The sequence below is a fragment of the Anguilla anguilla genome, chromosome 7, assembly GCF_013347855.1.
Source record: "Anguilla anguilla isolate fAngAng1 chromosome 7, fAngAng1.pri, whole genome shotgun sequence".
Classification (NCBI taxonomy): domain Eukaryota; kingdom Metazoa; phylum Chordata; class Actinopteri; order Anguilliformes; family Anguillidae; genus Anguilla; species Anguilla anguilla.
The window spans coordinates 33,537,780-33,609,868 of NC_049207.1; the positions used below are offsets into that span (position 1 = coordinate 33,537,780).

The window sequence follows — 72,089 nt, forward strand, 5'->3', positions numbered from 1 at the left end:
CAACCCCCTAGCAACATCCTAGCAACCGGCTCTAACTCCATAGCAACGACCTAGCAACCCATAACAACCAGCTAGAAAACCCTAGCAACCATCTAGAATTCCATAGCAACCACCTGGAACACCATAGCAAATGCCTAGCAACACCCTAGCAACCGCCTATAACTCCATAGCGACCACGTAGCAACATCCTAGCAACCACTTAGAAGACCCTAGCAACCACCTAGCAACACCCTAGCAACCACCTGGAACACCATAGCAACCACCTAGCAACACCCTAGCAACCACCTAGAACTCCATAGCAACCACCTAGCAACACCCTAGCAACGACCTAGAACTCCTTAGCAACAACCTAGCAACACCATAGCAACCGCCTAACACTCCATAGCAACCACCTAGCAACACCCTAGCAACCACCTAGCAACACCATAGCAACTGCCTAGAACTCCATAGCAACCACCTAGCAACACCCTAGCAACCACTTGGAACACCATAACAACTGCCTAGCAACACCCTAGCAACCACTTGGAACACCATAACAACTGCCTAGCAACACCCTAGCAACCGCCTATAACTTCATAGCAACCACCTAGAATACCGTAGCAACCCCCAAGCAACCACCTGGAACTCCATAGCAACCACCCAACAACACACTAGCAACCACCTGGAACACCATAGCAAATGCCTAGCAACACCCTAGCAACCAGCTATAACTCCAAAGCAACCACCTAGCAACACTATAGCAACCACCTAGAACTCCATAGCAACACCCTAGCAACCACTTGGAACACCATAGCAACCACCTAGCAACACCCTAGCAACCACCTGTAACACCATAACAACTGCCTAGCAACACTATAGAAACAACCTAGCAACATGCTAGCAACCACCTAGCAACACCCTAGCAACACCCTAGCAACCGCCTATAACTCCATAGCAACCACCTAGCAACATCCTAGCAGCCACCTAGAATACCCTAGCAACACCCTAGCAACTGCCTATAACTCCATAGCAAATGCCTAGCAACACCCTAGCAACCGGCTATAACTCCATAGCAACCACCTAGCAACACCCTAGCAACCACCTGGAACACCATAACAACTGCCTAGCAACACCCTAGCAACCGCCTAGAACTCCATAGCAACCACCTACCAACCACTTAGCATACCCTAGCAACCACCTAGCAATGCCCTAGCAACCACCTGGAGCTCAATAGCAACCACCTGAAACTCCCTAGCAACCACCTAGCACCACCCTAGCGACCGCCTAGAATTCCATGAAACCACTTAGAACTCCATAGAACCACCTAGCAACACCCTAGCAACTGCCTCAGACATCATAGCAACTACCTACCACTGTTCACTCCGTTCAGCACAAAGTCGACTTTACGTTGGCGGCAACCACACTTCACAATTTCTGCAGGAATTGTCTAGTTATTATTATTATTCTTTCCGCCTGTTTTTTGGACCGCTACTCCTCCCAGAGTTTTCGCAGCACATACACGTGCAATATGTCAAATCGAGCGGCTTGATCGGGAATGCAGCGCTATTTGTGGAAAGTTTGGGTGGACGGTTTTTGAAAAATTTGAATTTTTGTGGGCAATTTTTCCCGTAGAGAATGAATGGCGGAATGTTCACCTTTGCGATGTCACAATGCTCTGTCTTCTCACCCTTGTGATGTCACAATGGTCTGTCTTCTAGCAGCAGTACTCTGGTCTCTCTCTAGATTTGAACATTCTGCCATACATCTCTATAGGGAAAAAATGCCCACAAATTGTGCAATGCCTCATTGGACATGGTAGAGAGTCCTTTGTCCATTGGTGTAGATCAGCCTCGCCCCCCTTCCTCATTGGCCGATGTTTGATATTTCATATCTTTTGAACCGTTTGTCATAGAGAACTATGGGTCGCGACATTGGACTCAGTAAAGACCTAGCAACCACCTAGAACTCCATAGCAACCCCCTAGCAACACCCTAGCAACCACCTAGCAACACCATAGCATCCACCTAGAACTCCATAGCAACCACCTAGCAACACCCTAGCAACCACCTGGAACACCATAGCAACCACCTAGCAACACCCTAGCAACCACCTGGAACACCATAACAACTGCCTAGCAACACCCTAGCAACCACCTATAACTCCATGGCAACATCCTAGCAACCACCTAGAATACCCTAGCAACCACCTAGAACTCCATAGCAACCACCTAGCAACACCCTAGCAACCACCTGGAACACCATAGCAACCACCTAGCAACACCCTAGCAACCACCTGGAACACCATAACAACTGCCTAGCAACACCCTAGCAACCGGCTATAATTCCATAGCAAATGCCTATCAACACCCTAGCAACTGGCTATAACTCCATAGCAACCACCTAGCAATACCATAGCAACCACCTAGAACTTCATAGCATCCACCTAGCACCACCCTAGCAACCACCTAGAACTCCATAGCAACCACCTAGCAACACCCTAGCAACCTCCAATAACTCCATAGCAATCACCTAGCAACACCCTAGCAACTACCTAGAACTCCATAGCAACCACTAAAAACACCCTAGTAACCTCCTAAAACGCCATAGCAACCACCTAGCAACACCCTAGCAACCACCTAGAACACCCTATCAACCGCCTAGAACTCCATAGCAACCACCTAATAACAGCTTAGCAACCGCCCACAAATCCATAGCAACCACTCAGCAACACCCTAGCAACGACCTAGGACAGGCTAGTAACCGCCTAGAACTCCATAGCAACCACCTACCAACACCCTAGCAACCACCTATACCTCCATATCAACCACCTAGCAACATCCTCGCAACCACCTATAACTCCATAGCAACCGCTTAGTAACACCCTAGCAACCACCCACAACTCCACAGCAACCACCTAGCAACACCCTAGCAACTGCCTAGAACTCCATAGCAACCACCCAGTTACACCTTAGCAACCACACACAAATCCATAGCAACCACCTAGCAACACCCTAGCAACTACCTAGAACACATGTTCCATCTGCTTGTTCTGTATTTTGACTGGAAGAATGGTGGCGTGGGAAAGATTCGATCTTCAGGAAATTATACCAGAGCACATCAGGCAGACTGAAAAGTGTCTAGTGAAATAGTGGATTTTTCTATGGCAACTGATTTTTTATTTTATTTTAGTCCATGAAAAGAAACCGTGTTATGTAAAAGGTGTTAAAAGCTAAACTATTTTTCTATTTGTTTGTTTTTATTTTATTGTTGAGGGCCAAAAGTTGAATCGAAAGGAATAAGATTATCTGGCCAAAATGGCTATGAAGGCATTTGTTGGATGACTTAGCTGCTTCGCCATGGATGTGTCCTGGCCGCTTCCCGTAAAGGCCTTTACTATGTCGTAAGACTTAGATGGCCCGGGGTGTATGTACAGCTGCAGCGCTTCCATGCCACAACTAAAAAAGGCATCACACTAGTGTTGTCACGATACCAAAATTTTGACTTTGATACCGATACCAGGTTTAGTATCATGATACTCGATACTGAAACGATACTGATTCATTACTCGGTACCTAACGATACTGAAATTACCTTAATAGATCAGAAACGTAATGTCCACAAGGGTTGACCTCATTTTAGAATTCACGGTTTAATAAAAACCTGGTTTCTTAACAACCTTTAAGTTGAAGCCTGTTCAATAAGCATAGGCCTATAGTGTTACAAAGCTAAACAACAGAAAAATATATTAAATATATTTCAAAAATTAAGCAGTTGTAAACTAAATAATCTTTAAACAGGTCTTTCACTTTTAAACAGATCTAAAAGGTGACTTAGGTGCATTAATTGTCTTAACTACTGCTTGTATTTTTTCCATAGACTGCATTGTTGCCGTTCTCGTTGTTTAGTGTTAATCAGTTTAACCTTCAGGGTCCAAGTTGAACTATGCGGTTGTTCCCTGCACTTGGACCGGTACTTCTCTCTAGGGGTTTCGTCATACTTGTTCCTGGTTATGGTTATACACTTTGTTGTACGTCGCTCTGGATAAGAGCGTCTGCCAAATGCCTGTAATGTAATGTAAAAACAGCATACTTTAATAACAATATAGGATCTTCCTATAATAAAATATTTCCAAATTAGAACACCTATTGCCACTGAAGTGAACTGAGTGGAAGCTTACGCTGTATCAACGAGTGAGTGCACAAGCGCAACGTCACCTCACGTGGCAACCTTAGTTGCTACTGCCATCTAGCGAAGATTTTGACAAATTACACTTTTCATCCTCTCGATCAGTAATATGGGATACACATTTCCCTGGCTATTACATATGACACAAAACTACCGAATGTCGGAAAATTGTAATACCGAACCGTATCTTTTTATCTTTTTTTTTTTTTAAGTACCGAAAAACTGCTGAAGTTTCGGAATACCGTGCAACACAGACACATATTCCAATCCATTGCTCAGTTTAGCAGAGATTGCACACTTCAGAGCGCCTCAGAGACAGATAGAATAATAATACATATTTCAAATAATAAATACGACATTGAAAAAAAACGAAACAAAAAACGAAATAGCAACTCGCCATCCCTGCTACCTTCGCGCGAGTAGCCTACCTTATTTATTTAGACATTGGCAGACTACAGCATAAATTGCGTCTTTTGTTTATATTCAATGTTAGTAATTTCAGCGAGAAACTGCAGCTGTAGACACAATATAGTTTATGTTATGGTAGCAACGGAACGAAGCGGACTATATGTATTGCCATCATTGTTTTATTATACCAGCGTGTTTTCACGCGTGTGCACAGAAACTCAAAACCTACCAATAAAATGGTTTAGCTATTTCTCAGCATAATGACAGATTTAAACTCACAAACTTTAAACAAACTCACCCGATACTGTCTTCAAATGAATCCATGCCAAAGAAAAGTATTCATCCTCTCAAAAAGCTTTTACTAACAAACCTTTAATAGCGTAGCATGCACTCTGGCTGGCACTGTCTTCCATTGCTTCCCCGACGTTCAGATCCTCCCCTCACTGATATAAACTAGACCCTACGGTGTCGGATTACTTGCGCGACGCATGGATGTCGCTTGCCGTAAAGAAGTTTACTAGATGTCGTAACACTTAGATTTGGAGCTCCAGCTCTTCCGCACCCCGACTAATAAAAAAGTCCAAATGGCGGGCAAACAAATATGGCGGACATAGGTGCTCCCAATGGCAAAGTTGTAGAGCACATTCAGATGCATCGGTCGATTAAGTTTTGTGTTGATCTGACTTACGGTGTGGTAGTTACGACCTTTTAAACATGACCCTTTTGTTATAGCGCCACCATCTGGCCGACATAGGTGATTTGTAGCGTCTGAGTAGTGGGGGGCCATAGGAACCCACCCACCAAATTTGGTTGGTGTACAACTTATGGTTGCTGAGCCTCAGACATTTTAGCGGAGACAAATAATAATAATAATCCTAACGGATACAATAGGGTTCCACCAGCTTCGCTGGACACAACGGGAAACATTTATTTTCGGAGATGTTGGATGTCTGCATGGGATGAGATTTTTTTATAGTGCACAATATGACTGTCTTAATCTACTATTAAAATTTAATATAAAAGGGTGTAAAAATCCAATTAAACGTAAAAAAAATATCATCATTTCTCAAAAAGGAGAGGAGTTTTGTCACGGTATGGGGGGTGGGACCCAGGCGCAGAGTGGGAAGAAACACGGAACTCAAAAAAGTTGATACAAACAAGACTTTATATTAAAAAAAAGCAGAACAAACAAAGAGCCCCGAGGGGCATAAAACGAAAACTAAAAAAAATACAAGAAAACAGAACTACACCAGTACAGAAAACAAACGGCAGAAACGCACAGAAACACACAGGCGGAAACAAAGTCAGAAACACAAACAGGTCAAAAACACAGGCAGATACGTACGGTGTGAAACACAAGTCGGAAACAAACACAAGGAACCAGCACCCGAGTCAAGGGAACAAAGAACTTAAATAGACAGGGGGTAACAAGACACAGGTGAACTCAAAAAACAATCAAACCAGAAAAGGAGGTTTGTATTATTGTCTCGTTATTCTATCATTGTTCCCACCTGTGTCTTCAATGATAGAATAACGAGACAATAATACAATTAACAGGGGGGAGCAGGACACAAAACAGAAGTGCCGCCATCTGGCGGCCCAACAAGGGAAACACAGAACCATGACAAGTTTCTTGTAGCATTGCCATAGAGACCATCTGTTTAATACTGAACATGTAAAATTGAAGAAAGATTGGGTTGGACAAGTATACTCTGCCTATCTTAATCATAGAAGTAGAGGTGTGGCAATATTTATACATAAAAGTCTCTCTTATGGTTGATTATTGCGAGGTAGATCCAAATGGCTGCTATGTGTTTGTGCATGGCTTTTTGTATGGTGAAAGTATAACCATCTTGAACGTATATGCGGCCCCTGATATTCAACAAACCTTTTACTTTACTGTCTGATTTGTTGTTAAAATATAGCTGTCCTTTAATGATAATTGGGGGGGATTGGAATTGTGCTTTAGATAATAATCTGGATAAAGAACCTAAGCCTCTCATATATAAGAGGAATGTCAGGGTGCGTGGGGGGTTAGGACCCAAATGCAGAGGGGGAAAAACTCAAACTCCAAAAGGTAAGAACAAAAGACTTTACTTAACAAAAAGGGAACAAAAGGCCTCGCAGGGCAACTCTTCAAACAACACAAAGGAAAACTTCAAAAACACAGGGAACACAGGAAATCCAAAAATCCAAAAGCGCGTGGAACACAGAACATGGCAGGAACACACAGGGCAGGAACATGAGCGACCAAACACGACCAAACACAACCAAGGATCCAGCACCTGAGTCAAGGAAGAAGGAACTTAAATAGAACAGACACTGACGAGACACAGGAGGGCACCATGAACAATCAGGCCACAGAGAGGGAAGGGAAAACGAGACAACCAGGAACCAATAATTGAACAATTGAAGACAATCATACAATTACACAGGGTATAAGCAGGACACGAAACAGAAATCTGGCGGCCCAACAAGGGAAACACAGACAGGAACACAGAACCATGACAAGGAATCCTAGACCGGAAGCATTATTTTGCAATTGCTTGATGAGGTAGGAGTGGTGGATATATGGAGGCTGATAAACCCCAATAATAGAAATTTTACTTTTTACTCTAACTGTAGGAGCCATTATGTCGGTTTTATAGTAATTATAATAAGAACCCCAAAAAACTATTGTGGCATTTATTTGTTCTGTTCTACATTTAAGTTATAAAGGAATTTATTATGCATTTGTTATTTATTGTTTAGTGTGTATTAATTATTTTATGAGTGTGTCCCTCTATAGGTGAAGGGGGAATAAATTATATTTAAGATGGTGTGGTGACGCGGGCCGGCGGTAGACGGGTGCGAGCGGAAACAGTCATTGACCGTGTTTGCACAAACCAAAGTGGACATGTGGAAGCTGGAAAAGTTTAAATGGACTTTTATATTGTTTTTGTTTATTATTGCAGTTTATGTTAATTTCATTTGTAAATAAATTCAACAAGAGCAACAACAATAATACGTTTTTATTTCAATTGCAACACGCGTCAGACAACTGCACCCAACTCCCAGTGAAGTGGATAAAAGTGGGAAAACGTTTCTGGAACATAGGAAACAAAAGGACAGAAACTGAACCTATTTTTACCACTACACTAACCCTCACACATTTTATTCGAGAATTGATTATTTTTTGGTTCCTAGAATATCAGTAGATTTGGTACTGGAATGTAGTATTGGGAGTATCCATATTTCATATCATGCTGCAATTACCATAGAGATTTCCATTACTAATCCTAATAAGCAGAGTCCTAGTTGGCAGTGTAATAGATCAGTACTAGCTGACCCTGAATTTTGTTCTATGGCCAAAGAAGAACTTTCACAGTTTTTAGAGAATAGTGGTAATGAAGAAACAGATCCATCAAACCTGTGGGAAACAACCAAAGCAGATATTTGTGTAGCTAAAAAGAAGAAAATGATTAAGGAACAGAGAAGGCTTGAGTTACAATTGCAGGATGCCGAGTCAGAAAACAAATGCACTATGTCAAAAGAAAGCTTGGATAAAGTGGTGATTGTACGTTCTGCATTGAATACATTGTTATCTCAAAAAGCAGAAAAGGCTCTGTTCTTACAAAAGCATAAGACGTACGAATATGGTAATAAATCTGGCCGTTATTTGCCAAATTTGATTAACAATAGGACTACCAGTAACTTGATTGCTAAAGTTAAGGACAAGAATGGCAAATTCATTTACATCTCATCTGACATTTCTTTAGTTTTCAAAGAGTTCTTTTCATCATTATATAAGTCAGAAATTTCAGCAGTAGAAGACAGGATGAGTAATTTCTTCCACAATATACAGCTTCCTAAAATGTCAGTTGAAGACAGGTGTTTGCTTGATTCTGAAATTACTTGTGAAGAAGTTGAGAAAGTTATAAGTACATTAAAATCTAGTGAAGCTGGCGGCCCTGATGTGCTGCCATCTGAAGTATATGGCAGCACACAAGACTTTAAAATCAATTTTTGCACCATTATTAACAAAAATGTTTCAGCATTCTTTTAAGATGAAACAACTTCCCAAATCCCTGCAGCTGGCCACTATGCAGGTTATACTTAAAGAAAATAAGGACCCAGCGAATCCTTCATCATATAGGCCATTATCAATTCAAAATACTGATTCAAAAATCTTGGCAAAAATATTGGCTCTACATCTTAATCCAGTTTTACCATGCCTAGTTGCCCATGATCAAACTGGTGTTATACAAAACCGACAATCATATACAAATATCCAGGTTTGTAATTACCACTTGAAAATGATACAACAGTGAGTTTCTTGAGTAAAAACAGTTGATTTGTTGTGAAATACATGAATTTGTTGTGATTTACAGCAATGCATAATTTAGACATTTTGGGTAGATTTGGAGATGCTGGGTACACTGCTTAGTTTTTGCTTCATAGATCTTTAGTAGTTCTACATATCCACCCTTATATTTTATGAACTTGTGGTCAAGAGGTTTTTGATCCAGGAAATGTATACTTTAACCTGCTGTATATATGCAATCTCCCAGTATTTCATTGCGAACTAAAAAAGAGCAAATTCATTTGAGATTTTTGGCCTAAACAATTTCATTTGTGGCACTTTATTTCTTCCAAAATTATTAATATAAAGGAATCTAAGCTAGTACTGTAAATGGTACAAATGTCTGGCTTCATTTAAGCCATTTTTCAAGTCTCTGTGGTGTTCACATCTGGAGTTATAAAGCTTTAAATAGGGTGCCCCCTAAATGAGCAAGGATTGGCCAGATTTGGCATGTGCGCTAAGGGGCTAAGCTTGACATGGATATGGGTTGATCAGAAGTTGCTATATTTATTGTTTATTAGAAAACTATTTACAGAACAGCCTCAGAATTGAGCTTCAGATCAATGTTTTTGATCACAAGAGTAAGAGAACTACAGAACAAGTTTTTTTATAAACTGGAATAAACTTCAGTTAATCAATGAACACAACACATGCAGTATTAAGAAGTATGAAGCAAAATGCATGAACTAGAGTTTTCATACTCAACATAAATTTCTTTTTTATTGATTTTTTTTTTTACTTTTTAAAAATTAAATTTAAACAGTGTGATGTTTCTGTGTGATCGCAGGGCTTTTTTTTAAGTACCTAACATTTGTATTTAATTATTTTTAAAAATGTATTTATTTATTTGGGGGGGCGGGGGCGGTATTTTTTATTTCTACACAAAGTAAAACACAATGTTAATTATGTGTGTATGTGTGAGTGACTGAGTGAGTGAGTGAGAGAAAGAGAGAGAGATTGGGAGTGGGAGAGATTGTTCTACTGATCAAATAGTCCTATGCTGTTTTTCAAATCGTCATTAACTTTAATGAAGACCAGTTGTTCCACATGACTAGGGTCTAGGTTTGCACGCTGTGGACTGACCACATTTCCAGCCATGCTAAAAACACGCTCAGACTGGACACTTGTAGGTGGACAACTGAGAAGCTGCAGTGCAAAGCACTGAAGCTTGCCTGACCAGTATTTCACTGAGTCACCAGTAAGGCTGATGTCCCCATCTGTCAGGTAGGCTTCCACGTCACCTGATGGAGCATGTGTCCTCATTGGAGTAGCCAGTTTTTTTTTCTGCAAGAAGGAGAAGACTGAGCAGCCACTGGTGACAGGTGTCTCTTCTGTGTTTCTTGCAGGTGCAGCCACAGGACCACAGAGCTCCATCCTATGGACTAATGTCCTCTTCAGTGTCTCCACATCAACACTGTTTGGGAAACAGCTGGCCTTATATGTGGGGTCAAGGAGAGTGGCGAGCAGAAATGTGGAATTTGAAAAGATGGGTTCAAAATGCCACTCTAGTTGTCTACTCAGATTGGCTGCCAGTTTCCTATCTGCTGTGCATAGCTTTTCCCTGGACTCAGCAGCATCATCCTGCCCCAGCTCCACTGTGGCATCCTGATCATCACCATCAGCCATGACATCATCAGATTCATCCTCACCAACTGCAAGAGTTCCCAAATGCAGTGATCTGATGATGGAGCACAAGCCATGCAGTAGGGGGATGACCTCAGAGATGGAGGCACTATGTTTTGAGAGTGCCCGTGTGACCTTCTCAAAAGGACTAAGAACAGTCATCATGTCTGATGCTAATCTCCACTCATTTGGGTAGATGATTGTTGGAGCTTTACCCATGATGGACTCCTGTGTCATAATCTGCACAGCCCTGCGCTGCTCCACCAGCCACTGGAGCATATAGAACGTATAGTTCCACCTTGTTCTTATATCTGTTATGAGCGTGTGCAAGGGGAGGTCCAGCTGCATCTGCAGCTCATGTAGTCTGTTGGTGGCTTTGCTTGAGCGATGAATAAAGCCAGAGATGCTCCTGGACTTGGAGAGAATGGATGTCACAATCCTGTTCAGCTCCAGTGCTTTAGTCACCACCAAGTGAAGCGTATGGGACATGCAACGGATGTTGTGCCCATAATCCCTCAAAGCCTTCACCATGTTGGCTGCATTATCTGAAACAATAAACCCTATTGTAATAGACTGCCCAACAGACTCTTCCCACTCTCTTATCTTTTCCTTAAGGCAGCACAAAATGTTGTCTGGCGTGTGCTCAATGTCCAGCACACCAACATTTAGCAGCCCTGCTTTCCTCTGTACTGAAGACTCCCCAACACGTTCACACCAGTGCCCAGTAATACAGAGATATGCATGAGCATTGTGGTTGCTGGTCCAGAGATCAGTAGTGAGGTTGATGACACCTCCCTCAGCTGCCTTAAGTGACTGGACCAACTCCCCTCTCATTGCTTCATACAACTCAGGCACTACAGTTCCACTGAAAGTGCCTTGATGGGATCTTATACTTGGGCTCTAGAAAGGCAACACGTGACTTGAAACCTCTCCTCTCCACCACAGAGAAAGGCTCAAGATCAGTGCAAAACATTTTACCTATTATCTCTGTAATTCTTTTTGACCGAGGGTGGTTTTCTGGGAATTGCTGCTTGGCTGCAAATGCAGTGAGTATCGGTGAAGAGGGAGAGGAAGGTGAGCCCTTAGCACCCACCTGAACACCAGTGCCCTGAGAAGGAGTGCTGCCAGAAGAGGTGGAGGGGGTGCCTGATCCAAAGGGCTTTCTCGTGTGATGAACATATAACAGATGATTATGTAGAGATGTTGTATTAAAATGTTTTTAATCCCTACCTCTGCTGATTTTGGACTTGCAAAGCTTACAAATGGCTTTGGAGGGATCCCTTTCACAAACAGTGAAAGAGTCCCATACTGCAGAGGTCCTCTTGGTCTTTGGTGGAGGAGGACCACCATCACCAGATGCAATATTGCCACTGACTTGATCCTCACTGCCTTGTAAGGTTGAGCAAACCCTGACTGCTGGTTCAGTGTCAATAAAACTACACTCTGTATCATCACTGATCGTATAAGTCTTTCAAATAAAACAACATAAAAATGCAAGAGAGAGAGAGAGTGCATGTGTGTGTGTGTGGATGGTGGTCAAATAAGTAGTTATGTGCTATAGGTAGTACAATGCAAGATTTAGCCTGTTATTTATTTGCAGCCTAGATCGTTACTCTGGTTTTTATTTTTTTTAATGAACTGACAGTGTGAAGAGAGACAGTAGTAGACACAGAGCACGCCAGGTTACAGTTGGCTAACCACAATGTACTGTATGTCTTGTGATTTCAGGTGAACGACGACGTCTAAATGTGCACTAAAGTGATATTGTATTAGTACAGTGGATGTATAAGAATGCTAGGATGTCAATGATGCTAGTAAAGTGTGTGTGTGAGATCACTAAATGTAGTCACTAGCTAACTGGCTAGTTAGCCCCACAGTAGCAAGCTAGAAGCTAGAAGCTAGAAAATTTAGAAATGTCCGTTTGTAATCAGTAATATGTGCTTACGTGTGAATGTCCAGTAAATGTGTGTTTAGCTATGGTGAGAATAATGTGTTGAGCCGAATCTGAGAATTGCAAACTTTATTTTATTGAGAATATATGACAATAATAGATTAGATAATAGATGTAAAGAGAGTAGCTGTGACGATTATGTTGTGTCGCGCAGCAGCAGCGAGCTATGTAAGCTCTGTGTAGAGGAGGAGCTCTGTGTGTGACTGGCCTATCACGGAACGATGTGGACACACTGGACACAGCTACCCAATGAGGATTTTTCTTCATCACGAGTATGGATATTGACACATTGTACTTGGATGATATTCGTGCTCGTAAAAAGTACATTATCCGTACCGGATACTTGTTTCATCCGAGTATTCGGCTCAACCCTAGTATTGGTGTTAATTGATTTCTGTTTTTTTCATTTTCTCTTTATGCGCCCATGATTATAACTATAGCTTTTATGTTGCCCCTGACCCCCTTTTCCTTTCCCTATTTATTTATTTATTTATATGTATATATATGTACATGTATATATGTACGTATCTGAGGCCCTATCGGTGCTCGACAGGAGAGCACAAGAAGGACCAGGGCAGCCAGGCCTACCGCCACTGGCGACTACTGGGGCAAGTGGTGAGTGGGCATTACCTCCCAAATGAGATGTTGGAAGATTTCAGGACCAGGGACAGCAATCCGCAGACCAGGTGAGCTTCCACAGATCAGCACCAAGGACAGTGTTCCCCTGCAGATACATCACCACATGCTGGGCACATAAGGGAGCAAGAGCACCAACCTTTCCCATTAAAATTGCAGGACGAGATACTGAGGCCCTACGCGATTCCGGCAGTATGGTGACACTCGTCCGACCAGAGTTTGCTGGAGTCGCCCGAGGTGAGGAAATTGCCGTATCCTGCATTCACGGTGACACCAAGCGGTATCTCACCGCCACCATTGACATGTCAACCCCTTTGGGGCCTTCACAGCTAGTTCCCTGGTAACAGATCCCTCCGTTCTGCTACCTCAGGACGCCTAGCACCTCCCCCTCTTCGCACCTGCACTTCCAGAACACGTCTCCTGTCTGTTCTGGCCCCACGATGGTGGAATGACCTCCCTGTGGAGGTCAGAACAGCTGAGACTGTGACCCATTTCAAACGACGACTGAAGACCCACCTCTTCAGGCTGCACCTCTCCCCATCCCTCCCTTCCCCCCTGTAAATGACTAAACTTAGGGTTGTAACTAGGCAGCTGTTTCATAGGTGACTTAGGCGCATCAACTGTCTTAACGACTACTTGTATTTTTATTTATTTTTATTTTTCCATAGATTGCGTTGTTGCCGTTCTCGTTGTTAGTGTTAATCAGTTTAACCATCAGGGTCCAAGTTGAACTATGCGGTTGTTCCCTGTACTTGGACCGGTACTTCTCTCTAGGGGTTTCGTCATACTTGTTCCTGGTTATGGTTATACACTTTGTTGTACGTCGCTCTGGATAAGAGCGTCTGCCAAATGCCTGTAATGTAATGTAATGTAACATGCTTGCTGAAGATATCTATGGCGGAGTTCGAGGCACAAGATCAAATCCCACCTCGGACTCATGCAAATCTTTTATTTGTTACACTGGCTTGCTTGCTAACTAAAATTTTTTTTGCTTTTGCAACTGTATAATCTTTGTGGGAATACTCCTTTCTGTTTCTGAAATATATTCTTCATCATTTCAACACTCTTCAAACCTGAAACGGTCGTCTACCTACTTTAAAAGAACTAGCAATGGACAACATTCAATGAATGTCTCTTTTTTACAACGGTGCATCCTTGTCACGGTTGGGGAAGGTGGGAAGAAATTGCGGACCGAGGGGATCTAAAATTGAACCCCGAGGGGTAACCACAAAACTGCCGAGCGATAGAAAGGGATAGGGGAAATACCAAATAATAAAGAGAGCTAAATAATCGCTCCCTCCACTCACTGAAACTTCTGTCAGTGGACTTAGAAAACTAAAAGAAACGAAACACCGCCGCAGCGTAGCTACCCAGAAAGTAAAACCCCACTATAAAAACAGAGTGGAGTAACTTACAAAAGAAAAATGACACTCGCAGCCTGGCGGGTAGAAAACAAAAGGAAAACTAAAGAGACGAGGGCAAAATGTTCTCCACAGCGCTAAGAGATAATCAGCTCAGAGAATAAACTAAATGGTGTTCAAATCTTGCAGATAGGATCAATGCGGTAACTTCTGCAGATTCTTACACCCTACACACCTAGAGCAGGACAAACAATGAGTCTGCGCTGAACCCCAGAAACCAGGGGCTAGATATAGGACTCCCACACCTGACCCTCATCAGGGACAATTAATTCAGAGCCAATGCCTATGAGGTGCCATCACCTCACCATAGCACTCACACACCTGCCCCTCATCAGGAACAATCAACCCACAGAAATCAATGAGTGAGAGGTGCCACCACCTCACAATCCTATTGTTTCAGTTCTTCTGGGTAAAATACACCCACACTTTAGGTTCGCTTTTGGCATTTTGACCAAGTTTAACATTAAGTAACTTGCTAACAAGGTGACAGAGCAAGTGAGTGTATTACGATAGTACAGATAGCACCAACATTAAGCACTGAAATCTGCGTTGCGATTTGGTCTGCTAGGTATCATTGCTGGTCGAGATAATGTTGGTCAGTTTGACAATTCAAGGCCATTAGTAAGTGTTTAGAACTTTATTTCCTTATGTGATATTGATATTAAAATTATAACATAATGATCAGTACATTTGTTTCGGAGAAATCACCAAGGGGAAGCCATAAGCTATGGACTTCTTCACAGAAGGTATATCAATTTTCTTGAAGTGAGAATGGTCAAATTTCCAGTTTTACTGTTAACTACCTTTAAATAGGTTACAGTAAACCCTGCAAACTCCATGTTTCTAAATGAATGTTAGCTAGCCCTATATATCATCTACCGACATACAAACAATTAGTAGGTCTGTCCTGTACACAATACCCCATTAAAAACACTTCCGTTTAAAATTATGACACATTTCCATTTATTTATCAATCATGGTAAAGGGGATGTTGTTGTACGTCGCTCTGGATTAGAGCGTCTGCCAAATGCCTGTAATGTAACGTAATGAATGCATGCCTATGTTTCTTTCAGCTCGAATGTATGTGTGTTTGCATGTACGTTATGTGTGACATGAAAGTGTCAAATTACAAAACTTTCCTCATGAAAAAACACATCATTTAAATTAATATTTTAAACAGCTGATGAAAACACTCCACAAAATATATTTCTATACTTGATTATTCAGTTTATTTTACAAGATGTAAAAGTTCTCATAATTTCAACTTAAACTAAGGGGGTGGGGGATAAATAAATACAGATAAAAATATTTAGAAATATTTAGGCCTATTAAATACATTTTGAATCTTACAAACCTATATTTGTCCCATTAATGTACTGTATGCTTGTGGGTCAAATAAAGTTTTGCCAAATAAGTAATTTCTTCTAATTAGAATGTTTTTTTAAAATAAGAAAAGCAATAATAATAACAATAATAATAATAATAATAATAACTAGAAAGATTAAAATTCCTTAAGGAATTGTGTGGGCTTGCTTCAAATTCCAACTGGCACTGTCCTCAAGCCTCAATGCATTTCAATGTGGGCGCATAGCTCAGAAGAAGCACGAAACCGTCCAGACCCACGGCGCACCGTAGCATTACATATACAGCCGGGGATCAGCAAATAGCGATTATGTTCCAGGGATGAGTCATATCCTAAAAGTGTCATGAGTAAAACTTGGCTAACTATATAGCTAGCTAGCTATGGCATGTCCTCACCTCTGTAATGTTACTAATGTTAATTTCAAAAGGTTTTGAATATTTAAAAAATCTGAATACAAGCAACAATTTCTGGAACTAGCCGGTCATTTTGGTGTAAAAAGTTTGAATGTAGTGCAAAAACTTTAGGACTAGTTAGAGCTAGAATAATGGGCGGAAAGTGCAGATAATAAATATGAAAGATATCAAGAGTGGGATTGCCGGAAGCAAGCCCACTAATAATAATAGCTGCAGTGTGGTGGGCCAAGCACCAAGGGTAAACCACAGAGCATTTAGTGCAGTTTGAATATTTATGAAATGTCAGCAAAAATATAAGCAGAGTTTTGCAACAATGTAGTTGCCTGCATACCACAAGTGTGCTGTGGGGATGCACTGCATGCTGCAATGGGAGAGGGAGACACACAAGGTCCAGTCCTTTGTTCCTCCCAGCCTGGCACATGCACACAAGAACCCCTGCCAATTTGCAAAAGTTCCCCTTTGAGGTGCTAACTGCCCTCCGATTGCCTGGTGCTACCCATTCCTTGCCTTCTTGCCTGTCATGTTCTCATCCACAAGTGCTCATGTAATGTGAAATGCAATTAAAGCATGCTACTGTTGTAGTCTGTATCTCCCGGTCACTTGTCTCCCCAGTACTGTCTCTGTATCTGTGTTCCCTGAGCTGCTTCACTCCCCTGCATTTGTGTGATTTCACTATTCGGGTGGTTCCGGGTTTTCGTGGTTTCCCCCCCTTCCTTCCAGTCTCCTTTTTACTTACTTCCTACTTATTTCTAGTTTTACTAATTTCTACTAATCCTTACTAACTTATAGATTGTAAAGTACTAACCTCATTAATATACTAACATGTGAATATTACTAATGGACTAACACACACTAGTTTTGGGTTTTTGATAGTTTAGATCACTATACTAATACATTAACCAGTCTCCCCTTTTCCATGCTGCGCTGTAGCTCCACCCCTTTTCTTTCTAGCCTGCTCTAACGCTGAGTTCTGCAATTGCCTGCACCTGTCTCTTGCTCTGACTGCACCTCTCACTCTCTGCACGCGTTTTTACCTGCTTAACCCAGGCCGTCTATTATCATTGTTGTCTACGTGATTCCAGTCCGCGTTTTGTCAGTCCCCTGTCATTTAATTAGTTATCCTAATGTTCTTCACCTGGATGTTGTTTGTTACTCCTCCCTCACTCACTTAACCCCTCCTTGATTGTTACCTTCCCCAGTGTATAAATGTCAGTCTTTTCCACCAGCTCACGGTCAGAACGTTGATCGAATTCATTGTGTCGATATTTAGTAAGCCTTTGTTTATCGAGATTCCTGACACCCCCCTTCTGTACGACTTCGAGTTTGCCTGCCCCTTTTGGTTTGTTTGCTTCTGGTTTGACCTTTGCTTTGACTTCTCTTTTGCCTGTCCCTTTGTACCTTCGCCTGTTTTTCACAATTCTTTTGGAAACTCGATTCGGCACCGTCCTTTCTCTGATTACCTGGCTTCTAACCTCGAACTGAATAAAGACAACGTTTTTTTGGATTTCCCTGGTCTGCGTTTGGGTCCTTACACAGAACATTACAGTACGTTCTGACCAGGATGGACCCAGCGGACCCTGCACAGGTACAATTTGTACTTGGGCAGCAGGGAGCCATGTTGGGACGCCACCAGTCCCACGTGGAGTCGGTCTCTCACCAGCTGCAGACCCTAACCTCCTGCGTGGCGGAGCTGACATCTGCACTCCGGGCTTCCTCGCCTGGCTTCGCTCCCCAGCAACCTGCGGTTCCCGCTACGCCTGACATTCCACCTGCACTTGCTCGTGAACCCCACCTTCCTCCTCCGGAGAAGTACGACGGAGAACCTGGTGGCTGCCGCTCATTCCTTACCCAGTGCCGGCTGATCTTCCAGCTACAGCCAGCTACCTTCCCCACTGAGCAGGCCCGAGTTGCCTACATAATTATGCAGCTCACCGGGCGAGCTAAGAAGTGGGGAACGGCTGCCTGGTCTCCTATTATGGATTCTTCTGAGGAGAGGAAAACCAGTGTTAAACCTTTCATGATTATGTTGCATCCGAGCACAACAACAGAAAGCTAAAGGATAGTCCAACATCTTTGGAAATTTGCATTTTGGCTATCTTACCCATAGTTAAGACAATGAGATCGATACCAATTTCGTCACTGTACGTCCAGTACAAAAATATTTGACAACATCTATCGGTTGCAGACTATGCTATGTACCTCTATGAATGTCTGCAGATGGAATCAACGTTAACTTTGCTAATTAGTGATAGAAATACACCTTCCAGCATTTCAGATATTTATACTTGCATCTTGCGTGTTTATGACGAGTAAAAATAAAAACAGGAAAACAACATCTTAGTTGTTTTAGAGGCAGCTATATTCAGAACAATAGACAAATGTCGTGGATTTTACCTTCAATGGAGGCAATTAACTCAGTCAGGTTGCAGAGTAATTCAGCAGTATAACTTTTATTTGGCCAAATAGGAAAAACTGTTCAAGCACTCATCACAGAGTTCGAGAACAGAGTCTCAAACTTCTGTTTACAAGTTCTGCTTCTTATATCTTTCTGTAAGCTATTTTTCTATGAGGTGATTCGCATGGCATGACACTTTCTTACTCCCCCGCCCATACCAACTTTCTGCTTTCCTGAGAACCTTTTTGTTTCACACCAGAAACCTTGACGAAAAACACCTAGTTTCCTGGCACCTCACGGCGGGGGAGGGTGTCCCTTCTTAATCTAAATTCTTATTCTCCCTTCGCATACAATCCTGCTTTGTACAGCTTGTCTTCATTTGACATTATACACAAAACATGCAGTTTTCAATATAATCACACAGGCTATTGATTAGGATATGATATTTTGCAAGCAATGGTCATACATATACCACCTGATTATATGCTTACAGCAAGTGTACTTTTAGCTATGAATTTTACTTCATTTACAAAGTAAATCCCTCAAATCATGTTTACATATTTGTGACCTTCTCAGACACCTGTGGCAAGCTTCTTGTCTCCCCCTTTGTACCAAAAATTGTTGCAGTTGAAACTTAGCAGGACGCCCAGAACTTTATCTATCTGATAAAGTAGATATATACCCTTAGCTCATCCACATGTCTTCCTCCTCGAATGTCACTCATTCCCACTACCTTTCCATTTTGCACAATTGGTTACATACATAGTTTTGTTATAAAAACTATGTATGTAACTGGGATGAAATTGGTATCAATCTTGTCGTCTGAATTATAGATAGATAGCTAAGAAGTGACTTTTCCAAAAGGTTTGACCCAGCCCTTTAAACTCTGCCTTCAGTGGAACCTACTTTGATAATATGACACCTTGTGGAGTGGTGTTTCAAAAAAAAAAAAAAAAGTCCTTGGAAAAATTCCTTCATTGTATGCTCCAGTGGTTTCCAACCTTGGTTCTGAGGCCCCCTTCTGGACTCTGGTTTTCACTCCAACCACAAATGCAATCCCAGAATTTTAACAAGCTGTTAATTTTTCTGATTTAGTTGCTTTTCGTGTTCAGAGAGATTATTTACCCTCTTAAGCCACATTGTGTCAGAAATAGATATGCATGCCATGAAGAATAAAATTCCCAAGTTCATATTGTGTTTACTGTGCTATATTGAAAACAATAACATAAAAAGAGATAAAAAATTGTTTGAATCAAATGAAAGACGAATGCGGTTAATCGATAGACTCCTAATTCTGTTGCTGAACCTAGTGTTTTTCATTTATATTTTTTTCGGAAACTAAACACCTGATGGTTAGTTTTAGTGATCAGATGTCCACACTTTCACCGATTAGCAGCCTATTGATTCACCTCAGTCTTTAATTTGATCAGTTAAAACTTATTTACCACTTTTATATGGAATTGTTTGCAATATAGCACAATAAGGGCAACGTGGAATTTTATTCTAGATGGAATCATGAGCCGCGTTTCCACCGCAGGAACTAGGGTCTAAATTTAGTTCCGGGGGCTTTGTTTTACCCCCCAAAAGGTTCCTGCTCGGGGGGTAGTACTTTCCGAAAGTACAGGAACCTTTTGGGTGGAGCTTGCAGCGCTGAACATTTCTGATTGGTCGAGTACTCGCAGCATTTTTTTGTGTCTATTTTCAGGCGCCATGTTTGAAAATATGCAGGCGCAAACCAATTTATTTTCATAATAACTTCAAATCAAACTTGTATGTTATGCGGCGCAGTAGCCTACTTTTGGTTATAGCCTGCCAACGTCTTGGAATTATAACGTGTGCTCTTCTGTTCTTTTCTTGCTTTAGTATTCGTTTTATAAAATGCTAAGCATTCGTGCTGGGACAGCATATTACGTAGCCTACTAAAACATTCAAACGGATTAATTCGGTTGCTGAATATTTTCTTCCGGATTTTCTTTGTTAGCCCGTTGTAATTGACTCAAAACGTTTGATACAGTTATGTGAGGTATGCGGTAGTTCTGCGTAATTCACATTGGTGATACAGTAAAAGCAAACTGGAAATCACCTTCCGCACTTTTTGTCAGGGTAAAATAACAGGTTAATTCTAGTAATCGTACCTTTAGCTTTTTCAGACTGCCGTAATTTTACTCTGCCATTCTTCAATTCCACAAAAAGACCAGGAAGACTATGGACTAATTTATGGTGCATGGTTCGCATCTGGAGGGCACACTTCGCTGCTCGGCTAGCAGTAACTTCGAAGGAAAACAAACGGTGGCTGTACCACTACTAATTTAAATTTTCACGCAAGTCCGAGTTTTCGTTCTATTCTTGTCATTTTGCGATTAGCCTATATAGAATTGACGATGAGAAAGTAATCAAACAGCAAATTGTTTACAACGTGTGCATGTTTTCTTCTGTTGTTGCCAGTTATATTGGAAATGTGAATGCATTCTGTCGCTTCGGATGTCAAGACATGAAAGCGAATGTTCGCATAAAAACATAATGAATGTGTTTGAGAGGATATATAAAACAGTTACAATCTGACTATTGGTCTGTTGTATCCTATTTGTTGCATAACGGTCCAAGTTCAACTACCAACGACAGTTTTGCTTGACAACGGTAAAATATGCCCAAACGGCTGCAGAAGAATATTTCAATTCCATGTGATTAAATCGATAAAAATCAATAAATACAAAAGTAACCATATATAGTCATTGTTGGTAACCCGTTGTATATAAACCCCTCCGGGCTGTCCCGGTTATTAGAAAATAATGTAGGCTACTTCGGTGGTAGTATGGGGTTACAGAAGAAATCATAGGACAGATGGACCGACGACAACGCCGCTTTTTCATACGTCAGTGGGCTAATTTGCCTAATCTTCGCGGGACTTTAGACCCCGGTGGAAACGCAGACAACCATTGGCTGAAGGAACCTTTTAGTTCCTGGTAAAGTAGTTCCTGGGACTGAAAGTTCCGGGTAATTTTGGTGGAAACGTGGCTTATGATGGGTTTGTGACTAGAAGCAACAGAATAGTCATTCCAGAGCAGCTGAGGGCCAACATATTAGACCGAATACATGATGGTCATCAGGGCCTGACTAAATGTAGAGAGAGAGCGAACACCTCAGTATGGTGGCCAGGGATAGGATCCCAAATCAAGCACAAAGTTTTAACATGTCAGACATGTCAGGAACAGAGAAAGAGCCAATCCAAAGAACCGCTTATCTCCACACCCCTTCCAGATAGACCTTGGAAGCGAATCGGGATAGACTTATGTGAGCATAAGAAGCAGAGCTACTTAGTCATCTCAGATTGGGATGGCAGGTATGCCATCCCGCCAAGTTACGCCTTGGCGGGGGCATGCCCCATACCTATACAGCACCGAGAGTTTGGCACTTTTCAGGGTTCCCCACAGAAATAACCACAACAGCCACAGACACTCAGCCCTTAAAAACATTAAATTCTGTACATTCTGACCCCATTTCAACAAACAGAACTCATAAACAACTTCACATGTCCACACAATAAAGCCCCAAACTAAGGGGATTTTGCGTTTTCTCCTTCTTTTCATTCTTATTTTTCCTGCCGCCTTTCCCACTAACAACATGTCTCCCCATTGGACATTTCACTGACACCAGCCAAATATTCACCTACACGACCCAATCAAAAACGCGCATACACACGCAAAATACCCATACCTTTTTACTCTGAAACATTTCCAGTTTAAACAGCTAGTCTGCCTGTGGCCTAGTGGGCAAGGTTACAGTCTTGAGAACACGGGGTCGTAGGTTCAAGCCCAGCTAGGAACATGTTTCTTTAACCTGCTTCCACCCTCACTAATTATTGTCTACTAGCCTACTTATCAATTATTGCTTTTGCACCATATCTACCCGCCGTTCACCGTTCAGTTATTAACCAGCCACAATATTGCTAAGCCATATGCATTATGACTTACCGTCTGTACGTTCAGTTATTAACCGGCTACAATATTGCTAAGCCATATGGATTCAACGGGAGCTCTTCTGTGCTTACTGGCCTGTGTTCTTTAAAACCACCGGCAGGTTTGCTAATGATATTTCACGCATTGCATAGCTATGGCATGGTGCTGCACTAACGAAGTCACAGACTGGTAAACCTCCGGTTTAAGGCTTGAATCCCGACTCGCCCTCAGGCAGATAATTTCCTCTTTTACACTAACGTATTCTTACGCTTATATTTGCTTTACCAAAACTCACTCACGGCCACCCATATGCATTTCATGATGGCAAATGTAATCCTTTTATTTAAAAGTTACACCAGTTCACCACTGTGCCATTTCTACTAACTATATTTCTTAACTTGGCTACCGTACAAAACCTTATCAGCAAACGCCATGTTTCTACATTCATGTTACCTCGCCCTGTTCTCTATCTAGCCACATAGGCTACAAACAATTACTACGGATGTACGTTCTGCAACTCCGCATTAAAACATTACATTTAAAATCATGATTCACTCATAAATATAACTACTAGCACTGAACATGAGAAAAACACATTAGTGCAATAGATTGCACACATTATTTAATCCTCCACTTCAACAACTAACGTTAAATACAGACTGTTATATATACCGTTTGATAAGGAAACTAAGCTCGCTCATGGTCACTTCATTTACTTCGCACTATAGTCTGTGATCATGTCAACCTTCACCTACATGCCCATTCTGCTAAAAAACATTGTTTCAACTACGCAATTTCATCATTTCGCCTAATTTATCTCACACTGTTGTTATTTTCTCATATGCAAAGCCTGCTGGGACATATGCGTCTGCTCCTATTCTCCACTATCAACTTTTCCGGTTCTAGCTTAACAAAACAGCAAAGAGGATTCCTACCTGCAGATAAGCCTATCAAAATGCCTGCAAATGCAGTCCATTTACCATTTACCGTCGTAACTGTCGTAACTGTCGTAACAATCTCATTACATCTCCCCCTTTAAATTCCTTTCCCCTCAGTGCAACTGCTCGGTGCTTAACATTCAAATAATCAAGTAGGCGTGATTTACTCTAAGACCACAAGTTAACCTTAGCAAACATTTTACCTTACTGTATAATAACTAATAACTTCACTCCAATTACAGTAGGCTATATATATATATATATATATATATATATACATATATATATATTTCTTTTACTCCAATTATTCTTCTCTTTCCCCCTGCGAGTAAATAAACATTTGTTGACAACTTGTTTCTGGAACTCTTTTATACATTTCAGGAACGGTGGCAACCTAACTCCAAACAATGTATGAACAGTGGATTTCCCCTTTACAGGAAATCCACCCGGCAGGGTGAGGCAGCATACGCTGTGCAGGAGGTAGCGCAGGGGCGCGAAAAACACACAAAATGGCGCGGGCCCCACCCAAATAAAAACAAAAACAGAGGCTTCAAAGACAGAGAGCACAGCAAAACGTGTGGGAGATGTGGCAAGACAGCTCACAGGAAGGAGGAGAAATGCCCTGCAGCTAAGTCTACATGCCACAAATGTAAGAAACCAGGACATTGGGAGAGGATGTTACGCCTTGGCGGAGGCATGCCCCATACCTATACAGCACCGAGAGTTTGGCACTTTTCAGGGTTCCCCACAGAAATAACCACAACAGCCACAGACACTCAGCCCTTAAAAACATTAAATTCTGTACATTCTGACCCCATTTCAACAAACAGAACTCATAAACAACTTCACATGTCCACACAATAAAGCCCCAAACTAAGGGGATTTAGCGTTTTCTCCTTCTCCTTCTCCTTCTCATGTTTCCTGCCGCCTATCCCACTAATAACATGTCTCCCCATTGGACATTTTACCGACACCCGCCAAATCTTCACCTACACGACCCAATGAAAAACTCGCCTACACACACAAAATACCCATACCTTTTTACTCTGAAACATTTTCAGTACAAACAGCTTGTGGCCTAGTGGGTAAGGTTACAGGTTTGGGAACACAGGGTTGGAGGTTCAAGCCCAGCTAGGAACGTGTTTCTTTAACCTGCTTTTACCCTCACTAATAATTGTCTCCTACTTCTCAATTACTGCTTTTGCACCATATCTACCAGCCGTTCCCCGAACTGTATTATGACGTACCGTCTGCACGTTCAATTGTTAACCGGCTACAATATTGCAAAGCCATATGGATTCAACGGGAGCTCCTCTGTGCTAACTCGCCTGTGTTCTTCTTTAAAACCACGGACAGGTTTGCTAATGATATTTCACGCATTGCATAGCTATGTCATGGTGCTGCCCGAACAAAGTGACAGACTGGTAAACCTCCGGTTGAACGATTGAATCCCGCCTCGTTCTCAGGCAGATAATTTCCTCTTTTACACTAACGTTCTCTTACGCTTATATTTGCTTTACCAAAACTCACTCATGGCCACCCAATGCATTTCATGATGGCAAATGTAATCCTTTTATCAAAAAGTTACACCAGTTCACAGCTGTGCCATTTCTACTAACTACATTTCTTCACTTGGCTACTGTACAAACCTTCTTATCAGCAAACGCCACGTTTCTACATCATGTTACCTCGCCCTGTTCTCTATCCAGCCACATACAAACAATTACTACGTATGTACGTTCTGCAACTCCCCATTAAAATATTACATTTAAAAACATGATTCAGTACTAGTACTGAACATGAAAAAAACACAGCAGTGCAATAGATTTCACGTTACTTAACCCCCCACTTTAACAGCTGGCGCTTTACAGCGACTGTTATATATACCGTTCGATAAGGAATATAAGCTTGCTCATGGTCACTCCATTTACTTCGCACTATACTCCGTGATCATGTCAACTTTCACCTACATGCCCATTCTGCTAAAAACATATTGTTTCAACTCCGAAATTTCACAATTTCACCCTAATTTCTCTCACACTGTTGTTATTTTCTCATATGCAAAACCTGCTGGGACATATGCGTCTGCTCCTATTCTCCACTATCATGTTCTCCGGTTCTAGTTTAGCAAAACAGCGAAGAGGATTCCTACCTGCAGATAAGCCTATCAAAATGCCTTATAAACTTTACAAACACTAAAAGTGCATCTCCACGAAATAACAGACAACGGAGCAGGACAGAAGGCTACACAAGTTGCGACCTAGAGAGTTATAATTCTACGGGCTTGCTGATTCTTTTGTCAGTCAAGGCTCGTTGGATGGACGTCAAATCTGTGAGTACATACACTGGCCATATTTCATATGCATCTCTGATACGTTTTACACTTATACGCCACCGCACCCTTTGTCACAGCCACTGTTTTACATATATAGCAAACCGAAACTGCTAAACAGTACACGCTCAGACTGTACAAATTCACACAAGGATAGCCATAATCCACAACCGTTTCTTACAGGGTCACTTCGCATTTCTCACTCTCATAATAAAACGCTTTGCAAAAAGAAATGATATCTCATAAAAAACACGTTTTCAACAAAAATGCCAAGTTACTCAAAAGTATTGATATCAAAATGACGCCAAGTTACGCTACTACAAACAACATAGGCTATCTTGCCTCACCGAAATGACATAAGATGTATTTCAAAGCAATGCTACCCAATACTTCCTCAACTCTTTCAAGTCACTATATAAGTCAAGTCAGTATAAACATATACTTAACCGCAACATAGAAAGATATGTCATCAATAACTATAAAAATCAGTGAATTATCCAACATTGAGTGCCTTGATGTTTGATGGGGAGTGCTGAGCAACTTCAAAATTCAATTGAGCACCTTTGGGTCCTTGTTAGTCTTGATATGTTTCATTGGTATCTGGTAAACCAGTGTTGCTGAAACACTGCATCATATAGGAACCCCAAATATTTTTATTTGTAAAGAGATATAGCTGGATTTCCTGGATTTCCATTCATGATGTGCACTGAATGAAAGTAGTCATGCTTAGTACGACATAGCTCAGGAAATAAGAGCGGTTGTCTGGCAGTCGGAGGGTTGCCGGTTCGATCCCCGATCTGGGCGTGTCGAAGTGTCCCTGAGCAAGACATCTAACCCCTAACTGCTCTGGTGAATGCGAGGTATCAATTGTAAAACGCTTTGGATAAAAGCGCTATTTAAATGCAGTCCATTTACCATTTACCCCCCAGTTCCCATAGAGATCCATTCAAATGGAAAGCGTTTTAGTACCGCTTGTAGGACAACCTGAAAATAAGATATCCAGACTCTGATGATGTTGATAGGTCATGGGCATCAGGAAGTCATGGCATGCAAAGGATATGCAACCAAGTATTCAAAAATGACAATTTAATCTATGATTATGTTAATTTGTCCAATTATTTTTGAGCCCCTAAAATTTGGGGGGGGACTATGTATAAAAAGGGCTGTAGGTCCTACAATGTTCACTTGATATGGATGTAAATATGGTCAAATCAAAGCTGAAAGTCTGCACTTTAACCACATTGTGACTGTTTTATGTCAACTGTCTGTTTGTTGGAGAACAGAACAAAAAAATGTGTCCCTGTCCAAACACATACAGATTGCACTGTATATTTACTTTAATTTGTTTACAGGAAATCACAGAGAGCAATTAAATGGCTTCATACTTACATCTGTTTCCAGTATCAGTGCATCACTCTGCTGTTTGAAGTGAGCCATCAGCACCAGCAGAACATATGGAGCTGCCACACTGGTATTGCTTCGGGTCAGAACAGCCTTGACTTCACTATTGGTAGGGTTTTTCTTGAGGAACTCCATGATATTTTGCCCATTTCCTTCAAGAGATGCTTCCAGTTCTCAAAATGTTGATGTCTGTTAACATCTCAAAATGTGTACACATACTCCTAGGGACAAACAGGTATGGCCACTGAGATTTCAGATATTCAAGTGTGTGGGCCGGTGTTGTGTTTATCATCTTGCGCTGTAAGTAGTACGTTGCCTCCATGAGATTCTGTACTTTCAATCCCAGACAAGCCCTCACGAGAGAAGAACTCCAAAAGTATCTTTGTTTTCTCTTCCAGTGTGCTTTCTGTTTCTTCAGGTGGAAGGTCTGGCTGCCACCGTGTGCAGCCATAGCTATCTGCAGGGCCTGTGTTTGGCTTTGCCCGTGGTGACAGACCTGCGCCGTGCCAAAGTGTTATTTCTGTTTAAATGCTCAACATGAATTTTTATTTGACTCAGGAGAGATGCATATCCTCCCCCTATAAATTTCCCTTCTATCATGTCAGCGAAGGACTGCGGAAACTCGTTGACAATCTTGACAGAAATTATGAGGCACTGCGACCACGAAGGGTTGGCCTCAAACTTCCTCATTTTGTCCACCAAGACCCGAACCATTTGCCTTCTATCTGCTGGTGAGGACCTTATCCCACTTTCAGTGGCAGTACAAATACCTGGTGGCACTTTCTCCCAGGGTACCTGGAAAGTTTCTGGCCATTTTTGCTTTACTGGTGGCCGTATGGAATGTGATGGTGAAGGGCTACTGGATCTCAAGGAGCTTGACAGTGATGAACTGCCTTCTGGGGACTGGAGTAGGGGGGTAGCACAACTTATGGCATCTGGCAATGAAAACAAAAATCTATCGTTATGAATATTGACTAAAATTATGCCATAATTAATTAGATAAAACAATAAGCTTTTTAATACACTTTAATTTGGTAGTGAAGTAGTAAATATACAGTACCTGCTCATTTCCATGCATTTAAAAGTTTTCTGCACTGGATTGGTCGAATAACCTCTGCAATTTCCTGTTCTCTTATGTACTGCAAGTCATCTTTGCTTTCCACTCCCTGGTGTAAGATCGTTTCAACCAACAGTGAGCGTCTCTTCTGGCACACTTGGCAGGACAGAAATGACTGCATCCTTGATGCTCTCACTTATCAGACATTCTGAAGGAAAGGAGTGGCGAAGGGCTATTAGAGACAGACCAAACATGTTGTACACAGGCAAAGGGTAATAGTCAAGCAGGCTTGCATGTTCTAGGCAGAAATAATTTGAAATGGGGTTCTCTGAGCCCATCTTTAGGCAGTAAATCCCCTGATCAAAAATGAAATCAGACTGGCATTTCTCTGTGACAAAGTAAACAACTGTTGCAAACAAGAATCAGTTCTATCTTGCCAAAGACACCATTCTTCTCCAAGACAACACACGTGGCTTTTTTTTGTAGCTTGTGCCTTTAACGGTGATATTGTGTACAGCCACAGAGTTACGTAGCTGGAGGCCTAAATGATCAACAGATTGTTTTATCTTGTCATTGTAATCATTTGGAAAAGAAATCTGTACCTCTGTCAAAAATGACACAAGGTGGAAATATATTACCAGCACAGAGAAATGCTTGTAAAAGTTGATGCCTCTCTGCTAATGTGGAACACAAATTCTTGAAGTTGTGTAATTTGCGAGCACACTTTAAAATGTGTGTGTGTTTACTCTCAAACCTAAGGGTCCAAGAGCGAATAAGAGGCCCAAAGCAAGTATAAGTTCAGGATAGTGACGTATATGATGATGTTTCAGCTTAAGTGGGTGATTAGGAAAACAATACTGTCGACTCGGCAAATACTCCTCAATAAGGACTTTCAAGTAGGCCATCTGGCTAGTTGCAATGGCAGGAGCACAAACAATTTCAACTTTAGCTGCAACACAAATTGCCAAACTTCATTTTCAACTGGATTTTAAATTTTGTCCCCAATCAAGAGAGGCAGAAGTCTAAGGAAACACCAATTCTGGACAGCATGTCCACTCAATTTCTCACTTCCTGGATTCATTTCGCATGGCTTATTGCTGGCGTCATTGCCAAGGTACCTGAAGTGATTAAGCTGTCCATTCAGTTCTCTATACGTGAAGAATTTCTGATTTGTGACAAAATGACTTGGGTATAGAGCTAAGTCATATGCGACGATACCCTCAAATAAGTCATGGCCCAGACAAGGAGGCAGACCAAGTTGGCACACATGGAAGTGGGTTAATTTGATAAATTTGGAATCAAATCAAATTTAATTCCCAGTGACAGTTTTGATGTACTTACGTTATGCTGCATGCTGTGCTGCACGCTGTCTTTGTATGATGCAATTGTTTTCTTTTCACCTGTTGTGAAGGGAGATGACAAAAATTGAGCATGGCCAACAGTACATAATAGAGCCCGACCGATGCCAGATTTTTGGGTCCGGCGCCAATCTCGATTTTGGAGAGTCCTAGCCCACCGATTACCGATGTTTTGACCGATATTTTGTCAAAAAGTGCAACATTTTCAAATCAATTTGAAAAACTTATATTTTAACCTCTTAAGGCACAAGCCAAATCTTGCCAATCCTTGCCCATTTAGGGGTACCCTATTTAAAGCTTTATAACTCCAGATGTAAACACCACAAAGACCTGAAAAATGGCTTAAAATAAGCAAGACATCTGTACAATTTACAATACTAACGCAGATTAGTTTATATTCATAATTTTGTAAGAAATAAAGTGCCACAAATGCAATTGTTTTGACAAAAAAACAAAAATAAATTTGCACTTTTTAAGTTTGTAATGAAATACTGAGAGATTGCATATATACAGGAGGTTAAACTATACATGTGCTAGGTCAAAAACTTCTTGACCACAAGTTCATAAAATCTAAGGGTGGATATGTAGAACTACTATAGATGTACGAAGCAAAAACTAAGCAGTGTACCCAGCATCTCCAAATCTATTCAAAATGTCTAAATTATGCATTGCTGTAAATCATAACATATCCACGTATTTCACTACAAATCAACTGTTTTGACTCAAGAAAATCACTGTTGCATAATTTTCAAATGGGAATTACAAGCTTTCAGTCAGTACAGTGGTCTAAAATAGCTAGGTGTCCAGAAACATATCCAAAATCTCTCCAAAATTGAATAAAAAGCTTTTTGTCCATTATAAAGCATATAAATGAGCCCCTTATGAGGGTTTAAGATGAAACATTGCTATCAGATTAAAAAAATAATGCAAAAATATTGTCACACAATGCGGTACAGTACCTAAATGTGTAATAATTAACTTGTGTGTATTTCTATACTCTGTACTCTCGTATGTTTTCTTGTATGGGGATGAGACAACATGAAAACAATTTTCACCCGTCCACCACGTTTTGGCAATGTTCCAGCTCTGACATCACTGTTGCATGCTTCACAAAAACTATTACATTTCCATCTAACGCTTACATTACAGTGTGAAATATTTACATTATATAACACCACTAACCTATTTAAAGATACTCAATTTCTAAAATAACGTAATAACCGAAATATTTTGAGCAGTAACTTACATAGCAATGATGAAATCTTATCTATGTTCAGTAGATGGAGACAGAGACAGTAAATCAATGACAGTTATATCCGCTTCTGTTTTTTACATTTTACATTACATTATAGGCATTTAGCATAGGTTTCATGATGTAGAGGCGCAAAAGAAACACGAATGAAATAAGGATCGTAGTGCCAGAAGTGACCACATCGATCAGGACTCCAACCCTGTAGAGTAAGCTTGTTCAGCAAGCAAGAATCCTACCAAGTACAAACTAGCACTGGAATCACACCTAATCATACAAAAACAATCCTGCCAGATACACTAACATAATCAAATTATCCTAGCTAGGTACAGTGAGCTGAACTATAGGCTAGGGAGGGGTGGGGAGAGGTGCAGCCTGAAGAGATGAGTCTTCAGTCTGCGTTTGAAAGTGGTGAGATTCTCTGCTGTTCTGACCATCACGGGGAGGTCATTCCACCAGCGAGGGGCCAGGACAGACAGCAGACGGGAGCGGGAAGTGCAGACGCGAAGAGGGGGAGGTGCCAAGCGTCCAGAGGTGGCAGAACGGAGAGGTCTGGCTGGTGTGTAGGGTCTGATGATCCTCTGAATGTACCCTGGTGCTGACCCTTTAGCTGCTTGGTATGCAAGCAACAAAGTCTTAAATTTGATGCGAGCCATAACAGGCAGCCAGTGGAGGTCAGTGAGCAGGGGGGTGACATGGGAATGTCTGGGGAGGTTGTAGACCAGACGCGCTGCAGCATTCTGGATGAGCTGCAGGGGTCTGATGGCGGATGCTGGCAGACCAGCCAGTAGCGAGTTGCAGTAGTCCAAGCAGGACAGGACCATCGCTTGAACCAGGAGCTGGGTTGCGTAGGTGGTGAGGAAGGGGCGGATTCTCCGGATGTTGTACAGGAAGAACCTGCACGTTCGACTCACCGCCGTGATGTTCTGGGAGAGGGACAGTCTGTTGTCCATCACCACTTCAAGGTTTTTTGCGGTGGGTGATGACACCACAGTGTCCCCTAGGGAAACAGAAAAGTCGAGAAGGTTAGAGGATGGAGCAGGGATGAAGATCATCTCCGTCTTGCCTGGGTTCAGCTTAAGATGGTGGTTATCCATCCAGCTCTGGATGTCCCTCAGGCAAGCAGAGATGCGAGCAGAGACCTGAGTGTCAGAGGGCGGGAAGGAGAGAAAGAGTTGGGTGTCATCGGCATAACAATGATAGGACAACCCATGGGCAGAGATTACAGGACCAAGAGATTGGGTGTACAGGGAGAATAGGAGGGGACCAAGGACAGAGCCCTGGGGAACTCCTGTGGCAAGGGGGCGAGGTGCTGATACTGCACCAGCCCAGGTGACTTGGAAGGAGCGACCGGAGAGGTAGGACTCAATCCAGTCTAGTGCGGTGCCACAGATCCCCATAGCTGCCAGGGAGGACAGGAGGATGGGGTGGTTAACGGTGTCAAAGGCAGCAGAAAGGTCTAGGAGGATCAGGACAGATGAATGGGAGGCTGCTTGTGCGGCGTGAAGCGACTCATTGACCGAGAGGAGTGCGGTCTCTGTCGAGTGGCCAGGTCTGAAGCCAGACTGATAGGGGTCTAGGAGATTGTTCAGGGAGAGAAAAGAGGAGAGTTGATTAGAAGCAGCTCGTTCAATTGTTTTGGATAGGAAAGGGAGAAGGGAGACAGGACGGTAGTTCTGGATGACAGAGGGATCCAGAGTGGGCTTTTTCAGCAGTGGGGTGATGTGGGCCAGCTTGAAAGAAGAGGGGAAACATCCAGAAGACAAGGAGTTCACAAGGGAGGTGACATATGGGAGGATGTCAGGTGTGATAGTCTGAAGGAGAGAGGAAGGGATGGGGTCAAGAGCACAGGTGGTAGGGCGGTGGGAGAGTAGGAGCTGGGAAACAGAGTCAGTGAGGGGAGAGAAAGTGGAGAAACAAGGGGAGGGAACAGATGGGGGAGTGGGGAAGGGTGGTGGTGGACGTGAAGGAGCTGCGGATGTCTGCAATTTTCTCATCGAAGAAAACTGCAAAATCATCTGCAGCGAGGGAGGACTGAGGTGGGGAAGGAGTGCTGAGGAGAGAGGAGAAAATGGAGAACAGCTGATGACGGTTAGAGGCAGATTTATGAATTTTTGTTTGATAATAATTAATTTTGGCAGAGGTTACAGCGGTAGAAAATGTAGCTAGCATAGACTGGTAGGCAGACAGGTCGGATTGAGCCATGGATTTCCTCCACTTCCTCTCCGCTGCACGTAGGCTGGCCCGGTTGGTTCGGAGGGGGTCAGACATCCACGGACTGGGAGGGGACGAGCGTGCCTGCCTGGAGACTAGAGGACAGAGAGAGTCAAGTGCTGAGGAGAGCGAGGAAGACAGAGTGGAGGATGCAGAGTCAGTGGGAAGGTTGGAGAAGGATTCAAGAGTGGGGAGTGAAGCAGTGACACTGGAAGCGAGAGAGGAGGGAGAGAGGGAGCGGAGATTACGGCGGACCATGACAGTAGGAGTGGATGGAGGGGAGGGAGGGAGGGGAGTAAGAGGGAGGGAGAAGGAAATGGAGTGGTGGTCAGACTGGTGCAGAGGGGTCACTGTGGGATTGGAAGAGGAGCAATTCCTCAGGATAACCATCTAGGAGATTGCCAGCTTTGTGTGTTGGTGGGGAGTGCATTAGGGAGAGATCGAATGAGTGAAGTAGAGGCAGGAAGGCTGCGGAGTGGGAGGCATCAAGGTGGATGTTGAAGTCTCCCAGGAGGATCAGTGGGGTGCCATCCTCCGGGAAGGAGCTCAGCAGGGTGTCGAGCTCATCAAGGAAGCTTCCCAGGGGCCCTGGAGGGCGACAGATAACAACAATATACAAGTTAACAGGATAGGTGATTGAGACAGAGTGGTATTCAAAGGTAGAGATGGAGAGGTGAGAGAGGGGGAGAATAGAGAATTTCCAGGAGGGAGAGATCAGCAAACCTGTGCCCCCACCACGGCCAGATGGGCGGGGGGTGTGAGAGAAGGAGAAGGAGAGGGCTGCAGGGGTTGCAGTGTTGCCTGGTGTGATCCAGGTCTCAAGTCAGGGCAAGGAAATGTAAAGAGGAGGGACGCGTAGGCTGAAATGAAGTCAGCCTTCCGCGTAGCAGACTGGCAGTTCCATAGCCCTCCTGCGACCGTGAAGTTGTCACAGGGGGTCAATGAGGGATAGCGAAGGTTGGAGGGGTTCCGTCGCCGCGGGGGGCCTCGCCTGCAGAAGCGAGTTCTGAAGGGGAGAGAACAGGTTGGGATGGGATGGACACATGGCATAGCAATGAGGACAGGGAGTAGAGAGGGGAAGGGTGATGGTAGAAGGATAGGGATGCAATGACACAACTGGGAGGGAGCGACGCTAGTGTCGCTCCAAGCAGACTAAGCCCTAATTAGCAAATGAAAAGCAGCTGGTGACCAAGCAATTGCCCCACAAACCAGCAGCTAACTAGCTCCACACAATACCTGCTTGATGCAGTCAGTTAAGAGCAAATGAGGCCAATAAGATACTACACTTCACAAACAAACACCAAAATTAATGCTGGGCAAACTACAAACAGGTAGAAGTCTAATCTAGCTACACTAATGGCAAAAAACCAAGCGGCCAAAACCAGACTTCGTTTTTGAAGCTCATTTCCTGTGTTGTAGTTCCTGGTTGCTCACTAGCGCCACTACGGATGGCTCTCAGTATAGGTGTTTTTCATATCCGGTTTCCATGTAAGTCTACGGTACAAATGCGATCAAAAATACAAAGTCAATAATTTTTTCTCAAAAGAACAATAGTCATAATAGGTGTATTTTATTGGTCTTATGAGACTGTCCATGGGTCGATTTCATGATTTATTGCGTACATTTGGGCACAGTGCCAATATTGTTTCTGGACTAATGAGGTACGCTTGCGTCACTTCCGGATTACTGCGGAGGACTCAGCTACAGTAGGGGCTACAGTCTATGGTCACTGGGGTGGGCGGTGGCGCTTCTTGGCCTTGCCATTGCGGCTCCGGCTACGGTCCGCCTGTGCTAAGTCTGAAAATGCAGGCATCCCCATTTCGTGGTGATTTCATTATGGCGTGTGCTATTTACAGCTGCTCTAGACGACCATAAAATAATCCTCCTCTTAAGTTTTTCGGTATCCGAGTCATTTTTACTATTTCCTTTAGCCTACTTAACCAAATAATTACTTGGCAGAAAGCGTAATCAGCTTGCTATATTTGGTAGTCCAGTAGTAGCCTGTGCTAAAACAGTTCGCAAACTTCGGCTACCAAGCCATTTGACTAGATAGCTAACCTTAACCGGCAAACATTCAATCTGTCAAACGTGTTTGGCGGCTTGTCAGTCGTGTACATTCCGTAAATGTCTACCTGGGCCATGCTTCACGCATGTGACAAAGCTACTATAATCCCGATTTTGGGATAAACACTTTTTCAGTTTCACGAAGCGAATTAAGAGTTTCAAGGTTTCATTTGCTGAATATACAACACACGATGAACTCACACACGCAGAATTGTAACAAAATTAACCATCTTGGCATTTAGAAAGGAACATGTTTTTAGCATTTAAGAGACCGACAAGCTAGGCATTTAAGACAGTGGTTCTCAGAATCGGTTCTGGGGGCTCCTTGCGTATATGGCTTTCTCTCATTGGTTTTTGATGATTTACAAGAAAAAAATAATAGCCTAATACTAATTAGAAATTCAACGTAGGCTACATTATTTTTCTTCATGCACCAGGTGGAAAACTTGCCGTACAAAGTGCGTTGTCATATTTACACGCCTGCAGATCAGTTATTAAAATACTTGGTAGATTTGTTAATCACCGCTGAGTGTAATTTTGTTCGGTAGAAAGTGATTTGCGAACGATCGGTCAGCTAGCGCACCCAGCAAGGTGAACACACAAACGGTAGATGGAGTAGCTAGTAGTAGCAGGCTCATTATCTGACTGGCGAAAACCTACGACGATAACTTGCTCGGTTAACGGATCTACCAGACAGTATTACGAAATTTGCCTAGTCAAATCACCAGTAGCCTACACATCTCCGATTGATTGACCATCAGTGTAGTCAATGTTCTTCCCCCTGTGGTTCATATTGCTAACGCGTGAGCTAACCACGGACAGCCTACCTAGCTCACTGGCAAGCTGATATGCTAGCTAAGCATATTCGTTTTGCTGAGAAACATAAATTGAAGATAACTGAACATAGCCTAATTGTATTTTTAATGTCATACATAACGTGATTACATGACACAGTACAGTCACGGATGGAAATTAAACTCCGTAAACATCTGATAATATTTTAAAACATAACGGCAGACAGTCAGCTAGCCTCGTTCAGGTTGAGGGGCTTTTCCGCACCGGACTGTCAATCAAATTGTAAAAATCACAAGACCGCTTAACTCTATGGTTTTTGGCTCCAAATCGAGAAATGGCCCGCGCCCGCCATTGAGCTTCAAAACGTGTTTTAGAGACCCACGGAGAGTCAATGGGTGACGTCACAGTAGCTGTGTCCATATTTTTTACAGTCTCGCAAAAAACAGATACTTAGCCCGCTCTAGGAGAACTTCTGCGGGTCCTGCACAGCTGAATCCCAATTGCACTTTCTGCCCAACTAACTCAAAACAGTTCTAATATAGTGTCGCTCCAAGCCAGACTACAAGCCCTAATTAGCAAATGAAAAGCAGCTGGTGACCAAGCAATTTCCCCACAAACCAGTAGCTAACTAGCTCCACACAATACCTGCTTGATGCAGTCAGTTAAGAGCAAATGAGGCCAATAAGATACTACACTTCACAAACAAACACCAAAACTAATGTTGGGCAAACTACAAAACAGGTAGAAGTCTAATCTAGCTACACTAATGGCAAAAAACAGATACTTAGCCCGCTCTAGGAGAACTTCTGCGGGTCCTGCACAGCTGAATCCTAATTGCACTAATTGTTTTGCTCCAGAAAACTATGTCAGCTAGGTCTATCAGCAAACATATGGCTTAGCTATGCCCAGAAGTCCTCAATAATAATGGTATTTTCCAAGGAATCATGAAAAACCGTTGACAACATTTCATTAGGTGTAACGTTTTTTAATGCTACCATATAGATGCCATGGTAAGAAAATGTTCGGTTACGCTAACCTATAAAACGCTATTCCAAAAGCAAAATCAGACATGTTATACATCGTTAGAAAGCTTATACTCTCACCTACTGATTGAGCGTCCGCCATTTTAGCAACCTCAAACAGTAAACAAACATAGGCTACTACCACACGGCTTTATTTATGGGCGGTGGCTTGACCGAAACAAAGTGACAATAGCCAACGAAATCAAACATGCTAATTAAACTGCACCCCCATCACGCCTCCAAAACCCGGCTGTAAGAATCACTAAAACAAGCCGACTTTGCTGACAAACTATAAGTATTTAGTGACCCTAAAACTGTTGTTTATTCTATTGAGTGACTTCTTCAACACTTTAACTTTCGTAATATGAAAAAAAGGAAAACAGTAAAAAAAAAAATTTAAAAAACCTTTTTTTCTCTCCTAGCGCAATTTCAAGATTTGCGACTTGCGGACCTTTTCTCCAGCACTCGTCACATTTTATTCCTACTAAGACTATCTAACGAGCTTCCCTGTCCATAAGAATTAGGCGGTGAAAATAACTACAATGCGCTCTGACGCGTGACTAGACGACACACTCGCTCGCAATAACGCATTAGCTATGACACAGCCTCATTATTTCATATTATACTTTCTCAGTAAGTTAAATTAATTATATTTTCTTATTGTATTTCTACTACATGATCTCAAAGAGTAAGACATTATCTAGCGGAGCTAAAGAGTGAATCAAGTGTAACATTAGATGAAATTAAATTGACTGGATGAAATACATGAAAAAAACTACAATGCGCTTTCGTGCAGGTTACCCGCGCTAACTGTCAGTTGATTCACTTCTCCAACAGCAATCCTTCTCTCATGTTATCACGACAAAGCTAGATAACATGGCTTAAAATGATTCATGTTAGTGTTTTATCTGCGTTTTTACTGTCTGGTTAGCTTGCTACGATGACGCGTGACAAGATGACACTCGCTTGCAATCACGCCTTGGCTATTTACACAACATCATATAGTAGCTAATATCATTATATCAGATTTTTTTTTAAAAACAAATGTGTGACACATTCAATCACCATTTTATTTTGGCTGGTTATTTATTTGAGAATACAGCGATGTCCTCTGGAAATGTAGATCCTACGCTGCTTATGTGCTCACTTCCAGTTCATAAAGGCTTGCTAGCTTGCTAAAGTGAACCAAATATGTTAGCTAGCTCGCTCATTTGATAATGAGGATTGATAAACATAGTGGTCGTATAAACACATTTAATTAAAAACTTTCACTAAATATACATACCTTTATTGCCGCAACCGAATCTGTGCAGACAAGTCTTGCAGTGGAGAATATTGGATAAGGCACGAGTAACAAACGTCTTATTAAAGAAGTAGCGAGTCAGCTGCTGCAGTTCACACTTGTATTAGAGCTCCCTCTACTGGATAATTCTAGTAAATAGCAATTACAACGTTCGAACAGACAAGTACAGATAAATAATCATTGTTTTTTTTTTTGTTTATTATACTTATTTAAAAATCGGGGCACATCGGCGGCATAACTGCCGATCCAGATGTGGTCAAAAAAGTCAAATAATGGCCGATATAACGGCCATACCGATATATCGGTCGGGCTCTAGTACATGATCTGCAGAAATGGGTGCTTTTACTGAAGTTTTCACTAAAGCCACTCTGTGATCCCAGATTATCTCCAGCTATGGCACACAATGTTCCTCGGTACACGTCCATCAGGTAAGACTATACCATTTAAATCAAAGTAGCGGATTTACCACTTCAAAAGCATCCTGGTACAGTACCAGACCAAGAGATTCCTCCTACTTCTTAAACAATACATTTGCTGCCACATCGCTACCATCCCAGATGTCTTCCAAGACATCTCTTGATCTAGACAAAGACTGTATCTCTTGTTTGTAGCTATGCGTTTGCTGCTTGACCGACTGACACCGAAAGAGTGATCGAAGTGTATCTTTTAACGGAATGTATTGAGCAAAACATTCCTTCCCTGAATCATTCTTTCCAAGATAAAGTGGGACTGGCTCAATGTCTCTACACTGATTTTTAAAAACTGTTTTTTGTCTTTGATCAGTTTTCAAGGTACCAGTGTTGCATGCCCGAAACAAATCCTCGGATTTAAGAACCTCTATGACATTCTCTCTCTCACTGTCAGAGATATCCAATGATACCAGCTTTTCGTCCACCTTATGAAGTAAATGAGACTGACTGATATCATGCACTGCTTGAAAATCCTCAATAATAGACTGTATGACTGATGCTGGCAGTAAAAGTTTTGCCTGCAACTTTAAATAAAAGAAAGCCAAATTGTTCAAGAAAAGGGATTCATCTGCTCTCTCTGGCAGCACCGCTGCTTGGTCTCCCTCATTATCATCACTTACGTTACGTCGTCAGTCAAATCCCCCTCCAACACTGAAACATCCTCAACTTGTTCATTGGTTGCCGTTAGTCTCGTCTCTGTTCCTACTGTTACATGGCCCAGAAGACTGGATACTGTACAAGACTTGTGTACTGTGGAAAAATTAGAAATAAAGGAAGAGACAACTGAAAACGTTCTCCCACACTGACGAAATGGACAAGAAACTGCCCTGCCCTCTCCGATATGAGATTTCAAATGAGAGTTTAAACTGGATAAATCATTGCATCTAACATTGCAAAATTCTACATGACAAGATACACACTCGATTGCAGTTACCTGTGCTCTCCTCTTATCTTTATGCACTCGATATACATGACATTCCAACTGCGTCATGTTTCTGAACGAACGGGTGCAATCAAAAAAGGCGCATTTAAACAACGCGGTTGGAAGACTCGCATGTACTTTGATATGCCTAACAAACGCATACTTTGTTAAGCATTGGTGACCACAATACTGACATGGAAACATGCTTTCATACCAAGCTATCGCTGGCGAATGATTGGCCGTTATGATACTAACTAGTTTAATGAATTCGAAACGCACGTAGCCTACCTGCGCAATCCGGCGGCACTCTAGCCAGCTGCAACAAAAAATACTCGAAATACAGGGTTGCCTTGGAAAAGAACAAGAAAATTAATGTGAAATACAGATCAACGTATTCTGTTGGAAATCAAAAACGAACAAATTGTGATATAATTACTTTTAAATTCGCGTAGCCTATTAGGTGTGACACTCGAAACTTGGCATTGCTTTGTTAGCAAATTCTCTGCCGCCACTACTAACCAACGGCTTCCCAATATGCATTGCAATTTCCAGTTAATTACTGCAAATTCAAATGGTGTTATGCAGTTAAGAGCAAAACGCCCACAATGCTGTTCTGTCTTCAGCAATGTGCCGTATATCAATAAAACAGCAGGTTACTGTAGGAATTTCCCTGTAATTTCACATCAATTTCATCCCGTGTACCAACAATGACAATATGAGTTTGCTTTTATATTTATTGATTTTTATAGATTTAATCAGCTGGAAGTGAAATGTTCTTCTGCGGGCGTTTGGGCATATTATCTTACCGTTGTCAAGCAAAACTGGTTCGTAGTTCTAATTGGACCGTCGTTATGCATGCACTCTGGTTTGTAGTTCTATTTGCACCGTTGTTAAGTAAAAACCTCTGGTCGTAAGTTCTATGAAAACAATGATTTTATCAAGAAAAAATAGTTCCTTCCCGTTTCATACCATGCAATTTGTTGTGTTCAATAATAGATGTTACAGGTTGAGTGTATTCTGACCACTAGGAGGCACTGTATTACTTTCCCGAGAGTAGTTGGAAGACTACCCTAGTAAGGATGTGACGTGGGGGGAAAGTGTGTTGACGAGGAGGGATTGGGTTAAGATGCATACAGTCCTGCTCTTGAGTAGCCTAAAGCTAATTCTGATGCTCCCTGCTTGCCACAAAAGCCTCCTGATTCTGCAACACAACAACATAATTTAATAAAAACACCATATGTAAACCATGTGACAATCAAATTCATCTGCCTAGCACTGTCACGCTTTTTAAATGGTGTGTTCGCGCAGTGTAGACATAGCGTCTTTCTAAAACGGATTTTGAATCTGACCAAATGCAAACCTGTACTCGGCCACAGATGGGCGCGTCATCTGTTTCAAATACATTTGATTATGCTATTAGCAATCTCATAAATCCAAATTCCCCAGACAGAAATAATTAACCAGTCCATCCAACACGAACGCTGTGGCATTGGAAACAATTTACACAACAGAATTGATCAAATACAAAACTGTAATCGGCAGCAGGTGAGTGCGTCACCCGTTTTAAATTCAGTTGATTACTCTATTAGCGATCTCATAAATCCAAATTCCTGAGACAGAAATAATGAACCAGTCCATCTAAAACGACCTTGTGTAATTGGAAACAATTGACCAAATACAAACCTGTAATCGGCCACAGATGGGTGTGTCATCCCTTTCAAATACATTTGATTACGCTATTAGCGATCTCATGAATCCAAATTCCACAGACAGAAATAATTAACCAGTGAAATAATTGAAGCCATTGGAACCATTGAAAACATTAATAAACCAATTTAAAATAGATGGAAAACAAAATAAATATCATGAATACAATAATATCATATGCATTTAACAGACATTTTTGATTGTCATAGGAATACATGCAACTGGAGAAAATTTTTGGTTCATTCAAAATAATTAAGAAACCCATTTCCTTACCTTTCATCAAGCTGCTAAACACAACCATGAACTTGCCTCAACCCTCAGACTTACCGTTTCATTAACCCTAACCCTAGCTGAACCCTAGTTTGAGCCCTAAACCCTAATTGAAGCCAGTTGTGCCTATGATAACATCAGAAATCCCATTTTAAATTGTTGGAAAACAAGGTAAATATCATGAATACTATAATTCAAATGTAATATATATGACGTCATTTATAAAAACAATGTTTTCACTAAAAAAAATACATTTATTACATTACCATTTACCATTACACCTTTTGTATGGTCATGGGTACACATCCTACTCGTGAAAATTTTTGGTTCATTCAAAATCATTAAGAAACCCATTTCCTTACTTTTCATCAAGCTACTAAAAACAACCGTCAACTTGCCTAAACCCTCAGCCTAACCGTTTTCCAAACCCTTACCCTAGCTGAACCCTAGTTTGAGTCCTAAACCCTAATAGAAGCCATTGGTACCATTGAAAACATTAATAAACCAATTTAAAATTGATGGAAAACAATGTAAATATCATGCATACTATAAATCAAATGCAATATATAATGTATGAGGTCATTTAAAAAACAATAATGTTCTCCCTAAAAAAACATGCATTTATTACACAGTTTGTAGGGTCATTTGAACACATGCTACTGGAGAAAATTTTTGGTTCATTCAAAATCATTAAGAAACCCATTTCCTTACCTTTCATCAAGCTGCTAAACACAACCGTGAACTTGCCTCAACCCTCAGACTTACCGTTTCCCTAACCCTAACCCTAGCTGAACCCTAGTTTGAACCCTAAACCCTAATTGAAGCCATTGGTCCCATTCAAAACATTTAAAAAACAATTTAAAATTGATGGAAAACAAAATAAATATCATGAATACAATACAAATGCAAAATAATATATTAGAGTTTATTTAAAAAACAAAAATGTTTTCCCTCAAACATATGCATTTATTAGACATTTTGTATTGTCTTAGCTATGCATGTGTTGTACCCCTGAAAAAGGGGAGAAGGATCACAATTGCAACTTAAGCACTGTTTCCTCATCAGTGGCTTTATCTGGAATCTTTTCAACAATAAACATTTACATTTGCCAATAAATGAAAGTTCCACAGAACAAGTGGGCTACACCATGTCACAATCTACCTTCCATTCAGCGTTCCTTTTTTTCCACAAGTGCATATAAGCAATGACTCAAATAATAACCGTTATCTTTTAAATTGTACTGTTACTGGTAGATAGCATCACTGTAGTTAAAATAATTCTCCACTATCAATTTCAATTTGGCACCCTTCTTTAAAAATTGAGTCATCTAACAGTCTGCTACTTTACATTCCATTTCAGTTTCATTCAATGAATTCTCTAATTTACTCTAATTCAATTCCTTCACCCTTTTCCTTTCATATGGCCTTAATTACAAGATACACATTTATCTACAATGTCTTTAGTGACAAAACAAATAAAAGAAACACTTCAGTTACATACAATGGCTTAAGAACAAATATCTGCAAATATGTTAACGGCAGGTTATTACAGTGAAACAGCACTAGTACCTAAATAGAAAGAGATTGGGATGGCAGGTATGCCATCCCGCCAAGTTACGCCTTGGCGGGGGCATGCCCCATACCTATACAGCACCGAGAGTTTGGCACTTTTCAGGGTTCCCCACAGAAATAACCACAACAGCCACAGACACTCAGCCCTTAAAAACATTAAATTCTGTACATTCTGACCCCATTTCAACAGACAGAATTCACAAACAACTTCACATGTCCACACAATAAAGCCCCAAACTAAGGGGATTTTGCGTTTTCTCCTTCTTCTTCTTCCTCTTCTTTTTCTTCTACTTCTTCTTCTCATTCTTATTTTTCCTGCCGCCTATCCCACTAATATCTCCCCATTGGACATTTTACCGACACTCGCCAAATCTTCACCTACGCGACCCAATGAAAAACTCGCATACACACGCTAAATACCCATACCTTTTTATTCTGAAACATTCTCAGTATATACAGCTAGTCCGCCTGTGGCCTAGTGGATAAGGTTACAGTCTTGGGATCACAGGGTCCTTGGTTCAAGCCCAGCTAAGAACGCGTTTCTTTAACCTGCTTTTACCCTCACTAATAATTGTCTACTACTTCTCAATAATTGCTTTTGCACCATATCTACCAGCCGTTCCCCGAACGTATACACTGTATTATGACGTACCGTCTGCACGTTCAATTGCAAACCGGCTACAATATTGCAAAGCCATATGGATTCAACGGGAGCTCTTCTGTGCTTACTCGCCTGTGTTCTTCTTTAAAACCACGGACAGGTTTGCTAATGATATTTCACGCATTGCATAGCTGTCATGGTGCTGCCCTAACAAAGTGACAGACTGGTAAACCTCCGGTTGAACGACTGAATCCCGCCTCGTCCTCAGGCAGATAATTTCCTCTTTTACACTAACGTTCTCTTACGCTTACATTTGCTTTACCAAAACTCACTCACGGCCACCCATATGCATTTCATAACGGCAAATGTATTCGTTTTATTAAAAAGTTACACCAGTTCACCACCCAATCAAAAACTCGCATACACCGCCAAAATACCCATACCTTCTTACTCTGAAACATCTCCAGTTTAAATAGCTAATCTGCTTGTGGCCTAGTGGGTAAGGTTACAGTCTCGGGAACACAAAGTCTTAGGTTCAAGCCCAGCTAGGGACACATTTCTTTAACCTACTTTTACCCTCACTAATAATTGTCTACTACTTCTCAATTATTGCTTTTGCACCATATCTACCCGCCGTTCACCGAACGTATACACTGAATTATGACGAACCGTCTGCACGTTCAGTTATTAACCGGCTACAATATTGCAAAGTCATATGGATTCAACGGGAGCTCTTCTGTGCTTACTGGCCTGTGTTCCTTAAAACCACGGACAGGTTTGCTAATGATATTTCACGCATTGCACAGCTATGTCACGGTGCTGCACTAACAAAGTCACAAACTGGTAAACCTCGGGATGGAGGATCGAATCCCGCCTCGCCCACAGGCAGATAATTTCCTCTTTTACACTAACGTTTTCTTACGCTTTTATATTTTCTTTACCAAAACTCACTCACGGCCACCCATATGCATTTCATGACGGTAAATGTATTCCTTTTATTAAAAAGTTACACCAGTTCACCGCTGTGCCATTTCTACTAACTATATTTCTTCACTTGGCTACCGTACAAAACCTTCTTATCAACAAACGCCACGTTTCTACATTCATGACCCTCTAGCCACATACAAACAATTACCACGTATGTACGTTATGCAACTCCCCATTAAAACATTACATTTAAAATCATGACTCACCAATAAGTATAACTACTAGTACTGAACATGAGAAAAGCACAACAGTGCAATAGATTTCACTCGTTACTTAACCCTCCACTTTAACGATTAATGCTTTACACCAAATATTATATATAGCGTGGTCACTTTATTTACTCCGCAATATATTCCGTGCTCATGTCAACCTTCACCTACATGCCCATTCTGCTAAAAACATATTGTTTCAACTACGCAATTTCATCATTTCGTCCTAATTTCTCTCACACTGTTGTTATTTTCTCATATGCAAAGCCTGCCGGGACATATGCGTCTGCTCCTATTCTCCACTATCAACTTCTCCGGTTCTAGCTTAGCAAAACAGCGAAGAGGATTCCTAACTGCTGATAAGCCTATCAAAATGCCTTATAAACCTTACGAACACTAAAAGTGCATCTCTACGAAATAACAGACAACGGAGCAGGACAGAAGGGTATACAAGTTGCGACCTAGGGAGCTCTAATTCTACGCGCTTGCTCATTCTTTTATCAATCAAGGCTCGTTGGATGGCCCTCAGATCCGTGAGTACATACACTAGCCATATTTAAACTGCGCTTCTGTTAGGTTTACGCTTACGCCACCGCATGCTTTGTCACAGCCACTGTTTCACATATATAGCAAACAGACACTGCTAAACCGTATACGCTCATCAGACTGTACAAATTCACGCAAGGATAGCCATAATCCACAACCGTTTCTTACAGGGTCACTTCGCATTTCTCACTCTCATAATAAAACGCTTTGCAAAAAGAAATGATATCTCATAAAAAACACGTTTTCAACGTACAAAAATGCCAAGTTACTCAAAAGTATTGATATCAAAATGACGCCAAGTTACAGTACTACAAACAATATAGCCTATCTTGCCTCACCGAAATTACATAAGATGTATTTCAAAGCAGTCCTACCCAATATTTCCTCAATTCTTTCAAGTCACTTGGCCCTGTGTTTTGTAATCTTACCATTTTACAATGTCATGCAAACTTTGTGTCAGATCAAAGAGTCAAATATTTCGAATTGCCTCATGGAACACATAGAAATTCATGTAGAAAACTACTGCTGAGTAACTGCAGGAAGCATATTTCTCCAGAAAACATGTTTATACTTGCTTCTGAACTGAATTTGAGTACATGTACAAGTTATTGTATATTTGCTACTTACAATGAATACTGCATGTAAAACACTTATTGTATATACATACATAGAGAACTTCTTCATCCGCATGGGGGCATTTCCCTGGCAGCATCTTACATTCACATTCACGAACACACTTGTACCAAGAAACATACTATCATTCACGCAACAGAAAGCCTGGGCAGCGAAATACATACATACCAATACAAATTGGACATACACACACCTATTCAATCAATCTTGACTGTGAGAGAGCCATCCACACATATGTTTGGCCTGTCCATGTGCTGCACGCTTGTATACACACAGGGCCAAGTGACTTGAAAGAATTGAGGAAATATTGGGTAGCATTGCTTTGGAATACATTACATTACATTACAGGCATTTGGCAGACGCTCTTATCCAGAGCGACGTACAACAAAGTGTATAACCATAACCAGGAACAAGTATGACGAAACCCCTAGAGAGAAGTACCGGTCCAAGTACAGGGAACAACCGCATAGTTCAACTTGGACCCTGATGGTTAAACTGATTAACACTAACAACGAGAACGGCAACAACGCAATCTATGGAAAAATCAAAATAAATAAAAATACAAGTAGTCGTTAAGACAGGCGCATCAACTAAGTAACCTATGAAACAGCTGCCTAGTTACAACCCTAAGTTTAGTCATTTACAGGGGGGAAGAGAGGGATGGAGAGAGGTGCAGCCTGAAGAGGTGGGTCTTCAGTCGTCGTTTGAAATTGTTCACAGTCTCAGCTGTTCTGACCTCCACAGGGAGGTCATTCCACCATCGTGGGGCCAGAACAGACAGGAGACGTGTTCTGGAAGTGCAGGTGCGAAGAGGGGGAGGTGCTAGGCGTCCTGAGGTAGCAGAACGGAGGGATCTGGCTGGCATGTAGGGTTTGAATATCTTGTGAAGGTATGCTGGGGCTGATCCCTTGACTGCCTGGTATGCTAGGACCAATGTTTTGAATTTGATGCGAGCTATAACAGGCAGCCAGTGGAGGGTAGTGAGCAGGGGAGTTACGTGGGAGTGTCTGGGGAGGTTGAAGACCAGACGAGCCGCAGCATTCTGAATGAGCTGCAGGGGTCTGGTGGCAGATGCTGGTAGTCCAGCCAGAAGAGAGTTGCAGTAGTCCAGGCGGGATAGAACCATTGCTTGGACCAGGAGCTGGGTTGAGTAGGTGGTGAGAAAAAGGGGGGATTCTGCGGATGTTGTATAGGAAAAATTTGCATGCCCGGGTTACTGCTGCAATGTTGTTGGAGAGGGACAGCCTGTTGTCCATCATCACGCCGAGATTCTTGGCGCAGGGTGATGATGTCACTACGGTGTCCCCTAAGGAAATGGAAAAGTCGAGGAGGGGAGAGGATAGAGCAGGAATAAAGATTAGCTCCGTCTTTCCTGGGTTGAGCTTCAGGTGGTGATTGTCCATCCAGCTCTGTATGTCCCTCAGGCAAGCGGAGATGCGGGCAGGGACCTGTGTGTCCGATGGGGAGAAGGAGAGAAAGAGTTGCGTGTCGTCGGCATAGGAATGATAGGACAAGCCATGGGCAGATATTACAGGGCCAAGGGATCTGGTGTACATGGAGAAGAGAAGGGGACCAAGGACTGAGCCCTGGGGAACTCCGGTGGTGAGGGGACGGGGTGGTGATACCTTACCCGCCCAGGCAACCTGGAAGGAGCGGTCAGAGAGGTAGGACTCAATCCAGTCAAGGACTGTGCCGCGGATCCCTGTTGCTGCCAGGGAGGACAGGAGGGTAGAGTGGTCCACCGTGTCAAATGCAGCGGAGAGGTCTAGAAGAATCAGGACAGAGGAGAGGGAGGCTGCTCGTGCGGCATGGAGTGACTCACTGACCGAGAGGAGTGCAGTCTCAGTCGAGTGGCCAGGCCTGAAGCCAGACTGGTGGGGATCAAGCAGGTTGTTCTCAGAGAAGAAAGCAGAGAGCTGGTTAGATGCAGCACGTTCCAGTGTTTTGGATAGGAAAGGGAGGAGAGATACCGGGCGGTAGTTCTGAATGACTGAAGGATCTAGTGTGGGTTTCTTCAGCAGCGGGGTGATGTGGGCCTTCTTGAAGGATACATGTTATTAAATTTCGGTGAGGCAAGATAGCCTATATTGTTTGTAGTACGGTAACTTGGCGTCATTTTGATATCAATACTTTTGAGTAACTTGGCATTTTTGTACGTGGAAAACGTGTTTTTTATGAGATACCATTTACGTGGACCGAGCTAGCTAGACAGCATGCACATTCCACGTGAACCTGTTGGGACATTAAAATGGCTGCCGCGGCCTAGCAAGCTAGCATGTATAGCTACCATGTGTTCTCCACAAATACACTCGGTAAAACGCGGCATTTAGTAATAAACTTCAAACAAAGGCAACAAAATGAACATGTAACCCGCACATCATTACAGCAAATAGGCATTAACACCGAAAAACTAAAAAGGAATACCAATCGGAAAGTAGCTGCATTACAGAGACATCATGGACATTTCACGTGTCTACTGTGATCGTACATAAAAATGGCTGTAGCGGCTAAATAAGCTAGCACATTTTCTCGGTTTATACACTCTGTAAAACTAGTAAAACGTCACCAACATCAACTCCATTAGTGCTATTTCACTGTCAGGAATGTCTAACGTTCATGTTTTCACTCCATTAACAGTGTATAATTCATATCATACCTGAAAAAGGGGAGAAGGATCACAATTGCAACTTAAGCAGTCTTTCCTGATAAGTGGCTTTATCTGGAATGAGGAAAAAGACCGCGATCCTCCTCTAGTGTATGGATGAAGGCATAAGCAATCGATCCGAAATTACTTTTAGAAGGCTTTCTTATAGATTACCGAAAAACAATTAAATGGAAATAAGTTACATTTTTGGTTTTAACTTTCTTAAACCAGCAGTGACTTTTAAGTAGTTTATCATGAATTCTTACAGTTTTAACCAATTTTCATGAATTTCTACCACGTACTCTTGTATAAAAGAACGATCTCAACAGTTTGAAAGAATGCCCAAACCTTACTCAAAATGCAACACATATGTACAATATATATGTAAACGTATTTAAATGTTTACACAATGCTTTGTGACATTTCCATACCCGAAAAAGAAGAGAAATCATTAAAGAAGCCTGGCTTAAAAAGGTAAAAATCATGAATACTGTATTTCAAATGCAATATAATATTTATGAGGTCATATAAAAAACAATAATGTACTCCCTAAAAAAAATACATTTATTACACCTTTTGTATGGTCATAGGTGCACACGCTACTGGAGAAAATTTTTGGTTCATTCAAAATCATTAAGAAACCCACTTCCTTACCTTTCATCAAGCGGCTAAACACAACCGTAAACTTGCCTCAACCCTCAGACTTACCGTTTTCCTAACCCTAAAAGGTAGGAGCTGAACCCTAGTTTGAGCCCTAAACCTTAATTGAAGCCATTGGTACCATTGAAAACATTAATAAACCAATTTAAAATTGATGGAAAACAAAATAAATATCATGAATACAATAATGCAAATGTAAAATAATATATTTGAGGTCATTTAAGAAACACAAATGTTTTCCCTAAAACATATGCATTTATTAGACATTTTTGTATTGTCATAGGTATACGTTTGTAAGTTTATAATTCGTCGGTGTGCGTATTACTGCCGAAATTCGTCTTGCTAGAGTTGGATAAGTATCTGTGTTCATTTACTAATTGCATACCGCGTTAGATTTTAAACTTTTCCCTGTGTGGAAACTGTTCTTTGTTTTTAGGTTGTGTTAGGCTTCTATCTACCACTTTGATTCTTAGAAATGATAGATTGCGATTATTGCACTATTACAGACTGTGAACCTGTGTAATCAGCGCGTTATTTGACTCAGGTTTTCAGTTGCTAATTAGGTACACTCGGAGCGACGCTTTATTAGTCCTGCTAACTCGCAGTTTAGGTAGTAAGTTTATAATTCGTCCAGGTGCGTAGAACTGCCGAAATCCGTCCTGCTAGAGTTGGGTAAGTATCTGCGTTCATTTACTAATTACATACCGGTTAGATTTTAAACTTTCCCCTGTGTGGCAACCGTTCTTTGTTTTTAGGTTGTGTTAGGCTTCTATCTACCGCTTTGATTCTTAGAATTGATAGATTGCGATTATTGCACTATTACAGACTGTGAACCTGTGTAATCAGCGCGTTATTTGACTCAGGTTTTCAGTTGCTAATTAGGTACACTCGGAGCGACGCTTTATTAGTCCTGCTAAAGAACGTCTTTATCCACATGGGGACATTTCCCTCGCAGCATGTTACATTCACATTTACGAACAGACATTTATACCAAGATTCAATCATGACTGTGAGAAAGCCATCCACACACATGTTTGGCCTGTCCATGTGCTGCACGCTTGTATACACACAGGGCCAAGTGACTTGAAAAAATTGAGGAAATATTGGGTAGCATTGCTTTGGAATACATGTTATTAAATTTCGGTGAGGCAAGATAGCCTATATTGTTTGTAGTACGGTAACTTGGCGTCATTTTGATATCAATACTTTTGAGTAACTTGGCATTTTTGTACGTTGAAAACGTGTTTTTTATGAGATACCATTTACGTGGACCGAGCTAGCTAGACAGCATGCACATTCCACGTGAACCTGTTGGGACATTAAAATGGCTGCCGCGGCCTAGCAAGCTAGCATGTATAGCTGCCATGTGTTCTCCACAAATACACTCGGTAAAACGCGGCATTTAGTAATAAACTTCAAACAAAGGCAACAAAATGAACATGTAACCCGCACGTCATTATAGCAAATAGGCATTAACACCGAAAAACTAAAAAGGAATACCAATCGGAAAGTAGCTGCATTACAGAGACATCATGGACATTTCACGTGTCTACTGTGATCGTACATAAAAATGGCTGTAGCGGCTAAATAAGCTAGCACATTTTCTCGGTTTATACACTCGGTAAAACTAGGAAAACGTCACCAACATCAACTCCATTAGTGCTTTTTCACTGTCAGGAATGTCTAACGTTCATGTTTTCACTCCATTAACAGTGTATAATTCATATCATACCTGAAAAAGGGGAGAAGGATCACAATTGCAACTTAAGCAGTCTTTCCTCATAAGTGGCTTTATCTGGAATGAGGAAAAAGACCGCGATCCTCCTCTAGTGTATGGACGAAGGCATAAGCAATCGATCCGAAATTACTTTTAGAAGGCTTTCTTATAGATTACCGAAAAACAATTAAATGTAAATAAGTTACGTTTTTGGTTTTAACTTTTCTTAAACCAGCAGTGACTTTTAAGTAGTTTATCATGAATTCTCCTCCAATGTCTTTAGTGACAAAACAAATAAAAGAAACACTTCAGTTACATACAATGGCTTAAGAACAAATATCTGCAAATATGTTAACGGCAGGTTATTACAGTGAAACAGCACTAGTACCTAAATAGAAAGAGATTGGGATGGCAGGTATGCCATCCCGCCAAGTTACGCCTTGGCGGGGGCATGCCCCATACCTATACAGCACCGAGAGTTTGGCACTTTTCAGGGTTCCCCACAGAAATAACCACAACAGCCACAGACACTCAGCCCTTAAAAACATTAAATTCTGTACATTCTGACCCCATTTCAACAGACAGAATTCACAAACAACTTCACATGTCCACACAATAAAGCCCCAAACTAAGGGGATTTTGCGTTTTCTCCTTCTTCTTCTTCCTCTTCTTTTTCTTCTACTTCTTCTTCTCATTCTTATTTTTCCTGCCGCCTATCCCACTAATATCTCCCCATTGGACATTTTACCGACACTCGCCAAATCTTCACCTACGCGACCCAATGAAAAACTCGCATACACACGCTAAATACCCATACCTTTTTATTCTGAAACATTCTCAGTATATACAGCTAGTCCGCCTGTGGCCTAGTGGATAAGGTTACAGTCTTGGGATCACAGGGTCCTTGGTTCAAGCCCAGCTAAGAACGCGTTTCTTTAACCTGCTTTTACCCTCACTAATAATTGTCTACTACTTCTCAATAATTGCTTTTGCACCATATCTACCAGCCGTTCCCCGAACGTATACACTGTATTATGACGTACCGTCTGCACGTTCAATTGCAAACCGGCTACAATATTGCAAAGCCATATGGATTCAACGGGAGCTCTTCTGTGCTTACTCGCCTGTGTTCTTCTTTAAAACCACGGACAGGTTTGCTAATGATATTTCACGCATTGCATAGCTGTCATGGTGCTGCCCTAACAAAGTGACAGACTGGTAAACCTCCGGTTGAACGACTGAATCCCGCCTCGTCCTCAGGCAGATAATTTCCTCTTTTACACTAACGTTCTCTTACGCTTACATTTGCTTTACCAAAACTCACTCACGGCCACCCATATGCATTTCATAACGGCAAATGTATTCGTTTTATTAAAAAGTTACACCAGTTCACCACCCAATCAAAAACTCGCATACACCTGCCAAAATACCCATACCTTCTTACTCTGAAACATCTCCAGTTTAAATAGCTAATCTGCTTGTGGCCTAGTGGGTAAGGTTACAGTCTCGGGAACACAAAGTCTTAGGTTCAAGCCCAGCTAGGGACACATTTCTTTAACCTACTTTTACCCTCACTAATAATTGTCTACTACTTCTCAATTATTGCTTTTGCACCATATCTACCCGCCGTTCACCGAACGTATACACTGAATTATGACGAACCGTCTGCACGTTCAGTTATTAACCGGCTACAATATTGCAAAGTCATATGGATTCAACGGGAGCTCTTCTGTGCTTACTGGCCTGTGTTCCTTAAAACCACGGACAGGTTTGCTAATGATATTTCACGCATTGCACAGCTATGTCACGGTGCTGCACTAACAAAGTCACAAACTGGTAAACCTCCGGATGGAGGATCGAATCCCGCCTCGCCCACAGGCAGATAATTTCCTCTTTTACACTAACGTTTTCTTACGCTTTTATATTTTCTTTACCAAAACTCACTCACGGCCACCCATATGCATTTCATGACGGTAAATGTATTCCTTTTATTAAAAAGTTACACCAGTTCACCGCTGTGCCATTTCTACTAACTATATTTCTTCACTTGGCTACCGTACAAAACCTTCTTATCAACAAACGCCACGTTTCTACATTCATGACCCTCTAGCCACATACAAACAATTACCACGTATGTACGTTATGCAACTCCCCATTAAAACATTACATTTAAAATCATGACTCACCAATAAGTATAACTACTAGTACTGAACATGAGAAAAGCACAACAGTGCAATAGATTTCACTCGTTACTTAACCCTCCACTTTAACGATTAATGCTTTACACCAAATATTATATATAGCGTGGTCACTTTATTTACTCCGCAATATATTCCGTGCTCATGTCAACCTTCACCTACATGCCCATTCTGCTAAAAACATATTGTTTCAACTACGCAATTTCATCATTTCGTCCTAATTTCTCTCACACTGTTGTTATTTTCTCATATGCAAAGCCTGCCGGGACATTTGCGTCTGCTCCTATTCTCCACTATCAACTTCTCCGGTTCTAGCTTAGCAAAACAGCGAAGAGGATTCCTAACTGCTGATAAGCCTATCAAAATGCCTTATAAACCTTACGAACACTAAAAGTGCATCTCCACGAAATAACAGACAACGGAGCAGGACAGAAGGGTATACAAGTTGCGACCTAGGGAGCTCTAATTCTACGCGCTTGCTCATTCTTTTATCAATCAAGGCTCGTTGGATGGCCCTCAGATCCGTGAGTACATACACTAGCCATATTTAAACTGCGCTTCTGTTAGGTTTACGCTTACGCCACCGCATGCTTTGTCACAGCCACTGTTTCACATATATAGCAAACAGACACTGCTAAACCGTATACGCTCATCAGACTGTACAAATTCACGCAAGGATAGCCATAATCCACAACCGTTTCTTACAGGGTCACTTCGCATTTCTCACTCTCATAATAAAACGCTTTGCAAAAAGAAATGATATCTCATAAAAAACACGTTTTCAACGTACAAAAATGCCAAGTTACTCAAAAGTATTGATATCAAAATGACGCCAAGTTACAGTACTACAAACAATATAGCCTATCTTGCCTCACCGAAATTACATAAGATGTATTTCAAAGCAGTCCTACCCAATATTTCCTCAATTCTTTCAAGTCACTTGGCCCTGTGTTTTGTAATCTTACCATTTTACAATGTCATGCAAACTTTGTGTCAGATCAAAGAGTCAAATATTTCGAATTGCCTCATGGAACACATAGAAATTCATGTAGAAAACTACTGCTGAGTAACTGCAGGAAGCATATTTCTCCAGAAAACATGTTTATACTTGCTTCTGAACTGAATTTGAGTACATGTACAAGTTATTGTATATTTGCTACTTACAATGAATACTGCATGTAAAACACTTATTGTATATACATACATAGAGAACTTCTTCATCCGCATGGGGGCATTTCCCTGGCAGCATCTTACATTCACATTCACGAACACACTTGTACCAAGAAACATACTATCATTCACGCAACAGAAAGCCTGGGCAGCGAAATACATACATACCAATACAAATTGGACATACACACACCTATTCAATCAATCTTGACTGTGAGAGAGCCATCCACACATATGTTTGGCCTGTCCATGTGCTGCACGCTTGTATACACACAGGGCCAAGTGACTTGAAAGAATTGAGGAAATATTCGGTAGCATTGCTTTGGAATACATTACATTACATTACAGGCATTTGGCAGACGCTCTTATCCAGAGCGACGTACAACAAAGTGTATAACCATAACCAGGAACAAGTATGACGAAACCCCTAGAGAGAAGTACCGGTCCAAGTACAGGGAACAACCGCATAGTTCAACTTGGACCCTGATGGTTAAACTGATTAACACTAACAACGAGAACGGCAACAACGCAATCTATGGAAAAATCAAAATAAATAAAAATACAAGTAGTCGTTAAGACAGGCGCATCAACTAAGTAACCTATGAAACAGCTGCCTAGTTACAACCCTAAGTTTAGTCATTTACAGGGGGGAAGAGAGGGATGGAGAGAGGTGCAGCCTGAAGAGGTGGGTCTTCAGTCGTCGTTTGAAATTGTTCACAGTCTCAGCTGTTCTGACCTCCACAGGGAGGTCATTCCACCATCGTGGGGCCAGAACAGACAGGAGACGTGTTCTGGAAGTGCAGGTGCGAAGAGGGGGAGGTGCTAGGCGTCCTGAGGTAGCAGAACGGAGGGATCTGGCTGGCATGTAGGGTTTGAATATCTTGTGAAGGTATGCTGGGGCTGATCCCTTGACTGCCTGGTATGCTAGGACCAATGTTTTGAATTTGATGCGAGCTATAACAGGCAGCCAGTGGAGGGTAGTGAGCAGGGGAGTTACGTGGGAGTGTCTGGGGAGGTTGAAGACCAGACGAGCCGCAGCATTCTGAATGAGCTGCAGGGGTCTGGTGGCAGATGCTGGTAGTCCAGCCAGAAGAGAGTTGCAGTAGTCCAGGCTGGGATAGAACCATTGCTTGGACCAGGAGCTGGGTTGAGTAGGTGGTGAGAAAAAGGGGGGATTCTGCGGATGTTGTATAGGAAAAATTTGCATGCCCGGGTTACTGCTGCAATGTTGTTGGAGAGGGACAGCCTGTTGTCCATCATCACTCCGAGATTCTTGGCGCAGGGTGATGATGTCACTACGGTGTCCCCTAAGGAAATGGAAAAGTCGAGGAGGGGAGAGGATAGAGCAGGAATAAAGATTAGCTCCGTCTTTCCTGGGTTGAGCTTCAGGTGGTGATTGTCCATCCAGCTCTGTATGTCCCTCAGGCAAGCGGAGATGCGGGCAGGGACCTGTGTGTCCGATGGGGAGAAGGAGAGAAAGAGTTGCGTGTCGTCGGCATAGGAATGATAGGACAAGCCATGGGCAGATATTACAGGGCCAAGGGATCTGGTGTACATGGAGAAGAGAAGGGGACCAAGGACTGAGCCCTGGGGAACTCCGGTGGTGAGGGGACGGGGTGGTGATACCTTACCCGCCCAGGCAACCTGGAAGGAGCGGTCAGAGAGGTAGGACTCAATCCAGTCAAGGACTGTGCCGCGGATCCCTGTTGCTGCCAGGGAGGACAGGAGGGTAGAGTGGTCCACCGTGTCAAATGCAGCGGAGAGGTCTAGAAGAATCAGGACAGAGGAGAGGGAGGCTGCTCGTGCGGCATGGAGTGACTCACTGACCGAGAGGAGTGCAGTCTCAGTCGAGTGGCCAGGCCTGAAGCCAGACTGGTGGGGATCAAGCAGGTTGTTCTCAGAGAAGAAAGCAGAGAGCTGGTTAGATGCAGCACGTTCCAGTGTTTTGGATAGGAAAGGGAGGAGAGATACCGGGCGGTAGTTCTGAATGACTGAAGGATCTAGTGTGGGTTTCTTCAGCAGCGGGGTGATGTGGGCCTTCTTGAAGGATACATGTTATTAAATTTCGGTGAGGCAAGATAGCCTATATTGTTTGTAGTACGGTAACTTGGCGTCATTTTGATATCAATACTTTTGAGTAACTTGGCATTTTTGTACGTGGAAAACGTGTTTTTTATGAGATACCATTTACGTGGACCGAGCTAGCTAGACAGCATGCACATTCCACGTGAACCTGTTGGGACATTAAAATGGCTGCCGCGGCCTAGCAAGCTAGCATGTATAGCTACCATGTGTTCTCCACAAATACACTCGGTAAAACGCGGCATTTAGTAATAAACTTCAAACAAAGGCAACAAAATGAACATGTAACCCGCACGTCATTACAGCAAATAGGCATTAACACCGAAAAACTAAAAAGGAATACCAATCGGAAAGTAGCTGCATTACAGAGACATCATGGACATTTCACGTGTCTACTGTGATCGTACATAAAAATGGCTGTAGCGGCTAAATAAGCTAGCACATTTTCTCGGTTTATACACTCGGTAAAACTAGTAAAACGTCACCAACATCAACTCCATTAGTGCTATTTCACTGTCAGGAATGTCTAACGTTCATGTTTTCACTCCATTAACAGTGTATAATTCATATCATACCTGAAAAAGGGGAGAAGGATCACAATTGCAACTTAAGCAGTCTTTCCTCATAAGTGGCTTTATCTGGAATGAGGAAAAAGACCGCGATCCTCCTCTAGTGTATGGACGAAGGCATAAGCAATCGATCCGAAATTACTTTTAGAAGGCTTTCTTATAGATTACCGAAAAACAATTAAATGGAAATAAGTTACGTTTTTGGTTTTAACTTTCTTAAACCAGCAGTGACTTTTAAGTAGTTTATCATGAATTCTTACAGTTTTAACCAATTTTCATGAATTTCTACCACGTACTCTTGTATAAAAGAACGATCTCAACAGTTTGAAAGAATGCCCAAACCTTACTCAAAATGCAACACATATGTACAATATATATGTAAACGTATTTAAATGTTTACACAATGCTTTGTGACATTTCCATACCCGAAAAAGAGAGAAATCATTAAAGAAGCCTGGCTTAAAAAGGTAAAAATCATGAATACTGTATTTCAAATGCAATATAATATTTATGAGGTCATATAAAAAACAATAATGTACTCCCTAAAAAAAAATACATTTATTACACCTTTTGTATGGTCATAGGTGCACACGCTACTGGAGAAAATTTTGGTTCATTCAAAATCATTAAGAAACCCACTTCCTTACCTTTCATCAAGCGGCTAAACACAACCGTAAACTTGCCTCAACCCTCAGACTTACCGTTTTCCTAACCCTAAAAGGTAGGAGCTGAACCCTAGTTTGAGCCCTAAACCTTAATTGAAGCCATTGGTACCATTGAAAACATTATAAACCAATTTAAAATTGATGGAAAACAAAATAAATATCATGAATACAATAATGCAAATGTAAAATAATATATTTGAGGTCATTTAAGAAACACAAATGTTTTCCCTAAAACATATGCATTTATTAGACATTTTTGTATTGTCATAGGTATACGTTTGTAAGTTTATAATTCGTCGGTGTGCGTATTACTGCCGAAAATTCGTCTTGCTAGAGTTGGATAAGTATCTGTGTTCATTTACTAATTGCATACCGCGTTAGATTTTAAACTTTTCCCTGTGTGGAAACTGTTCTTTGTTTTTAGGTTGTGTTAGGCTTCTATCTACCACTTTGATTCTTAGAATTGATAGATTGCGATTATTGCACTATTACAGACTGTGAACCTGTGTAATCAGCGCGTTATTTGACTCAGGTTTTCAGTTGCTAATTAGGTACACTCGGAGCGACGCTTTATTAGTCCTGCTAACTCGCAGTTTAGGTAGTAAGTTTATAATTCGTCCAGGTGCGTAGAACTGCCGAAATCCGTCCTGCTAGAGTTGGGTAAGTATCTGCGTTCATTTACTAATTACATACCGGTTAGATTTTAAACTTTCCCCTGTGTGGCAACCGTTCTTTGTTTTTAGGTTGTGTTAGGCTTCTATCTACCGCTTTGATTCTTAGAATTGATAGATTGCGATTATTGCACTATTACAGACTGTGAACCTGTGTAATCAGCGCGTTATTTGACTCAGGTTTTCAGTTGCTAATTAGGTACACTCGGAGCGACGCTTTATTAGTCCTGCTAAAGAACGTCTTTATCCACATGGGGACATTTCCCTCGCAGCATGTTACATTCACATTTACGAACAGACATTTATACCAAGATTCAATCATGACTGTGAGAAAGCCATCCACACACATGTTTGGCCTGTCCATGTGCTGCACGCTTGTATACACACAGGGCCAAGTGACTTGAAAAAATTGAGGAAATATTGGGTAGCATTGCTTTGGAATACATGTTATTAAATTTCGGTGAGGCAAGATAGCCTATATTGTTTGTAGTACGGTAACTTGGCGTCATTTTGATATCAATACTTTTGAGTAACTTGGCATTTTTGTACGTTGAAAACGTGTTTTTTATGAGATACCATTTACGTGGACCGAGCTAGCTAGACAGCATGCACATTCCACGTGAACCTGTTGGGACATTAAAATGGCTGCCGCGGCCTAGCAAGCTAGCATGTATAGCTGCCATGTGTTCTCCACAAATACACTCGGAAAAACGCGGCATTTAGTAATAAACTTCAAACAAAGGCAACAAAATGAACATGTAACCCGCACGTCATTATAGCAAATAGGCATTAACACCGAAAAACTAAAAAGGAATACCAATCGGAAAGTAGCTGCATTACAGAGACATCATGGACATTTCACGTGTCTACTGTGATCGTACATAAAAATGGCTGTAGCGGCTAAATAAGCTAGCACATTTTCTCGGTTTATACACTCGGTAAAACTAGGAAAACGTCACCAACATCAACTCCATTAGTGCTTTTTCACTGTCAGGAATGTCTAACGTTCATGTTTTCACTCCATTAACAGTGTATAATTCATATCATACCTGAAAAAGGGGAGAAGGATCACAATTGCAACTTAAGCAGTCTTTCCTCATAAGTGGCTTTATCTGGAATGAGGAAAAAGACCGCGATCCTCCTCTAGTGTATGGACGAAGGCATAAGCAATCGATCCGAAATTACTTTTAGAAGGCTTTCTTATAGATTACCGAAAAAACAATTAAATGTAAATAAGTTACGTTTTTGGTTTTAACTTTTTCTTAAACCAGCAGTGACTTTTAAGTAGTTTATCATGAATTCTCCTCCAATGTCTTTAGTGACAAAACAAATAAAAGAAACACTTCAGTTACATACAATGGCTTAAGAACAAATATCTGCAAATATGTTAACGGCAGGTTATTACAGTGAAACAGCACTAGTACCTAAATAGAAAGAGATTGGGATGGCAGGTATGCCATCCCGCCAAGTTACGCCTTGGCGGGGGCATGCCCCATACCTATACAGCACCGAGAGTTTGGCACTTTTCAGGGTTCCCCACAGAAATAACCACAACAGCCACAGACACTCAGCCCTTAAAAACATTAAATTCTGTACATTCTGACCCCATTTCAACAGACAGAATTCACAAACAACTTCACATGTCCACACAATAAAGCCCCAAACTAAGGGGATTTTGCGTTTTCTCCTTCTTCTTCTTCCTCTTCTTTTTCTTCTACTTCTTCTTCTCATTCTTATTTTTCCTGCCGCCTATCCCACTAATATCTCCCCATTGGACATTTTACCGGACACTCGCCAAATCTTCACCTACCGCGACCCAATGAAAAACTCGCATACACACGCTAAATACCATACCTTTTTATTCTGAAACATTCTCAGTATATACAGCTAGTCCGCCTGTGGCCTAGTGGATAAGGTTACAGTCTTGGGATCACAGGGTCCTTGGTTCAAGCCCAGCTAAGAACGCGTTTCTTTAACCTGCTTTTACCCTCACTAATAATTGTCTACTACTTCTCAATAATTGCTTTTGCACCATATCTACCAGCCGTTCCCCGAACGTATACACTGTATTATGACGTACCGTCTGCACGTTCAATTGCAAACCGGCTACAATATTGCAAAGCCATATGGATTCAACGGGAGCTCTTCTGTGCTTACTCGCCTGTGTTCTTCTTTAAAACCACGGACAGGTTTGCTAATGATATTTCACTGCATTGCATAGCTGTCATGGTGCTGCCCTAACAAAGTGACAGACTGGTAAACCTCCGTTGAACGACTGAATCCCGCCTCGTCCTCAGGCAGATAATTTCCTCTTTTACACTAACGTTCTCTTACGCTTACATTTGCTTACCAAAACTCACTCACGGCCACCCATATGCATTTCATAACGGCAAATGTATTCGTTTTATTAAAAAGTTACACCAGTTCACCACCCAATCAAAAACTCGCATACACCGCCAAATACCCATACCTTCTTACTCTGAAACATCTCCAGTTTAAATAGCTAATCTGCTTGTGGCCTAGTGGGTAAGGTTACAGTCTCGGGAACACAAAGTCTTAGGTTCAAGCCCAGCTAGGGACACATTTCTTTAACCTACTTTTACCCTCACTAATAATTGTCTACTACTTCTCAATTATTGCTTTTTGCACCATATCTACCCGCCGTTCACCGAACGTATACACTGAATTATGACGAACCGTCTGCACGTTCAGTTATTAACCGGCTACAATATTGCAAAGTCATATGGATTCAACGGGAGCTCTTCTGTGCTTACTGGCCTGTGTTCCTTAAAACCACGGACAGGTTTGCTAATGATATTTCACGCATTGCACAGCTATGTCACGGTGCTGCACTAACAAAGTCACAAACTGGTAAACCTCGGGATGGAGGATCGAATCCCGCCTCGCCCACAGGCAGATAATTTCCTCTTTTACACTAACGTTTTCTTACGCTTTTATATTTTCTTTACCAAAACTCACTCACGGCCACCCATATGCATTTCATGACGGTAAATGTATTCCTTTTATTAAAAAGTTACACCAGTTCACCGCTGTGCCATTTCTACTAACTATATTTCTTCACTTGGCTACCGTACAAAACCTTCTTATCAACAAACGCCACGTTTCTACATTCATGACCCTCTAGCCACATACAAACAATTACCACGTATGTACGTTATGCAACTCCCCATTAAAACATTACATTTAAAATCATGACTCACCAATAAGTATAACTACTAGTACTGAACATGAGAAAAGCACAACAGTGCAATAGATTTCACTCGTTACTTAACCCTCCACTTTAACGATTAATGCTTTACACCAAATATTATATATAGCGTGGTCACTTTATTTACTCCGCAATATATTCCGTGCTCATGTCAACCTTCACCTACATGCCCATTCTGCTAAAACATATTGTTTCAACTACGCAATTTCATCATTTCGTCCTAATTTCTCTCACACTGTTGTTATTTCTCATATGCAAAGCCTGCCGGGACATATGCGTCTGCTCCTATTCTCCACTATCAACTTCTCCGGTTCTAGCTTAGCAAAACAGCGAAGAGGATTCCTAACTGCTGATAAGCCTATCAAAATGCCTTATAAACCTTACGAACACTAAAAGTGCATCTCCACGAAATAACAGACAACGGAGCAGGACAGAAGGGTATACAAGTTGCGACCTAGGGAGCTCTAATTCTACGCGCTTGCTCATTCTTTTATCAATCAAGGCTCGTTGGATGGCCCTCAGATCCGTGAGTACATACACTAGCCATATTTAAACTGCGCTTCTGTTAGGTTTACGCTTACGCCACCGCATGCTTTGTCACAGCCACTGTTTCACATATATAGCAAACAGACACTGCTAAACCGTATACGCTCATCAGACTGTACAAATTCACGCAAGGATAGCCATAATCCACAACCGTTTCTTACAGGGTCACTTCGCATTTCTCACTCTCATAATAAAACGCTTTGCAAAAAGAAATGATATCTCATAAAAAACACGTTTTCAACGTACAAAAATGCCAAGTTACTCAAAAGTATTGATATCAAAATGACGCCAAGTTACAGTACTACAAACAATATAGCCTATCTTGCCTCACCGAAATTACATAAGATGTATTTCAAAGCAGTCCTACCCAATATTTCCTCAATTCTTTCAAGTCACTTGGCCCTGTGTTTTGTAATCTTACCATTTTACAATGTCATGCAAACTTTGTGTCAGATCAAAGAGTCAAATATTTCGAATTGCCTCATGGAACACATAGAAATTCATGTAGAAAACTACTGCTGAGTAACTGCAGGAAGCATATTTCTCCAGAAAACATGTTTATACTTGCTTCTGAACTGAATTTGAGTACATGTACAAGTTATTGTATATTTGCTACTTACAATGAATACTGCATGTAAAACACTTATTGTATATACATACATAGAGAACTTCTTCATCCGCATGGGGGCATTTCCCTGGCAGCATCTTACATTCACATTCACGAACACACTTGTACCAAGAAACATACTATCATTCACGCAACAGAAAGCCTGGGCAGCGAAATACATACATACCAATACAAATTGGACATACACACACCTATTCAATCAATCTTGACTGTGAGAGAGCCATCCACACATATGTTTGGCCTGTCCATGTGCTGCACGCTTGTATACACACAGGGCCAAGTGACTTGAAAGAATTGAAGAAATATTGGGTATCATTGCTTTGGAATACATTACATTACATTACATTACAGGCATTTGGCAGACGCTCTTATCCAGAGCGACGTACAACAAAGTGTATAACCATAACCAGGAACAAGTATGACGAAACCCCTAGAGAGAAGTACCGGTCCAAGTACAGGGAACAACCGCATAGTTCAACTTGGACCCTGATGGTTAAACTGATTAACACTAACAACGAGAACGGCAACAACGCAATCTATGGAAAAATCAAAATAAATAAAAATACAAGTAGTCGTTAAGACAGGCGCATCAACTAAGTAACCTATGAAACAGCTGCCTAGTTACAACCCTAAGTTTAGTCATTTACAGGGGGGAAGGGAGGGATGGAGAGAGGTGCAGCCTGAAGAGGTGGGTCTTCAGTCGTCGTTTGAAATTGTTCACAGTCCTCAGCTGTTCTGACCTCCACAGGGAGGTCATTCCACCATCGTGGGGCCAGAACAGACAGGAGACGTGTTCTGGAAGTGCAGGTGCGAAGAGGGGGAGGTGCTAGGCGTCCTGAGGTAGCAGAACGGAGGGATCTGGCTGGCAGGTAGGGTTTGAATATCTTGTGAAGGTATGCTGGGGCTGATCCCTTGACTGCCTGGTATGCTAGGACCAATGTTTTGAATTTGATGCGAGCTATAACAGGCAGCCAGTGGAGGGTAGTGAGCAGGGGAGTTACGTGGGAGTGTCTGGGGAGGTTGAAGACCAGACGAGCCGCAGCATTCTGAATGAGCTGCAGGGGTCTGGTGGCAGATGCTGGTAGTCCAGCCAGAAGAGAGTTGCAGTAGTCCAGGTGGGATAGAACCATTGCTTGGACCAGGAGCTGGGTTGAGTAGGTGGTGAGAAAAAGGGGGGATTCTGCGGATGTTGTATAGGAAAAATTTGCATGCCCGGGTTACTGCTGCAATGTTGTTGGAGAGGGACAGCCTGTTGTCCATCATCACTCCGAGATTCTTGGCGCAGGGTGATGATGTCACTACGGTGTCCCCTAAGGAAATGGAAAAGTCGAGGAGGGGAGAGGATAAAGATTAGCTCCGTCTTTCCTGGGTTGAGCTTCAGGTGGTGATTGTCCATCCAGCTCTGTATGTCCCTCAGGCAAGCGGAGATGCGGGCAGGGACCTGTGTGTCCGATGGGGAGAAGGAGAGAAAGAGTTGCGTGTCGTCGGCATAGGAATGATAGGACAAGCCATGGGGCAGATATTACAGGGCCAAGGGATCTGGTGTACATGGAGAAGAGAAGGGGACCAAGGACTGAGCCCTGGGGAACTCCGGTGGTGAGGGGACGGGGGTGGTGATACCTTACCCGCCCAGGCAACCTGGAAGGAGCGGTCAGAGAGGTAGGACTCAATCCAGTCAAGGACTGTGCCGCGGATCCCTGTTGCTGCCAGGGAGGACAGGAGGGTAGAGTGGTCCACCGTGTCAAATGCAGCGGAGAGGTCTAGAAGAATCAGGACAGAGGAGAGGGAGGCTGCTCGTGCGGCATGGAGTGACTCACTGACCGAGAGGAGTGCAGTCTCAGTCGAGTGGCCAGGCCTGAAGCCAGACTGGTGGGGATCAAGCAGGTTGTTCTCAGAGAAGAAAGCAGAGAGCTGGTTAGATGCAGCACGTTCCAGTGTTTTGGATAGGAAAGGGAGGAGAGATACCGGGCGGTAGTTCTGAATGACTGAAGGATCTAGTGTGGGTTTCTTCAGCAGCGGGGTGATGTGGGCCTTCTTGAAGGATACATGTTATTAAATTTCGGTGAGGCAAGATAGCCTATATTGTTTGTAGTACGGTAACTTGGCGTCATTTTGATATCAATACTTTTGAGTAACTTTGGCATTTTTGTACGTTGAAAACGTGTTTTTTATGAGATACCATTTACGTGGACCGAGCTAGCTAGACAGCATGCACATTCCACGTGAACCTGTTGGGACATTAAAATGGCTGCCGCGGCCTAGCAAGCTAGCATGTATAGCTACCATGTGTTCTCCACAAATACACTCGGTAAAACGCGGCATTTAGTAATAAACTTCAAACAAAGGCAACAAAATGAACATGTAACCCGCACGTCATTACAGCAAATAGGCATTAACACCGAAAAACTAAAAAGGAATACCAATCGGAAAGTAGCTGCATTACAGAGACATCATGGACCATTTCACGTGTCTACTGTGATCGTACATAAAAATGGCTGTAGCGGCTAAATAAGCTAGCACATTTTCTCGGTTTATACACTCGGTAAAACTAGTAAAACGTCACCAACATCAACTCCATTAGTGCTTTTTCACTGTCAGGAATGTCTAACGTTCATGTTTTCACTCCATTAACAGTGTATAGGGTAAACGTCCCTATTAAGCCCACGTACCATATAAGCCCACTTGCAACTTCTGAGTCAAATTTTAAAAAACTACATCATCATTTTTTGCTGTGTGATGTTTTTTCGAATGAAGCTGCTTGTTACATAAATTACACTTTTTATTGTAAGTCAATCACATTTGTCGATATTGAGTTATCGAAGCATATGTGTGGCATGTGCCTGCTGATCCCAGAAGAAGTTGCAAAAAAACTTAGGTGATTTTGGTACCCTCAGAAAATAACATTTTTTGTATATTTCTACTCCTGTTTTTGGAAAGTACTCACTTGTTATCAAAATTTAAGTGATTAGTGTTTTGAATGAGACATATGTTAGAATATTACCTGAATTAGAAATATTGTGTCTTTTGAAATCAAAATATGAGTTTTAGCACGCTAGCAAACAGACCACATGCTGCATCAATACAGTAGCTACATAGTATGGTTCACTGCAATGACATAAAGCATGATAAGCATGTATAGTTTATATTTTTGTATGCAGTTTATATTATTATACTGTTAAATAGACAATAAATGTGTATGTTTATCTTTATTTATTTTTTAATTAACATTTTTACCTGGTGGGCTTAAAGGGGACTCTAGCAAAAAAATCACACTGACTGAGGTGGATGTAAATAGCATAGCATAGAGTATAGCTAATTACTTCTCTACATGATCAATTTATACTTTTCATATTATGTTAGTGCACCATATATAGATTTATTTCATATAGTTGTTTTTTAATGTCATGTGAGTAGAATCAAATATTCTGTCTTTTAACCATAAATTCACTGATGTTCCCTTTAAGCCCACCTGTTCCCATTAAGCCCACTTTACTGTGTTTCAATGGGGATTTTCTCCCTTTTGACCTTTGAACCATTTTCCTCCCTAATTTTGATCTCACCTGATGAATCAGCTCCATAATTCAGATAATTAATACCCATATTTAAATATCAGTGATATTGCAGCGGTCAATTGATTCTGGATAGGCCTGTGTTCTATCTTAACATTAGCAATAATTTTTTAATCTTACTTTTCAGATGAGTTTTAGTTTAAGATGACTAAAACACGAAAGAACTACAGTTCATGCCCATGCATGATAGAAGCGCAAGTTCATCCTCTGCAAAGCAGGGCTGTAGGGACCTGGACCATTCTATTTGCGCAATCATGACGTCATTGAAAATCTACAAAAATAAGATGAAAGCCATGAACGACTTGCTAGCGTAAGACAAAGACAACCACAACGTGGGCTAAAGATTGAAGCAAACAAATAGAATAAAGCTTAGACCACCCTATAACCTGTTGTGTTACACTACTAAGATGGAGCATGGAGCAAATGATAGCCTTACTAAAACGATACAATCACCTCAAAGAGCACAGGCCTACGTTTAGTCTAGGAGAAGTAGAAATTGCAGAAATATTGACATCTTTCTTGTTTTATTTGTTTAAGTTATAGGCTAATGATACATGAGCTTCAATATGTTATGACTGATGTCTCCTCATAATGAACTGTATGTTTTAATGTTACTCCACAATGAACTGAATGGTTTTTAAAATGTGTTTTTTACAGTGTTTTCAAACTACTATCCTAAATGTGATTAACATTTGAAAAGTTATTGGTTTAATTGTAAATCCTGAAATTGACTCATTTACTATCCTTAGAACATTAGTATTGAACTTGAAATTGTTTTTTCATTCAGTCAGTCGGTCTTCAGAAATCTTCATAAAAACACCTGCACTTTCAACCAGCTGACTGGACCAGAAATTTGGCCAATTTCAAATGCCAACAGCACACCATAGGATAGAGATACAGACAAAATGACAACACATATTGAAAGATGAAGTATTGAAGAGTAATTTTCCACTATAGTTTTGATTTTGTTCGTAAATAGTTTTTTGGCTACATTCCAAAGAAGACATGTTGTAAGTTTAACTTTTTCTGTGTTGACAACACAGCAAAAAGGCTGGTCATGCCTATTTCAAATGCCATTTACAGGCCATAGGATAGGAGTGGAGACAAAATGAAAATAGCTATTGAGAGCTAAGAGATTACAGATTTGAATAGAACAAGTTTGTATTGTTAAGATTTTTTAAATATATATTTATTTATCAACAAATCAGGAAGTGGGCTTATTTGGAACACCCATGGGCTTAAAGGGTACGTTAGGTACCCATTAAGCCCATGCCAGACTTTTGACATATTTTGACAAATTAAACAATAAAAACATTAGAATTGGTATAAATGAATTATTGATACTTCAAATGAGAGATTAGACTTTCATTATAACTAAAATTTCTCACTTAAATTGGGGCAGTATACATGAAAAATGTCTGAAAAGCGGATTTGGTGGCTTAATAGGGACGTTTACCCGAATTCATATTCTTACAGTTTTAAACCAATTTTCATGAATTTCTACAGTTTCTACCTTCTCTTGTATAAAGAACGATCACAACAGTTTGAAAGAATGCCCAAACCTTACTCAAAATGCAACACATATGTACAATATATATGTAAACGTATTTAAATGTTTACACAATGCTTTGTGACATTTCCATACCCGAAAAAGAAGAGAAATCATTAAAGAAGCCTGGCTTAAAAAGGTAAAAATCATGCATACTGTATTTCAAATGCAATATAATATTTATGAGGTCATATAAAAAACAATAATGTACTCCCTAAAAAAAATACATTTATTACACCTTTTGTATGGTCATAGGTGCACACGCTACTGGAGAAAATTTTTGGTTCATTCAAAATCATTAAGAAACCCACTTCCTTACCTTTCATCAAGCGGCTAAAACACAACCGTAAACTTGCCTCAACCCTCAGACCTTACCGTTTTCCTAACCCTAAAAAGGTAGGAGCTGAACCTAGTTTGAGCCCTAAACCTTAATTGAAGCCATTGGTACCATTGAAAACATTAATAAAACCAATTTAAAAGTGATGGAAAACAAATAAATATCATGAATACAATAATGCAAATGTAAAATAATATATTCGAGGTCATTTAAGAAACACAAATGTTTTCCCTAAAACATATGCATTTATTAGACATTTTTGTATTGTCATAGGTATACGTTTGTAAGTTTATAATTCGTCCATGTGCGTATTACTGCCGAAATCCGTCTTGCTAGAGTTGGATAAGTATCTGTGTTCATTTACTAATTGCATACCGCGTTAGATTTTAAACTTTTCCCTGTGTGGAAACTGTTCTTTGTTTTTAGGTTGTGTTAGGCTTCTATCTACCACTTTGATTGTTAGAATTGATAGATTGCGATTATTGCACTATTACAGACTGTGAACCTGTGTAATCAGCGCGTTATTTGACTCAGGTTTTCAGTTGCTAATTAGGTACACTCGGAGCGACGCTTTATTAGTCCTGCTAACTCGCAGTTTAGGTAGTAAGTTTATAATTCGTCCAGGTGCGTAGAACTGCCGGAAATCCGTCCTGCTAGAGTTGGGTAAGTATCTGCGTTCATTTACTAATTACATACCGGTTAGATTTTAAACTTTCCCCTGTGTGGCAACCGTTCTTTGTTTTTAGGTTGTGTTAGGCTTCTATCTACCGCTTTGATTCTTAGAATTGATAGATTGCGATTATTGCACTATTACAGACTGTGAACCTGTGTAATCAGCGCGTTATTCGACTCAGGCTTTCAGTTGCTAATTAGGTACACTCGGAGCGACGCTTTATTAGTCCTGCTAAAGAACGTCTTTATCCACATGGGGACATTTCCTTCGCAGCATGTTACATTCACATTTACGAACAGACATTTATACCAAGATTCAATCATGACTGTGAGAAAGCCATCCACACACATGTTTGGCCTGTCCATGTGCTGCACGCTTGTATACACACAGGGCCAAGTGACTTGAAAGAATTGAGGAAATATTGGGTAGCATTGCTTTGGAATACATGTTATTAAATTTCGGTGAGGCAAGATAGCCTATATTGTTTGTAGTACGGTAACTTGGCGTCATTTTGATATCAATACTTTTGAGTAACTTGGCATTTTTGTACGTGGAAAACGTGTTTTTTATGAGATACCATTTACGTGGACCGAGCTAGCTAGACAGCATGCACATTCCACGTGAACCTGTTGGGACATTAAAATGGCTGCCGCGGCCTAGCAAGCTAGCATGTATAGCTACCATGTGTTCTCCACAAATACACTCGGTAGAAACGCGGCATTTAGTAATAAACTTCAAACAAAGGCAACAAAATGAACATGTAACCCGCACGTCATTACAGCAAATAGGCATTAACACCGAAAAAACTAAAAAGGAATACCAATCGGAAAGTAGCTGCATTACAGAGACATCATGGACATTTCACAGTGTCTACTGTGATCGTACATAAAAATGGCTGTAGCGGCTAAATAAGCTAGCACATTTTCTCGGTTTATACACTCGGTAAAACTAGTAAAACGTCACCACATCAACTCCATTAGTGCTTTTTCACTGTCAGGAATGTCTAACGTTCATGTTTTCACTCCATTAACAGTGTATATTCATATCAGTAACCTGAAAAGGGGAGAAGGATCACAATTGCAACTTAAGCAGTCTTCCTGATAAGTGGCTTTATCTGGAATGAGGATAAAGACCGCGATCCTCCTCTAGTGTATGGACGAAGGCATAAGCAATCGATCCGAAATTACTTTTAGAAGGCTTTCTTATAGATTACCGAAAAACAATTAAATGGAATAAGTTACATTTTGGTTTAACTTTCTTAAACCAGCAGTGACTTTTAAGTAGTTTTATCATGAATTCTTACAGTTTTAACCAATTTTCATGAATTTCTACCACGTACTCTTGTATAAAAGAACGATCTCAACAGTTTGAAAGAATGCCCAAACCTTACTCAAATGCAACACATATGTACAATATATATGTAACCGTATTTAAATGTTTACACAATGCTTTGTGACATTTCCATACCGAAAAAAGAAGAGAAATCATTAAAGAAGCCTGGCTTAAAAGGTAAAAAATCATGAATACTGTATTTCAAATGCAATATAATATTTATGAGGTCATATAAAAAACAATAATGTACTCCCTAAAAAAAATACATTTATTACACCTTTTGTATGGTCATAGGTGCACACGCTACTGGAGAAAATTTTTGGTTCATTCAAAATCATTAAGAAACCCACTTCCTTACCTTTCATCAAGCGGCTAAACACAACCGTAAACTTGCCTCAACCCTCAGACTTACCGTTTTCCTAACCCTAAAAGGTAGGAGCTGAACCCTAGTTTGAGCCCTAAACCTTAATTGAAGCCATTGGTACCATTGAAAACATTAATAAACCAATTTAAAATTGATGGAAAACAAAATAAATATCATGAATACAATAATGAAAATGTAAAATAATATATTCGAGGTCATTTAAGAAACACAAATGTTTTCCCTAAAACATATGCATTTATTAGACATTTTTGTATTGTCATAGGTATACGTTTGTAAGTTTATAGGCTAATTCGTCCATGTGCGTATTACTGCCGAAATCCGTCTTGCTAGAGTTGGATAAGTATCTGCGTTCATTTACTAATTGCATAACGCGTTAGATTTTAAACTTTTCCCTGTGTGGAAACTGTTCTTTGTTTTTAGGTTGTGTTAGGCTTCTATCTACCACTTTGCTTCTTAGAATTGATAGATTGCGATTATTGCACTATTACAGACTGTGAACCTGTGTAATCAGCGCGTTATTTGACTCAGGTTTTCAGTTGCTAATTAGGTACACCGGAGCGACGCTTTATTAGTCCTGCTAACTCGCAGTTTAGGTAGTAAGTTTATAATTCGTCCAGGTGCGTAGAACTGCCGAAATCCGTCCTGCTAGAGTTGGGTAAGTATCTGCGTTCATTTACTAATTACATACCGGTGTAGATTTTAAACTTTCCCCTGTGTGGCAACCGTTCTTTGTTTTTAGGTTGTGTTAGGCTTCTATCTACCGCTTTGATTCTTAGAATTGATAGATTGCGATTATTGCACTATTACAGACTGTGAACCTGTGTAATCAGCGCGTTATTCGACTCAGGCTTTCAGTTGCTAATTAGGTACACTCGGAGCGACGCTTTATTAGTCCTGCTAAAGAACGCTTTATCCACATGGGGACATTTCCTTCGCAGCATGTTACAGTTCACATTTACGAACAGACATTTATACCAAGATTCAATCATGACTGTGGAAAGCCATCCACACACATTGTTGGCCTGTCCATGTGCTGCAACGCTTGTATACACACAGGGCCAAGTGACTTGAAAAGAATTGAGGAAATATTGGTAGCATTGCTTTGGAATACATGTTATTAAATTTCGGTGAGGCAGATAGCCTAT

At 41.3% G+C, this 72,089-nt stretch overlaps 1 pseudogene; it reads right to left on the reverse strand.

The window, feature by feature from the left end:
- Positions 1-10,872: 10,872 nt before the first annotated feature.
- LOC118231918 lies at positions 10,873-28,653 on the reverse strand (annotated as a pseudogene).
- Positions 28,654-72,089: the final 43,436 nt, after the last annotated feature.